At 37.2% G+C, this 67,967-nt stretch overlaps 3 protein-coding genes across 3 annotated transcripts in view; all 3 read left to right on the top strand.

Annotated features, from left to right (window-relative positions):
* The first annotated feature begins 4,582 nt into the window (after nt 1–4,582).
* On the top strand, nt 4,583–18,364 carry LOC145774697 (uncharacterized). The gene is made up of 10 exons (XM_082585990.1): nt 4,583–4,680; nt 7,549–7,865; nt 9,699–9,864; nt 10,157–10,303; nt 10,513–10,689; nt 10,865–11,016; nt 13,809–13,874; nt 16,135–16,247; nt 16,455–16,611; nt 16,998–18,364. The coding sequence occupies exons 1-10, from the start codon at nt 4,614–4,616 to the stop codon at nt 17,097–17,099; spliced, it is 1,464 nt and encodes a 487-aa protein (XP_082442116.1). The 5' UTR covers nt 4,583–4,613; the 3' UTR covers nt 17,100–18,364.
* A 6,958-nt stretch (nt 18,365–25,322) lies between these two features.
* Nucleotides 25,323–34,966, top strand: LOC145774495 (uncharacterized). The gene is made up of 7 exons (XM_082585752.1): nt 25,323–25,630; nt 28,022–28,179; nt 28,421–28,576; nt 28,776–29,007; nt 29,914–30,048; nt 31,425–31,581; nt 32,366–34,966. Exons 1-7 carry the CDS (start codon nt 25,500–25,502, stop codon nt 33,248–33,250), a joined length of 1,854 nt encoding a protein of 617 aa, XP_082441878.1. The 5' UTR covers nt 25,323–25,499; the 3' UTR covers nt 33,251–34,966.
* A 27,343-nt stretch (nt 34,967–62,309) lies between these two features.
* Nucleotides 62,310–67,967, top strand: part of LOC145774608 (uncharacterized) — an 8,774-nt gene continuing 3,116 nt past the window's right edge. The window contains exons 1-7 of the mRNA XM_082585884.1: nt 62,310–62,501; nt 62,916–63,067; nt 63,309–63,464; nt 65,523–65,757; nt 66,576–66,707; nt 66,976–67,114; nt 67,324–67,967. The exon at nt 67,324–67,967 is cut by the window's right edge and continues 3,116 nt beyond it. Coding sequence (XP_082442010.1) covers nt 62,398–62,501; nt 62,916–63,067; nt 63,309–63,464; nt 65,523–65,757; nt 66,576–66,707; nt 66,976–67,114; nt 67,324–67,967 — 1,562 coding nt within the window. The 5' untranslated portion in view covers nt 62,310–62,397. The remainder of the gene's footprint in view (nt 62,502–62,915; nt 63,068–63,308; nt 63,465–65,522; nt 65,758–66,575; nt 66,708–66,975; nt 67,115–67,323) is intronic.

Raw genomic sequence — 67,967 nt, 5'->3', positions numbered from 1 at the left:
GCTAATCGTTGATAATCGTGCCTTTGTGTTCTTGAAGTGCCTGTGTTGTGTGACAAACGGCCTGTGTTGTGAGGCGAAAATACAAAGTTGTTATGGTTGATTCAAAACAGAGCTAAAAAAGACAATTTATTTTTGACATCTTATCTCAATTAAGCCACAAACTGCTTCCAGATTGATCAAGTATTTTTATCTTTCGAAAGAACTTCAAATAGATAACAACTCTGTTTTGTGAACAAAAAAATGGCAAAATCAAGTATCAATGGTTCTACTCTCAGGATGTGCATTTCAAAAACAACTCTCCACTCCATGGAACCTAGTGGTTGAAATAATTAGAGACAACAAGAGGAAACTCTATTTTTCAATTTTGGAGGAGGTGGCCAGTAACGTAAGCAAAGTGTCCAGGGGGAACTTTTGGACTCTGACCTGGAATTACATTAGGGGGCCACAACCCTTTCAAGGGGCTCCGGAAGTTGAAGACAGCTTTCCACATTTTACTTTCTAACAATATACATGAGCATCAAGTTCATTTCATTCCAAAGCCGACTTCTGCTTTCTGGAGTCCTAGTTAGCCTTTCGAGGGCTTTGGAGGGCGGTCAGGCCTGCGTTAATAATTCACAACCTCTATACGAAACTACCATGGTTGTGCTTCCAGAGCTTTTCTCAGGTCCAGGATTAAGTTTCCCTCAATTTGTATTTTACATAACTTTTTAGTTTACTTCCAACAAAGGTGAAAACACACATAGCTTCTGTTATCTCCTCAAAAGTCAAACTGACCAATTATAAAGTAAAATTAGAAACAACTATAGAAAACATATGTCAAACAAAGTCACATTGGTTTTTTGTTTGGACAGATATATCAGGAAATAGCATTTTCAGTTTTAAAGTTGTATGAAATCCCTGTTTTGCCATTCTTTGGAATTACGACGTCACCGTAATTTATTTATTTTCTTAGCATTGAACAGTTTTAATGAATAAATCAGAAAATGAAATATTTTCTTGAAAGATAGAACGATTGTGTGGCTCAGTATGAATATGTTTGGTGGAAGTTCCAGCGAGGACTGCTGAGTGCAATTCTAATGAGCGCTGGAGTTTCGCATCTATTCCTTAGTTATGATACTACAAAGAATTTACATTTTAACAATTTTCAAAGAAAAAGTGTTCTGTTTAAAGCTTCTTTTTCAACTCGATGACTATGATATCATTGAGTGTTCTGTAATACAATTCCTTTTGTGCTAAACCTGGAAACAAGGAAATACTGTGCAAAATCTTTCGAAACTTCACATGTAGACTTAGCAAATGTTCGTACTGTGACAAGGTAATTTGCATATTAGCACAATGAAACAACCACTCCACGCATTTTCATATGTTGCAAGAAGACGGATGTGATCGGTAAGCACTAAAACATGACCATAGTTTCGACAAGGAAGAAATTTAAATTTCCCGTTTTCGAAACCCACAATTTTTCCTTACGGCGTATGCTTTAGTTTCATCGCTATTGTTTACATAATTAGGTTCTAGTGTTTATCTTTATGACCAGCACTTTGTAATACCTTGATGTGAAACACAAACAGTGCAATTTTAAGTTTTGCGGTTCTCTGTTACGATGTATCCTACCGCAATACCGCATATTGCGAATCATAGACGTAAAGCGCCAGGAGCGCGAAGAAGACAGTTGCTCTCTATGAAGTCAAAAAAAGTCGGGAATTTTGGCAAAAACCTACAATTGTTGATCAAAGGTTTCCAATCCAAAAAGCTGTAAAGTTGCCTCATTTAGCGAAAATCTAAATCTTACAAATTGCTGTATGTAAGTTACTGTAGAATTCTCATTTGTCACAGGTACAAAAATAGCACAATGTTATTAACTTCCTTCAATAACCGTTGTAACATGTTGGTCTAAGTTTAGGCAGTCACAAAATATGAAATTGTCTTGAATCTGGTCAGTCCGTTCATACAACCGCCCAAAGCAACACGATGTATTGAAAATAATCTACATTGAAAATAATTGATCCATACAATGAATTGAAAAACGAAATGCACAAGAATGAAACTGCATTTCACTCTTGTGCATTTTCTTTTTTGTTTAATTTGAACAGAAAAAGTGCAATTAAAGACCATATATTCCAGGGGTCACCAAACTTTTTTCTCTGAAGGCCGGATTGCTGCGAGATTAAAAGCTGCGGGCCGGATGCAAATTGCGAAAAGATAATTATACAACTATTTAAAATCTCCATTGACTTGAATTGAGCACAATAATTAACAAAGTCAAAGATGGAATAGCAAAGTAGTGATGAAAATCGAAAAGTTGCTGGAAAAGTCATCCCCCGCTGTGATACACTACAGGGCATCATGCTCTTGAAACAACATTACATCTTTCCAAATTTGGCCTAGGCTGTCCCCATTTGTGGTGGCCTAATGATAAAAACAGAGCACCAACATGTAGGCTGCCAGGTGGGAAAATGTACAAATTCAACATACAACAACGAATTATAAGAACGAACAATTTTAACAAAGAAGTGTCTTTTACACAAAAAGGCAAAGCCAAAGACATTGCTAATGCCAAGGAAAGCACATGTACAGAATTGTAGTGCAGCTGTAATTTCCGCAGCACATGGCGGGCCTGATGAAATCAGTTCGCGGGCCGGTTCTGGCACGCGGGCCGTAGTTTGGTGACCCCTGATATATTCAATTGCAAAAAATGTTCAAACAACAAACCATCCTTGGATTCTTTTTGTTTCCTGCGTTGTTATTGCTTACCAAAGATGTGCTGTTGATATCGTTTGTACAGCGCTGTCGCTTGTTATCAGTATGGCGCTTTTCAGACCAGACAATTTTTTTTGTGACGAAAAAGTGACACCAATGGTAAACCAATGAATCTTTATTAAGCTCTATTGTTGCATAATTTGACACAATAAACTTTTGTGACGTTTCTTAGAACAGTTTTGCAAAGGCCGAAGGTCAATTTTATAGAATTTCTCAATAAGGAAACGAGCTTTTATAAAAACTTTTGTATTTCAGACTTCTGGTTGGAACTATGAGGCCCAGCGTCTTGTTGTTGACGTAACAATGACTAAAATACTAATAATAAACAAAAATTCAGCTACGTGCAAAGCTTGTACAATGTACAGCGACGAAGATATTAGTTATTTGTTTTGAGTTAAAACACGATTGTCACTGGACCTTCAGATCAAGTCGGAAGTTAACTGCGTGGTAGCTTCCCCGTTGATTGGGAAGGTCTGTCTTCTTGCTTCTAATAGTTTTATTTCAAAATATGTGAAACGAAACCCAGTAAAAGTAGACTCGGTAAGTATCTTATCATTCAAACATGATAGGCTATATTTGCACCTGCAGTTGATTCTGTTTTGTCGGACCACAAGGGTTGAACTATAACTCGTTCCATCACTATTGCTACCATTTTGGATTTTCTTTGACAGCTTGTCGCCAGAACTAAATAAAAACTATAATCTTGAAATTTTAATATAATATTTGCTGTGTATCTGCAATTAAGCCATGCTGCAAATATAATGAACAAGAGAAACAATCAGTATCTTTAGTTCTTATCCGCATGTAATTGTTTCATCTTTCCACCTTGCATTGTGTTTATGTTTATGAATCGGAATGCAAATCGTAGCTTAGTGAAATTATGTGCAAATTTCCTCTCTATCAAAGAAAAGACATGATTCAAACTCTCCCAAAATTAATAATAATAATAGTGCAACATCTGTTTAGGTGTAGCTATCCAAGTATCCATCTCAGACATAATTGCGTTCTCAGCGCTTCATAAAAGCAGACAGTTGCAGCCTTACAAAGGTGCAGCTGAGTACATAATTACTCAAAATTTATTTTCTCAATGCTGAGTGTCGAGCAGGGACGAGAGTTTGTGTCATTCGTTAAAGTCTTTGGTATGATTCTATAGCTGTTCCAGACAGCAAAATCCGTCATTTTTACGTTGATTCAACGTTTGCAGACGGAATCAATGTAAAAACGACGGATTTGTATTTGGTGGTTCTCAACATTTTTCTCGGCACACTTGCCACAAAACAAAGCGGCTAAACAATTTGTTGTTCAAATTTTAATGTAAATGGTGCAGTTGCCCTTGCCTTAATGATAGGCAAATATGTAATGTTATCAGTTATCTAATGAGCAGTGTGCATTCGAGCCACAAAGACCTTACCTGCATGCTTGTTTTTAAAAGGAATTGGTTATTTTCAAATTCCAAAATTCTCGCAGCACATAATTTGAGAAACACTGGACTATAGAGTATCGAACCCACGTTTGTCAACCCAAGGGCTAGTTCACTGTCATGTGATTGTGCTGCTATTGTTGATCCAACTGCTGAGTGTTTAAGGCACAGAAGCTAAAGTAAAGGAGAGGTTCTATTGTTTATGAGCAATTTTACTGAAATACTAACTATACTAAACAATAACTCTTATGACGTCACATATATATTTCATTGTTGAAATTTTGAAACGTCAGTCTATCAATAGAAAAAGGTTCGCGGATCAGCGCAGTGTGAATGACGCAACTAATATAAGCTCGAGAACTTGGCTCGCCTATTCATTCTCTCAAGATTACCACGGCGCAAGAAAGAAGACGAGACAGTATTTTCACACAAAATGGATTTATATCTTAAATTTATATTCATTTATTTAAACATTCTTTGGGAAGTTGTCTATGCAATTGGTACGTATTAATACGTTTGTGTGATTTTTTGGATTATTTTTTTGCAACTTTTACTCCCAACTAAGATTTAGTAATGTTTACTAGCAATCCTACAAAAGACTAATTTTCAGTGTAAGGATTTGAATACAATACGAGAGCCTGCGTTGGGCTTAAGGGAAAGCATGTGTTGTTTTGCAGAAGTTATCTATACTTGGCTGTATAGCAGTGACGTTCGGTGGCTTAAACCGTTGGGAAAGCAACTTGTAAATATGCTGCAGCAAGGTAGTAGGCCTAGGCACGAAGGGCGTAACCGTCGGGCGAAGCCCGAAGGCGTGTTGCCGAAGGCAACACTTCCAGCGGGGGGTCTGGGGGGCCTCCCCCAGAAATTTTTGAAAAACACTTCCAATTTGGTGCGCTCTGAGAGCATTTTCAAAACAAATCAAACATAAAAATCTGTCAAATTGTGCTTCGCCTTTGTCGTGATCATACATCCATTTAATGTTTAGAAGTCATGAACAATCTTAATTTTAACGTTGCAGGACCAAAATCCAGTGTTAGACATGGAATAATAGTTGTCTAAATATTTAATTCGTCATGAATATTCATTCTGAGATATTCAGTTAGGCCTACACTACAAAAACTAACACTTAGGTCTAAACATTACAACCGCAAGCAATTTGTACAAAAAGCTGGATAAGTTTGCCTCCTGCGTATAGAAGCTTAACAAACTAAATATTGCACCCGCACCTGAACGTTCATTGGCGAAGTAACGTTACATCGACGCTGTAAAAAGGGCAAAGGCATGACTATGAAAGCTAGTAGGCTAAAGTACAGTACATGGCGAGGAGACATCAAAAAACAGCAACAATTATTTCGGCATTATGATGCTTGTGCGGTGTACCGTGACGAGCACCATTCTGACGAGTTAGTCTAGCCGCTCTAGCGAATGTATGCATTGACGTCACTGGGAAAGCAAGACTCACCTGGTCTCACTATAACACATCTGATTGGCTAAGCAGCTGGTGACGTTTTGCAAAACGAGTGATGATTGGATAAAACGAAGGCGTTTTTTGACATTTTTGAATTTGGGTAAGCAAGTTTGATAGTTGCTTACCTTGGAGCCTCAGTGATTGTTTCTGACAGAAGCGTTTGCGTTAATTGGCATTTATAGGCAAGACATGCGGTTTGGTGAGGATTTAGACTACTCACTAGCGTTACGAGTAATTCTAGTCACGAATACAGTAATTTTCAAGTTAAAATAGACATGATAAAAATAATAAGAAGTTAAACCTAGAATTCAATCATTATACTTTGCATAGTTTTCGCTCAGGTAAGCACTGCTTTCCTTGCTTTCCCTCACCGATCGTCACTGCTGTATAGTTGAAACGTTTATACAGCTCAAAGCAGCTCTAAAATCAAATAAGGTTTGTTTTCTGCGAAGAATTGAAGCATATAAGTTGCCATGCGATGAAGTTAGGCACATAAATTTAATGTCATGAGCTTGCAGTGTTGCCAGTTTGTTTCTACTTGAAATTGCTGTGAGGTATCAGTAAACAGTAAGTAACATGCAAGCTAAGCATCAGATATGAGTTTTCATTCCCAAAACGTTTGATAACAATCGGCATTTGCCATGAATCAATCACTAAATTTAAATTTCTGTAATCAAGTTTATCTAAACGTACACAATGACGTCATAATTCAATTCTGATGCACGTCTATCTGATAAACAGATCTTGTAGAACTTTAGCTCGCCGTGTTAATTATATTTGTATTTTATCAACAAATCTACATTTTGTTGTTCAACTTATTTCCCATGCGATGCAGGCAGCTGGTAACTAACAAAACGCATATTTGAAACTCCCTTTTCAGAATTTATTTTTTGTAAAAGCAAACTTGCTCATTGTGACCATTGGTGACGTAATAATAAATCGAACGAAGAGACGATTTTTTATTGTGCAGTGAGTCACCATTTAATTAAATATTCCATCACTTACGTTGAGAGGATTGAATCAGTGTGAAAATGTTTTCTAAACTGCGTTTGGAAACTTCAAGGCTACTTTTCGAAAGCGGTGCGAGATGTTTATATTAAATGGTCATATTGGGCGGCGTTTTGCCAACTGCGTTGATGAGAATGGAATTTAATTAAAGTCAAATTTTGAATAGCCAACTTTCAATTATTTGAAGTAAAACATTGGTTAGTGTTCTGTTAATTGGAATCTGAAGCCTATTTGTTTCCTTCCCAAGTATTTGCGGTTTGAGGTGGTTGTTAAAAAGGGAATGTAGGTGATGTTTATATTAAAACTGCTCATTTGGATGTAATTCTAACTTCAGTTACAATCACACAAACTCATCAGACAGTTCGTGACCACACAACTTGGCCATTCCTATTGGAATTAAGATCAAGTAGGGAGATGCGGCTTGTGATTACGTCTTATTAATGTAATTATATATATACATAATTAATATTGTACTTGATAGATGCTTATCCACCGCCACGGCCACATGTCTCCTTCCACGAATTGTTTACACAAATATTTATAGGAGTTGGACGGTTACCATTTCAATGATTAAATTGAGAAGTACATGTCTTGATTTACAAAGAAATCGAGTTAACATGCAAATCATGTGTTTCTAAAAATCGACTAACTATTCATTTAAGATTAAACACAAATTGCTTTGTGGCAAATAAACGCACCAAGCTAAGAAAGGGAGTCAGTATTGTTTGCATAATAAGCATTGTTCCACTGCTTCATTGTAATATATTTGCAGAATTGCATCGTTATGTTTATCTTCTTTGCATATTCATCGGCAGTCAACATCGCATCAACCACAATGCTGCTGCTGTTTTGTGAATTTTGGTTGAGTTGTAAACAATTTAATTTATTTCAGATTGTTCCAATAAAGTTTCTTCAGTACTGAACGGAAAAGAATATAAAATATTTAGAAGGATGAAAACATATGATGGTGCGAAGAGATATTGCCAATTGTGGGGTCAAAAAAGAGGGAGTAAGATATCAGGGTTGGCCAGTGTGTTGGACCCCGGGACACAAACCTGCCTCACAGAAATGATAACCACGCGGCCGTATTCCCGAATTTGGAACCATTTAAGCCCGTTTGCCAGGGGTTACTACATTGGGGGTAACGATAGAAACAAAGAAGGTGTCTGGAAATGGGATAACGACGACGAAATTCCCTTTCAAAATAAGGTAAGCTCGTATCTAGGTCACTCTCTATACAACAATCACGGCAAGTTGTTTACTATACACGGATAAAGAATCTTCAATAACTTGCCTAATTGTCACCACATTATGTTTGTTGTGACATCAAAATAACTCTGCAAATTTGCGTTTGTATATTTTGGTTTATTGTGTCAAAACTAATGTGCTTAGAAATTCTGATAACTTGATTTGTTTAGACATCAGAAGCGACCATTATTTGCTTTGTACGCTAATGAGCATTTTTGCGGCGACAGATAATAATTTGTAAACTAAAATTTACAATTTTTGAAAAGCTGCTATGTTTATACAGAAAGTTGGCGCTTTGTACGTGCGGTCGCTGTTAAGTTTACTTTATATGCGCTTTTTTGCGTTTTTGCATAGCATGAGTTTCTTGTAACCTTAACTCTGCCCTCTCAACTTATTTGCAATTGTTTTATGCGACTTGATCTTTCTGTGGCTGTTACTGAAAATAAAGTTTTCAATTTATAAATATTAGGAATTAAGCATCTGTCTACGTCACACACTGATTACCTTCGCGATGGAATCTCTACAAATATAAGTTCTTTTCTCACGACGTTATTTTTTTTTTTTACACCTGCTATGTTTGTGGTACATTTGAAGATTGTTCATATTTTGTTTATTCTGGCCGTGGGCAATTTTATAAAAAACGCAAAAAATTTGTGGATTGAAAATAATTCTACACGTTTTGTGTGAAACTTTTAAAGTTGGCCTTCAAATTGGAGAAAGGAAAGACATGACTTACAAACATTCTCGGCAAATAACTTTCACAAATTGAAGTTAACTTAGTGTATTTAAAATTTTCAAATTATAAATAGTTGCAATATTTATTTAAGTTCCACTGAATATAATTTAATTACACATTATATATTATTATTATCCACAAATATTATAAATAAAATATTATCCACATAATATTATTATCCACAAAGCGACAATTAGTTGGAGATATAATTCTAATCCTCATGCTATTTGAAAAAAACGGGTTGATATTCTTCATCTGTTTAATCGATTTCGACTATCTTAGTCACTTTATAAATCATCCTTTACCACAATTTTCGATCCCACGCTATCTTCTTCAGCTCTTTCATGCCCACCCTGTTATCATTTATTCGTTTTGGGACAGTCTTTTCTCTTCCTCCACTGACCAAATCAAGCATGATACCCTTTTCCAGTGATTTTCTTCTCATCATAGAACTACCTAACGACTCTATCGTGTATATGATGGTTTATTTTTCGTCCGGAAACGCATATGACGAAAAGCAAGAATGAAACAAAACACGGGGAGAAACTAGGAAGAGAAAATCAACAGTCCCGTGGCTTCTCTAGCGCAGCCCTTTAGTGACATCACAGCTTACACCACACAAGTAACTTTTTCACACGATCATTCTTTTCTGACAACATAATCTGCTCGGGCAAAACTTTCCAATCAGTCACCCGTCCAGACGTCCGAACATGAATGTTGATAATATTTTCCAGCTTGCCATGTTTTGTCGCTGCACAATATTATGGAGCAGTTAAACTACCATAGACGTAATTCGAATTCTTAATCTGTTGAAACAGTTTGAAATAAATAAATAAACTGTAACTTTTGAGCGACACTGGTGTAAACTTATACAAATTTAAGGCTTCGTCATGTTATGACGATCTTTCTACGTTTGTAATTACGCTGTGACGTAATGTGGAGTACATTGTGTCGATCATTGTGGCAAAGTTGTCATTTACCATTGCTATGAAAGACAATCATTTATCTGCTGTTGTCGATGATAGATGATGCTAAAACATTCACAAATGTATTTTCAGAATCGTTTCCAGAAGTGGGGAACATTTGAGCCGAATGATCACAATAACGAAGACTGTCTGCTGATGTTGTTTAGAAAAATCGATTCTATCCTCTTTCGAAAGTACACAGCAGGGACATGGGTAGACGTTTCCTGCAAGTACCGCAGGTTCTACATTTGTGAAAGAGGTGAGAAAATTCAAAGTCGATTATGAGCCTAGTTCACTTTGGTATATGCAAATATAGTAATTTACTGTAATTAGAAAGTTAATGTTGGAGTTCAAAGTTAAATTTCAACTATAGCTCATAAAGTATGGGAAAGAAGCAGAATTTTGTTTCTCTAGTTCTTAGATAGAATAATTGCACCATTTGGTTCTGCATTGAATATTCTGTTTTACAAGTTTAATTTTTTGTATTGCTAAATTTTATAATCCGTTGTATAATGAAAGATTGCTTATATAAAACCTGGCATCATCTTCAGAGATATCCATCGTAAAACCTAAGAAGCTCACCCTCTCGGTACCATCGTTCCTAAAGTCTCTTCCCACCGTGCCGCCAAGCGAGCATACCCAGATGGAAGTTGATAGGTTGGAGTGGGGGTACAGAAGATCGTTTAACAACGCACCTTGTAAGTTACAATAGATGTGCAGAAAACTATAATTATCGACTGTAAGTTATAAATTCAGCACTAAATCAAATGCCTGACAGCAGATTTTAGATCTTGAAGATACCAGCAGGAAATGTATTAACTTTAGACACTAACATTGAGGTAAATTTTCTGTCATGAATCTGGGACTGTTAGAAGATTATGACCAAACAAAATGGTTAAATTTGCAGTGACACCAGAGAATTGGAAAAGAGGGTTTCCCACATGTGGGGGTCCTCGCCAATCCCCTGTACACATCAACTTCAAGGACATCAAAAAATGCAATATTGGAGGCCCCAGCAGAATTGCTACCTGGGGGAGTAAACTTAAAAAAATAAAATGGGTCATCAAGAATACAGGGAAAGCCAGTAAGTAATAATGGTTATTGTAATACTAATATTATTATTGTTATTAGTTGAGCTATGATCAAAAAACTATTACAACTCCGCTGTATCGTTTTAGGTGAATTCTTCTACGTTTTGTAGTCTGGTCGTAATTACGTGTAAAATTGCAAACTCATTTTTATTTTGTTTTTCTGTTCAGTTGAGATCCGAGTGCAGCCTCCAGGTTCGCTCTACACAAAGTTCAAAGACAGTGACGACAAGTTGTACATTGACTACATGAGACTGGTCTGGGGAGAGACAAAAATGTCAGGATCAGAACACCGAATCGGAAGTCACCATCTAGATGGAGAGGTAAGGTATTCTGTTTGATGGTGCATATTTCACTGCATCCAAAATGGGCTACAATCAAATCCACACACTGTAAAATTCAACAACAGCAGCTGTAATCTTAAACAGAATATTAAAAATTTAATATTGAATATCTAAGCAAACAAACAAACAAACTCAACTGTTAATTCTCAATCGATTAATTTAAAAACCGTTCATCCCTGAACTGCCCACGTTTTCTTTGAAGCTATTTCTGAACGCTTCGCACACTTGAAAAGGTTTTTGGTGCGCGAAGACCAAGTCACCAGTTGACAGTTTAAAATTTTCTTTCCGCAGTTAAAGTGTGTATTGCGATGGACAATTTTACCCACAGTCCTGTTTGAAAAATAATTGTCCTTGAAGCGCGTTACATAAGCATCTAGATCTAAATAAATCGTTCTTACACATTTTGCCATTTAGAAAATCCGGCTACTTGCCCATTTTTCTGAGAGAACTGATAATTTTTCATTGTTATATTTCCACTTTATTTCTCTTCAATTCTTCGATTTCTTGATGTTGGCCAAAAAAAGTTGCTACAGCGTCAAACTGGAGACAAGATTGCAAAAATAGTGTCTCAGATTTCGCGATAATCGCTGCATGAAAGATTGCAGCCCCAAATGGAAACCTGAGCTCTTTGCTGAAGGTCTTGGTAGTACCAGGAAGCAAACGGCTCAAGTTGCAGTGACTTTCCTTCTTCGGATTGCTTCTGCTTTCAGTCGTAAGTCTTCAATTCAGTAAAATGCAGCAAAATATAAAAATAATTGTGGAATCACTTCGCTTTCATGAGGAATTATTCACTCATCAACTTAAGCTCACGTGACGTCATGTGAGCTTAGTAGTCACGTCATTCATGAAGCGGCATTAACCTTCTAAGGGCATTGATTGAAAAAAAAGTATTCATAGTAAAAAAATAAAACTTTTTTTGTTCATGCTTGAACAAAAGTAAAGAAGCTCTTCATCAAAATGCGGTAAATATTTGCATTGAACTTAAAATGTTAAAACTTTTGTGTTTGCTTTTGAAAAACTTTAATCGCCGTGTGATGAATGGATTGCTAGATCTGCAGGTTCATGCGAGAGAGCGATAATAATCCTTCTGCGGTTTATAACGTTAATTTTTGAAATATACATTGTATTTTAGTTATATTGTGGTGTACGAACTTTATATTTGCTACAGTTGTTTTTTTTCTGGTTATCATAAACAGCTTTTTTAATTGACAACATTCAATGAACGCCATGTTTGTTTATAAATAATGATCGCGCTAGGTGGGCAAAAGATTCACAATACGCGCAAGTTTTTGGGCATTAGTGGCTTCTTTCATATTTTTGTCTTTTATCGTGGTCGTAAAAGCTTTCTGCAATTTAAAACTGACTGAATACTTCAACCACAATCATAAAGATCTGTGGTTTCATTTCCAAGTACTCTGAACGTCGAGCATTGTCTTCTAGAAGCACTTCACTTGATATCAATGAAAAGGTGCTTTCCAAAATATTGCTCTGAGCGGAAAGTCATAGAACCACATCCCGCTTTATTGCTCAAGATAGAGTTAGTCAAACATAACTGTGTATATCAACTGTCTATCAGTTTTCAATTAGTTCTATGCGAAAGCAATTTCATTAAAAGAACTTAAACATGACTTAAATCACATGTTCTTGAATTACTGAAGGGATTTGAAATTTGGCCTGACAAAAAACATGAAGATTTAATTTTTCAATAACTTGCTTCCCTAAGCCAAAGACGTCTGAATGTGTTCGGTGTTTGATGAATCTGAAAGTTCTTAAGAAACTTTTAACTGCAATACGCAGACGAATTTTACGCCATAGCTGTGCCTTAGTGTGATACAGCAAGCACTATAACAATGCCAACTTTTCATACTTCACAAATCTATTGTTGGTTTGTTTGTGTTAGCTGCCATCGTCATAATAGATTTCATCGTCAAGAATGAGTTCCTCAGAACTCTCTTATCTCCTGTAATAGAAAAATTTAAGCTGTACAACCACCGCGTGTTTAATGTTTTACTGACGTTTCTTTCACCACTGTCAATTCACATCCTCAGATGAAGTAAATTACATAAGACACATAAGACACATAAGACAACACAGAAGTTATTGAACTAATAATTAATACAAAAACTAATAACAATAATAAACTGCTCTTTATAGCGCTGTATGCAATGCAGATATACCTTGCTTTGAATGTTTCACAATGCGGACAGTGTCAACTCAGCCGCACAACAGCGCACCCAAGCATATATCTACAATGTCTATAATATATGATGTCTGCGGTATCTACCAGCAGTATCACGCAGCCAACACAATGGATTACCACACAGATATTAAATTGAACAATACATCAACGTTATAGTGTAGCTATTAAAGTGTAAATATTTGTGGCAGATGAATGGATTGCACCAAAGCCAAGACGTGTTGCATGCAGCAGAGCGGTTTAAATGTTGTTTTCTATTTGGTTATAACTTAAACACAAACCCACAAAAACAAATCACAGGTTTCATTGAAATTCTGCACTGTCTTTGATCTCACACACTGCTTCCACACAACAAAGACATTGTGGCTCCTTTTATGATAATCCTCATTTGAAGGACAAGTAAAGCAATTGCTTATAAAGTTCAACCACTTGATTTTAACCACACGTGCTAAACATTATCCAAGAAGGCATGTTTTTAAAATATAATGCAATATATTCTATAATCTATATTGTATATGCGAAGATGCTTACCAATCAATCATGCTTTGTTTAATTGGCTTTATTTCACTTGCAGCTTCAAATCTTCCACCACCCGTTGAAGAAAGGTGGAGAACGGCACGCCTTGGCCTTCCTTCTACTGGTGAGTAGCCTATAGTTTTGTTGATCTTTAAACTGGTTGTACAAGAAGTCGATGCATCCGCAACTAACTCCTCAACACAGTCGGGGGGGAATCTTCCGGTCTCAATTCAAATTTTCTTAATTAAATTGAAAATCACCAAAAATCCACAATTAAACAATTTTACAAACTCAAAACGCCAAAGTTTTGTATGAAACTGTAAATCTGTTGTCGAACGCTGAGTTGCAGCTTCACAATTTTCAAGATTGGCATTTGAACAACTACAAAACACGTATTGCTTCATTTCTGAAAAGGTCAAATTTCCGTAACAAGTCTTAATAACACTATTTGTAGCGGATTGCCTGATGTGTAGCATCTTATTAGTTTAGTATCGTCACTTCCCAACCTGTTAAGATGACTGTTTATTCCGCTTTACCTAGTAATTATTACAATATGTTGACACCAAACATAGTTGTCAGATATTCAAGCGAGCTAAAATAATATGACAACAAATTGTGCCTTAAAATTTCAAAATTCTATAGTAATGTACCCAACTCGCCTTGCTCGAACAAACGCTAAAGGCAAATATTCCGAGTTCCGTTACAAGTGAAAGAAATCTGTTGAGAACCAGTGGATAAAGAAGCCGAGACCCATTATTTTATTTTAAACTTAACGTAACAAAACCAACTCTCTGATAGTCTCTCGGTGTGATCGTTGAACTAGGGTCAGCCAGGGGTGGTAAAAAGGGGACACTTGACACCAGAGTCCCAAAAATTGTTATCAAGTAGCCTACTTGACGTACAGCACAGAATAACAAATGTGATGTATAGAAAATTGATTAGGCTAAAGATTTCTTTGAAGCTGATATAAAACTTTGTAAATTTTGCTTTCCAACAAACACTTTCCTCATGAAATTAGAAATTGTTTTTAAAGTTAAACGGTTTTGCATAATTTGTAGTTGGAACAACCTATACAAGACCCGTCACCAAATTTAAAAGCGTGGATTTTCTGTTTATTGTCTTTGTTTTTGAGGAAATCTGAATATTCGATGAAGGAGAAATCTTTTCTGGTTGTTTTGTCTCAACATTATCTTCGCCAATCACCGCCTCAAAGATCAACTTTCGTAAACAGTTCATCGCTCACCATCATTGACTAACACTCTGATAACATTCTAAGCCAATAATAAGCATTCCAGTTACATTATGGCTCGTGATATTTATCTAAATACTGGGAGCGTCGTCCACAACAAAAAGATATAGATCTTGAATAAAAATAGCAAAACAAAATGAAATTTGTTGAATAGATGAAATTAAGATACTCACGTACATATTGCAAATGGTGTAAACCTCTCCATGATCGTTTAGAATTATCCGAAAAGCGTCTTGCAAAGTGCGACTCATATATTGGAAAAATGATGATTATAAGCAGACAAGACAAACGGTTTTTCCGCGTGTCTTTTATTTTTTAACGAAGTTTTGAACCGGTGACACTTGCTCAGCCACGAAAGTTAAATATTTGAAATCTCTTATTGTGGTTGAAAAGTCTTTTACCAACGTATGTTATTTGCAAGGTTTTGTTGAAAAAAAACGTGTAGCCTACTTTACCAAACGTAGTTCTTGTTGTTTGAATGGCTAAGTGGAACCTGTTAAGCTGCCAGTAAGCAGTGTTGGTGCTACCAAATATTACAACGAATCTGTCATTTTCGGCCGCAAACCCAATCGTAAAATGAGAGAAACAAATTCATCGTTTCAAATTATAGCTGGTTGGTTTATCAAACAAACTCCACAGTTATAAATAACTAACTTTTACAGTTACAACAACTATTTTTACGAGAAATTTACTTTACTTAAAACAAAAAAATATTATTAAAACGAAACTTGTCTTTTGACCGCAAAAGTACACTTCATCTGGATTATATAACTCTTTCGTCTTAGCTTGTTTCTAAAGATAGTTTACGAAACACAAACACTGGAATAAATCAAAACATCAGGTAAAAAATTAACAAGTCAGCATATTTGTGTTGGACATCAAAGGTCTGTGGGCATTGATGTGGAGTAGATGTGTATGATGCATGGTTGTAGGTATTTATTAATAATCTTGCTACAGATGAATCCTCGCTAGATTACACACAACATTGACTGCAAAAGCAGGCTTGCAAATTTGTGGTTAATGTCACTTGTTAACCTTTGTTGTTTATTTGACCTGTCAAATGCAAATACAAGGCAAAAGTTACTTGCCTAAATAGTGTTGGAAAATAAATAAATTAGTTTTTTTATATTTCCAGGAACGGAAGTTTATATCCAATGACAACTGGAACGAATTGTTGCGTCATATTTGCAGAGTTCAACTTCCTAACTTGGAAGTAACAATGGAAACATCACCATCATATATAAGCCGGTACTTACGTTGTAGGGAAATTTTAATAAAAAAATTCCAAAACTTTTTTAAGCCGAAGAGTATGTCAGTTTCTAAAGCTTGACCTTCTTGAAATATCAATCTGTGACATCTTTGAAACCATTAGGCGACATTTTGACACATGATATGACTTGAAGGGCAACACTGATATCATAATGACAGAATAATTGACTTCAGCTTCCTGTTCAGATTACTTGAAGATTCTTCTGCCGAAAACCGCCACAAAGGGGCTCAGTACATAACTGAGGTTGGGGTTCGGTATCGAGGGTCCATCACCCATCCACCCTGCACCGCTGACGTCATATGGACCGTCTACCCACGCCCCATTTCGTTGGCCTATCATCAGGTAAAAATGGATTTAAAACAAAACTAACTAAAAAAGAATGCAATAAAGTTCTTCGGGTAAAGTTAGATCAGGATCAAATGTACAAAGCAAATAATTTGCAAAATTGACACTGCGTAACGATTTGTTGATGGTTTAGTTTACACCAGAAGAAGGTGTCATGTTATTAAAGTTTATTACATTGTCATCATTACGTGAGGGTCAGACTTCATTAAGCAATAGTTAGTGTACGGAACGCATTGAGCTCAAATAAAATCAATGGGAGCCCTACTCTACACAACTCTATATTTCACACTTTTTGCTGCAAATTTCATTATTTTTTCGGTTACTAGTTTATATCTAATTAGAAATGTAAACAGAAAATAATTTTGGTTGTTTATTATTTTCAGTTTTTTGGTTTGAGACGAGTGATTGGCCAAGATGGGAAAACCTTGGGAGGAAACACTCGGCCCATACAAAGGCCATCCGGCCCCATGTGCAAAGTGGAGTGAACGACTTTTGAGAAGTTATCCCGGCGGGGACCCAATGTTGTAGGGTTACGGGTGAATTAGAAGCAGTGGCACATTTGGGGAGTAACTCTCGAAAGTATCAAAGAACAAGTCGCCGCCACAAGAACAGCTGTGACTGATACAAGAACTTTGATACAAGAATTTTATAAACCAAAAACACCAAATTATAATAAAAAGGTTTTTTAAAGATTATTACCTATGGTGGAATGTTAATGAAGGTTCTTATTCGAATAGATTTTAATAAAATTATTAGAGCTTTCTGAGTATGCCACCATACAAACTGTTAAGGTTTTTAAGCAACAGTAACTTTTTTTGCTTGAATTCGCTCAGCTTGTTTTTTTGTTTTTTTGCTTGGCACTGATCATTTTTGTTGTGATGATAACATTTATTTTAAGACGTTTAAAGATTATTTTGTGAATATCACAACAAACTATTTTTTTCTATGTTAACCTGGTTATGCTTACTGTTCGTTGTCACCAGATGTCGCATTTGGCTGTAACTGGGATGTTAAAACTGCTTGTTAGCACCACCTAGCGATATGAAACTCCACTGCAAGGAGAGCAATAAAGTACAAACACAAACTGGACATCAGCCCTTGTAGCTTGTTTGTTGCATGAAGCAAAAGTGAGGTTGTCTAAAACTGCATATTATTCAAATCAGCAAGGAGCACTAAGCAGCTTGCCTATTGGCCTGATTTCGTTGTCTTTGGCACTTTGAGATTCTAAATACGAACCCGACATTAGCTTTATTTAATGAACAGCTGACTCACTTTTGTGACTTATTCTTGGAAAAGTATCTTCAACACAAACTCAGTTGATGAACATTGTTTCTGTGACAGTGCTATCGTGCACTCTGCAATGATAAACCGGCGCTTGTGCAGTAGGGCGTTGGCCACTATTTGTTTGTCAAAATTGTACAGAGCTGAGTTGGAAAACCGAACTGTTCACTGTGTGAAATTTTTCTGTGGCAAGTAAATTAATTTTGTCACAACCGCGATTGTTGCAAGCTTAACTTATTGCTTTGAAACAAAGTGTTTGTTACGTGATAGTCACGTAATTGTGAATAACCACTAACTACTGATCTATTCTATTTTTATTTCTAACCGAACAATGTGTATAAAGTGAGAAAGTTACCTTCTTGTCTTTTATTCTTCGTCTGCCTTCAACTGTGCTTTGGTTGCGTCACAATGTTTTTTGTACGATTTTGTAGCAGATATATTTTTATAATAAAATGAACAGTGTTCGGTAGTTACTTGTGCCAAGCAAGAATAAAGATGGACGCCGTGTTTCAGCTATTCGACTGACCTCGCTGCACAAGTGATTGCTGAGTCAAACCGTTTGTCCAACGCCGATTGAGAAACGCTTACCTGACCACACACACACATACATTACTTATAGGCTACCAGGGTAGTTGAGAGGATAATTTGGGCCAGGTAGCTTACCAATGAGAAAAATTTCCCGTTTCACAACAACAGTTTGGTTTCATGCCGGAAAGGAGCACGTCAGATGCAATATTTGCCTCGCGTCAGCTGATGGAGAAATACAGAGAAGGACAAGAAGATCTGCATTGCGTGTTTATCGACCTATAAAAGGCATATGGTTGAGTGCCAAGACAAGAGATTGAAACCGTCTTCTAATGAAAAAAGTGAAAGACAAATATGTCCCTCTGATCCAAGGCAGGTACCTGGGAATTAGGACGCGAGTAAAGTGTGGAGCAGGAATCCAGCAGAAGCTTGAGGCAACGGTCGGTACTCGGTTGCATCAAGGATCTGCACTTAGCCCGTTCCTCTTTTCTGTTATCATGGATTGCTTCACAAGAAACATCCAGAGAGGAACACTATGGGATATGGTGTTTGCAAACGAGCGACAGCGAGGTAACAAAGAGATGCCAGGCAGAATGGAAAGCGTAGAAGAAAATAACTGGAGTCACGTGTTTGTTTGTTTGTTTGTTTATCTTTATCCTGCATTGCGGGAAAGCGGACTTGAGCGCTATGCATCGGTGTACGCCTTACGACGTACACCTGACCCACGCTGCAGCCGACTGCAATGTCTGTTTCCGGTTGTCTACTTTACTTATGACTTAAATTTGGTACTACCCATTACTCGAAATCGATCACTGGGTAGAGGCAATTATCGTAAAGTTTCTTGCCCAGAGAAACAACAGCAAGTGCGGGTGGCTGGAGTCGAACATGCAGGCTCTCGACTGCGAGCCCAACGCACTAACCACTCGGCAGAAAGGTGCCAGAAAAGCTGAAGAAAGGTGCCAGAAAAGCTGAAGGGGAAGCTTTATAAAAGGATGGTAAGACCAGCATTGTTGTATGGGATGCAGGTGGTAGCGCTGGCGAAAACACAGAAAGGAAAAATGCAAGTGGTTTAGTTTTTCCTGGTTATTAAATTTGGTTTAGTTTTTCGAGGCTATTAGTCAAGCAAGTTCATCACAGTGATATATTCAATGTAAAAACAACTTATATTATTTACTATCAATATCCACATCATTCGCAGCCTATAATCTGTGCCAGGTAAAAAAATCTAAATTTTACTAAAACGTAACTTAGTCTCTGCTATATAATTAGCATAATTGCTTAATTTGAAAAACAAACGAAACACCTTACGTACTTGCCACCTTACGGAAATGATAATTTTGTCACTTCAGACACAAAAAAATGTAACAGAAAGATATAATTAAACAACATGCTGCGTTTCACTGGTGCAAACTAAGCTGAACTATCTCAAGATGTACTGTATAAAGTGATAATCTGTTTTTATTCCAACGTTTCGTCAATCAGACACGGCTGACCTCTTCAGGGATCTAGATCAAGTAGTGACTACCTGTCTAGCATGGCAAAGCACATGACCATGTTGCTGAAATCAACTGAACAATGTGCCGGCGCTTCAAAATACACACCAAAAGGACAATAAACGAATATTTAAGATAACGTTAACACAAAATTACATGAAACAACCAAAGATTATATTTCCATAACGTATAATTTACGATTCTCCATAACTTTGTAACTTTCCGGCTTTCATCTCCTTTTCAAAACATTGAAATGATAAGTTTGTTGCTGAGAACCTCTGACCAGAACATACGACGGCGGGAAAGGTCGTATGGCAAAATTTCAATAGCGGCAGATAATTAAAAAAAAGTATAATGCTATTTTAACCCTTTGACGCACATAAGGTAATGGAAATAAATTTTCAGTCAACCATTGTATTATTATGGTTAGTGGTGTTGTTTAAGAGGACTTTTGAAGAAATTTAAAAAAAATTATGTGTAGTAAGAGAAATAATGTATGGCACGTATGTGTGCCATTGTGCCACAAGGGTAAAGATTTTGTCTATTTTCTTAGCACCAGCCTGTGTTGCCAAAATGGCAATAGAAACGGTAGAATTGTTATATGGTTTTCAGCAGCAGCCTGATAACCAATGTAAGATTTTGCAGATTACATTGATTTAATCACAAACAACGAAATAGACAAACAACGCACCACAAAGACACTGAAAACACAGATGAAAAGTGTGGAATCCAAATGAAATCTGCAAAGTATAATTTTGCAAACTAGCAAGAACACTCAACACAACATTTGACTGATTAAAAATTAAGCAACCTTCAAGTTCTATGCAAATATTATTCCCATGCATTGTAGCGACCTAGGAAACTGACGTCAAGACCTTGAACCATCTGGTTCACTAACATAAAGTAAGAGAATGGACACAGCAAATACAGTATTCTGAGGTAAAAAAAATCACTGCAGATTGAAATAAAGGTGAAAAACAAATGAAAATGAAAAACAAATCATTAGAGGATCTATAGCCACCTGAATCAATGTAAAATGATGATGAATTTAGGATGCAATTCCCGAGATATTGATAAAAATTGTTCATTGGTTTTAAAATCACATCATACAACATGCATACTGTACTACAAAGATTTGTGGTATGCATTGAAACAGTCTCTGTCTTTCACATAGCACAGATGAATACCACATTCCAAACATTGGTTGTTGGTCCGATTGTGTGGGTAGTGCACAACTTGCATCACTTTCTGTCTTCCACCTTTTCCATCGTATGGTTCATATCAACTGATGCCATGGAGCGACTTCTTTTTGAGGTCATGATAGCTGATGATGCGACTGCTCGTTTCCTGTTTGTGAATGTTCCAATCATACTCCTCGCAACAAGTCGTCGAAATGTTTTAGAGTCAAGGTTGCTCATATCAGGATTTTCATCACATACTGTAATTTGTTGTAAATAACAAATGCATTATTTACAGCAATGTCCAATAGGTCAAATACAATTTGCAAGTAGTAGCCTACCGTATTTGATTCTAGACTTGTGATCAAATTGATTCGTCACTTTTTTTTTATCCATTATATCTAGGCCACCCAAGTGCTGGTTGTAATGCTTCACAACATCTGGACAGGCAACAGATTGTTTCGAGCTTGATCCCTTCTTTCTTCTTTTCACTTCACCCAATGGAATAGCTGTCAAAAAGTTTGACACAAAGTTGATGGCTTCGTTGTCCATCCACTTCACAAAGTATACAAGATTTTCAGCTTGAAAACAAGCAACATCTCCTCGCTTTATGCTCTTGTCAGCAAGGACTTATGATTTTGGCAAATGCTTCCTATTTGATCTCACTGTGCCAGTACTGAAAACATTTCTTTTGGAAAGGGCATCCTGCAGGCTGCAGTCCGCAAATAACACGCGATTGACAGCGACTTCACTCAAATGGAAAACTTTTTGCCTTTTAGCCATATTATTATTTTGAAAATACTTAGTTTATAAAACATGAAAATAAGTTCAATATCAGGTTACTTTGCAATATGTTTTCATTTTGAATTACTATACTAAACAGATTTTCTTCACACATTGCAAACATTACCAGACTTTCTCACAAAGGTTCACATAAACTTGTGTAGCAATTTCTACCCTTGAAGTACAATGGCACATATGTGTGCCACACATAAATAGTTAGCCTCACAACTAGTAAACCTTAGTTTCTAACTCAAGTAATGGTAAAATGGTGTCCTAGACACTCTAAAGTCTACTCTGAATAAATATTATGATGAATTAAGAATTATAATCTAATAAAAATAAGTTCCAAACATACCTCTGAAGCAATAGCTAAAATAGGCAAAACAATTTTAAGGCATGTATGAAGAAATTAGTTCAGAGTTTCCAACTATTAGTTTCAAATTAAAGTTTGATGTATAGAAAGGTTGCAGCATAAAAATCGTTTCAAAATATAACGATTTTCTAACATAAAATCACAGTTTCATTATTGTTGTGCACTTGAGAAGAACAATTTCTTGATAAAATTTCTTTGTATTCATGCCGCAAGAGAGCGCTACCGAGCTGTCTTACAAGCTAGAAAAAAATTACAACTTTAACTTGTAATTTTCCATTGCCGATGACTGCATACCGAACCAATGGTGTAAAACTGTAAATAATAATCCAGACAGCTGAATGCTGAAGCGGAATGCTATGAAACACACAAGCACTCACACTATCAGCTTTTTACAACTTTTTGCCTTGCTTGATTGAGCAGCCTTGCAACAAATCGTTTGCAAATTGTGCCATTGATTTTCGGTTGCTTGAACATCGTAAGTTAAGCTTACAACACAACAAATTTGTTTTAGTGCACCGCCACATTCGGTTCAATGCACTATAGCAGCTAATACAACATTTGTCGAAGTTGTACCACGCAACCACACAAACACCATGCGTGAGATTTTAAGTGAAAACTCCACACATGGTATATGTTACAAGCACAAACTCAGGGGCGTTAACAGGGGGTCTAGGTGGTACTTTTGAACCGGCCCGGAATATTTAGGGGGCCAGATTTAAAAGATTTCCCTCGACTTCCAACATTATTAATATCTTAATATAACCAGATCTAAAGGAATTGCAATCAGAGGTTAAAACAGCCACTTCAGCCGTCAGATGGTAAAGTACCGGGCCCCTTTCCGGGTACAGCCGAAAACTGCAACCACTTTAAACATACCAACGAAGATCGTGAAGAGCAAGGATTTCGCGGTTTATGGAGAAATCCCTAATGCGTTATTGCGCAGTTGGGGAAATTCGTGGATACAACAAATCTTTGAGAATATAATAATATAGGCCTATCTATAAATGATATTCCTCTTAATTTTCTACTTTGAACGGCATGTGTCATCCTCATTTTAACAGAACATCAATAAAAGTTTGTACACAATCTTTACATTCATAACATTGTCGATAAAGGGGGTCCGGAAATAAATTGGTATCGGGCCCGAGAAATCCTGTCAACGGCCCTGCACAAACTGCTGACAATAATAAAATGAACTTATCCACATGATTTGGGATTTGTTGGTAGATATGATGTGCACGTTGATGACGTTGCACGCAACGTCGTACGTAATGTACGTAGCCTAATGTTGCCAAATTACTGAAACTTAAAAACGAAAAGAAAAAAAATTTAAAAGCAAGGATGCAAATAGACGTAGTGCACAAAACGTTTGTAAAACATGAAATCCTTTCATATTTTTTACTTGAATGGCATTTCAAGTAAAAAGCAAGCTTGTTATACGTTGTTATACAAGATGAAAATTGCAAACTTGAGCAAACACGCATCAATCACTAGGCAGCAGTTGGCTGCATGGCGCAATTGATCAACAAAGTCAACCAGGCTAGCATGGGTCTATCATGGACGAAGTCTTACAGAAAGCTTTGCAGGCACAAGATCATAAAATTGTTAAATAAACTTGTATTAGTTTTGTTTTACTGACAAGCTGTGATTGGCTTCGGTAGCAAGTCTGGCTCGCGCTATTTATTGAACGATCGATAGTGTTCGATACCACTTGAAACCTTTTGTTTGGTTTGAAAATTTGATAGCGCAAACTCAGCAGAGCAGAACAGGCAGAAAAAGTGTTGTTTGTTCTCATCGCAATGTGAAAAAAGGTTGATGTGCTGAGAAACCAAAGAGAGAAGAACATGTCGTTATGTATATTCTGCGAATTCTAGTAGGCGGTTACCAATGCCAAAGCCAAGTGCTGTTTGCTTGCGACCAGACTCGCTTCTCGTATACATTTGTGCTTTGTTGTCCGCAGTGGGGACGCAATGTGTAGTATGGTACTTTTACACGTAAAGGTCGTAATCTGTTAGTTTTTAGAAGTGTTTCCGCATCGGTAAATTGTGTTGTAACCGCAGGGTAGTGCAGTCTATGAATTGGTGTAGTGTACGAAATGGAACTTAACAGTCAAAGGTAAAAGCAACAATTTTATACAAATGACAGAAACGTTAGAAAGACCATGATCGCCAACATCTGTATTAGATCAGGCACATACTCGTCATCATACGAAATGTGTATTGGCTTCACCCTACATGTCCAGAAAGGATCGGTTCCTCATCTTTTGTTCGCCCTGTGCTCGTTATTCTACAATCGTTTGCAAAAAAGTAACGAAAATTTGCGCAAAAAAGACACAAAGAAATAGAAAGTTCGAAAGCAAGTAAAGTGCAGTTTCAACGTCAGCAAAGCAAACAAATGGAGTTACGAATGTGCAGTGTAAACGAACGGTTTTGTGTAAAACCAACAGTGTAAACTGTAAATGAACGAACAGAACAAGCTGGTTGCTATTGGGCCTCAAGGTTATTCGGTGCTGCCAGTCCTTTCTGAATTATATTATGTGTAAATATTTGATTTGTTTCTTGTGTTGGGCAGATAAAAATATCTCTCTATTGGCTTGATGATGGTTAGAGACCTAAGTTTAATACAAACTGAAACACTTTTTGACAGTTTTCTGATAAAGTTTGAAATTTGAAAATGTCAGTCGTCGCTCTACATATGTTTGAAAAAGTAATAGTAAAAGTCACTGGACAAATATTTATAAAGTTCAAGTCCCCTGTTACTGATAATCGTCATGTACGTACCTGCGATTATATTGGTCACGAGCAGGGCCGTGCACACAACATTTTGTAAGGGTGGAGAGAGTATTCGATTCAAATTATTTTGCAAATAGAAACACCTTAATATCTTCAAGTTACACTAAAACCACTCAACTTTAAATTAATTTTCTAAAGTATTAAAAAAAAATACTATAGAAGATGGAAAAAATGACCCAATACCCACTCCTTGCGTACGCCCCCTCACGGCTGGCCAAGAATGCTGCATGCTGGAATGATATGAGCGTATCACTGCTGGCCAAAAGATTGAAACAGATTGCTTCGGTAGATTTAAATTATTGGCTTTAAATCTTTTTCAAAACTTTTTTCGGAATATCTTCCATGGTCTTCAATAACGATTTACTTGCAGACTCGATAGACTAGCTGTTAAATGAAGTGACGTCAACCTACATTGGTGAAAAGGAGTTAAACTCCGCTAAGGACTAAGGAGGCATTAGCGATGCATTCCTTCAGTCCATTCATCGTCACAATCACGATTCTGATCATCATAATTGTCTTTATCTGCAACATTGATGCAGCGGCAACAGAACCATCAAAATGTTTGCAACCTCACAGGATTAACTTTGAAACGTAAGTTTGTATGAAGTGGCGATTTTTATGCTTACTTAAATAATATTTTGTGAATTCAAAAGTTGTAAGCACAAGTAAGGAAATGTTGTTGCCATTAAAATTATGTTGGCGTCTATCCGTATTTATTTTACTTTTCATGTCATTATATGAGAATCCTCAGTAAAACTAATGTCATAATATAAATTGTATATTTTATTTCCTAAAAAGCACAATAGAAATCGCCAAGTTACTTATAATATGGTTACTTATAATATTACTTATAATAGCACGTAATTTCTTTTTTGCATTAAAAATTTGTCTTCAGATTTAAAGTGCTTTCGATGCTTTAAAATTTTTGTATGCACAAAAGTAGTTCAAGTAATTAACTAATTAATGAACATTTTACGCAGCACATCGGCATTCTATACCCAAACAATGCGAACATCGGTGGTCATTGTCTCTGATGAACAGCTGTTTCGGCCGTTTGTGCCCATACCATGCTCGTTCTGACCATATGTTGTAGAACAGTAGTTTTCAAACTTTTCCCTTGCGACGCATTTGAAAAAGTTTACTGGTCTTGCTAGGCACCCAGCGATGTGAATTTCTGCAATTTGTATTTATTCGTTTGTGTTCTACCTTTCATTTGTCTCACGGCAAAGTGAAGTAGAATTGTGCTGTATGATTGTGAAGTCATAATCATTGCTGCAGTATCGTACTAATGAGTTCGAAGGCACGTGTCAAAGGTTAATAATATGCAGTGGGTAAGCTTTTTATTACCGCAAGATAAGTTTAGAATGCAAACGGAATCATTGTGTAACGCCTTGGACAATTGAAACGACGCACCGGGGCGTCGCGACGCACAGTTTGAGAACCTCTGTTGTAGCCCACCAACCATACAAATGGTCTTGAACCTGATATGGTCTGTAATGGCTTCTACAAAGAACTTACCCGATACCATTGAGCAATCCTCATAAAAAAGCTTGTTCACATCATCTGATCCAAAACTTGGTCTTCTGACTTCAGCTTTGAAGGATTCTTATATTTCATCGTGTTTCAAATGGCTATGCAAATATTTAGTCAAGTAATCGACGGATTGGGAAAGTAAAATTTTTCAAAAATTTGTGACATACGAGTCTTGGAGGAGCTGTCTGGCCAAAAATTTGACATAAAAATGTTTGAGGAAACAAAAAAGAGTTAGATTATTATCAAACAATAAAAGTCCAACGCCAAGTTCTTCTCGGCAGTCGAGTGTAGCATGAATTCAGCAATAGACACGTGTTTCGCCCATGAGGCTGGGCTCATTAGTATCCTTCCCGTTTTTTTTCTGGATCCGCTGCTGCATTGTCGGCATAGCCTATTAACTATTTTTTCTATAAAATATTAATAATAATAACAATAATAATAATAATCGTGTTTTTATTTGCGCCCATTGCGATAACATACAGTACACTGCGATCACAGATGCGATACAACAGACGACAGGAAGCAGCGAAGTGACATGTAGTCTTCGAGTCAGCTGCTTATTAAAAGTTGTTTACTCTTTGCTAAAATGATGAACGTAAATTTTTTAACAATTTTGCGGCCCTAAACATTATCTGATCTTATTTTTAAGAGCGACCACTAAACATAGAGGTCCACTAATGGATTTCGAGGGGGGAGGGGCGAGATGGTGCTCACACGGCCCTGGTCAGAGGTCAGGACAGGAGAGGCAATCCCGAGATGCCCAATGATACACGCTTTGCTGCTGCGTCTTTGTGATCGCCATTTGCTCATGCAAGAGAAAACAAGCAAAAAAAAGAACGAGATGGTTGACGCATCCTTTATTTTTGTTGGACAACTGTTCAAGCAGATTGTCATGCAAGTCACTGACCGTTGTACAAAGTTCTTAGAAACATAGATAGGATCATACTGTTTGTTTTTTGTCGTATCAGGATCACGTTCGGTAGTTAAAGATTTTGATTAAGTGGACGGGAAGGCAAGGAAGCCAATCTTCATGTCTACCTTCAGGCATGCCTTAAAGTGTCCTGCTAAAGACACAGCCGCATGCTCTTGAAGGGTGTCGAACCAGCGTCCTCTCGAACGCCTGGGCTCTCACTACTCGACAATGCAACCGATGATTTATCAAATTATTGATTGTTTGTTTGTCGTATCCAGGCTTATACCTGGTGGTAGAAGATTTAGATTAAGTGGACGGGAAGGCAAGGAAACCTATCTTTGTGTCCACCTTCAGGCATACCTTTAAATGTCCTGCCAGAGACAAATTGTTGATGTGACCGATTACATTGGCCAACTATACAACCACTATGAAAACAATATTTATACAATCATGGAAGATGCTGTTTAGTACTTTGTCGCTAGAGATGTAGAGATGTATCCTGCACATCAGATAATAAGCATTTATTTGATTTCCAGTTGTTCTTTGGATTATATCCTTATGGCGATGTGGTGTGACAGCACTAACATAAGCAATGTGCCCCACCATAAAAGTTCAATCATTGAAACTCAAACTCCTGCAGTGAGAGCAAAGAGGATTCATTTGAACAACAGCTGCATATCACAACTAGACCCAAGTGAGTTTGTAAAGAACATGGGACTTCAATCTTCATCTCCATGACTGGGCTTGCTTGATGATTCAAACCCTCTGTAAACTCTTTCAAGGTTGAGATTTATACAGTAATTTAAAAAAGAACTGTTTTCAATCTTGTTAAACATGACACGAAACAAATGAAAGTGCTTCGGTTTCCAAAGTTTATTTACGGCTTCCATTATCTATTGTGATATTCAATTCTAGTTCTGCGTCTTTGTTTACAGTTTTGCTCGGGCACTACAAAGACTTGATTGTTTTCAACTGTGACGACAATGAAGTGACGACAATCCAATCTAACACCTTCAGCGGCAATACGAACTTGGAGGAAATCACTTTATCAGACAACAGAATAAGCAATCTTGCTCCAAAGGCTTTCAGAGGTAATATTTGATAATGTTTGGATCAGGAAGCAATTTCTATATTTCTCTACTGATTAAACCTTAATAATTAGTTTCAATAAATACAACAAAAACAAATTTACTGAAAAAGTTTATTTCAATATTTTATGCTTGTTGGGGTTGTGAACAGAATAATGATTCGATTGAATCACATTGTTTTGTCATAATGTATTTTTTTCAGGGCTACAGAAACTGACACTACTCGATCTTAGAGAAAATCGTTTGACTCGAATCCGAAAGTACGATTTCCGTGACTTGATCAGTTTAAAAACTTTAGACTTGTCTCAAAACAAGATCGAGTCTATTCACAGGAACGCGTTCATGTTCACGAGCAACCTCCAAGTGCTCAGCTTGAACGGAAACCGAATGAAGACGATCCACGATCTTCTCTTCAGCGATCTCATCCAACTAACGTAAGCAACTTCCTCTTGATCTTCGGATGCTGCAGCTTTGAATCTGGTTCATTTCTTATCTCAATTTTTAAGTATATTTTAATAAGTTGAAGATGCTATTATCACAAAGAAATCTATTCGTCAATAAGTTATGGAGATGAGATTGTTCATTGCATTCAATGAATGCAAATTGGCAGTACCAATGTTTAAACGTCATTTGTTTTTTCGCTTAAATGTTTTCATCTCTGTTATGGGCTCTTGTCTACAAGCTTTTGCGTGGTGGACATTTAAAGGGATATTAAAGGAAAAACTTGACTTGGCGATTGTACACGTTCTTTTTGTTTAACATGCTACCATAAAACGATCTTCAATAAAATTTTGCCCCATTGCGGTCTGATCAGCTTTCCGCGCGTGCTTTTGTCAGAGCTTTCAAAACGGGAATGGGCGTGAGCAGCGAAGCGTGCGACTGTACAGTCTACGTCACTATAGACTAGCAATCAGCTGATGGCGCAATAGTTGTTACTGCGGGTGATTTAACTGTAGGCTATCTATGTATGTACATCAAAACATCAGATTTCAACATCAAAACATCAGATCTGATGTTAAAACATCAGATGTGGTCACGTGGCTTTTGTTATTGCTGTCGATAGTGACGTATTCTAGAGCAGTGTTTGCACTTTTTAGTCATTTTGAAAAAAATTAAAAAAAAATGAAACATTGGACTTTGGGCCTTGCCATGGTCATTGAAAACAATTTTTTTTGGGTAATTCTTTTTAAAATGTATTCTTGAATGTTCAGTTTACGCATTTTTATGCTTAATTCCCGTTTGAAAATTTCATTTACTAGGCCTTTAAAACTGGCTGTGGCTGTCAATATATCTTTTTTTTTTGAAACCTAATCAACAACGTCATCATTAAATCTTCATAGAACTCTCAACCTCGCATCAAATCATCTTGGAAATCCAAGTCCTGGACTCTTCCGTTCCTCCAGGATGATTTCCAACGTGGACCTTTCCAACAACAACATTAGTTGCATTCCAAGATCATTGTTCAAAGAGAGAACGTGAGTATCGCTCTGCAGAACAATCCAGTTGTTTAACCAGGTTGAAATGTCAGAAGATATCCTCATCCTCATGGTTCAGCTATCTAGCAAACGAGTTTATTATTACACTGCATTGATTCAATGTTTGTACAGTAGACATTGATCATTATAAAAATAGAATAATTTGTTGGGGAGGAGGAATCCAGACTAGCTTCAAACTGATGTTCAAACCTTCGAGAAACTATTTAAGAGTCAAATGCGCCTGATCTCGCTTGGTTGGGTGGATTGAATATGGTACAACTACAATCTGATGATGTGGTCTGCGGTCTATTTCTCAGCTCCATATTTGCCATAAGAAGAAGCCCATTCGGAGCACGGTTGAAGTGAAAAAGCCAGATGCTCGGAATGAGACGGTCAAGGCACACCGACGCCTGTCTCGGAAGGACAAGACGAAAGAATGAAAACATACAGGAAAAGAACCTGTTTGAATTCGACCACCATTTCAGTTTACTATTATGGTCAATCTAATTAGCCTTGAAGATGATTTGTTTGGGAGCCGCACAGAGCAGAAGCTAAGACTGGTCATTATCAGTCACATGACCAAGTAACGAGAGCCCTGGTTCGACGTTCGTTAGGGCGTCGGTTCGACACCGCTCAAAAACATGTAGCTGTGTCTTTGGCAAGACACTTGAAAGCATGCCGTTGATTGCGTAGTGGCGCTTCTTCGACTAGTAGCTTTTGATTTCTCTCATAAGTATGAACAATACGTTGCTCCAGAGAAAAATGCTCACAGCCCTTCCAACAGCCTACAGAAATGAACTGAATTATAAGACGATCTCACTGGCCTCCTCTACAGTAAATCATTCTTTATGACATCACGTAAGCACAATCGTAGCAATTATGACTTTTTTAATTGGATTGGGCGCGTTGTCTATATAATCTGTTTATAGTTTTTTCAAACAAGAGAAAATTTATCACTTACCCACCAATCGCAAGCCAACCGAAAAATCTTGTGGACCCCTCGATGGGTCACAATGAACCCTCAGGGGTTCATGGACTCCCAGGTGAACAACTATTGTTTTACAGCTTTTGAAATAATTATAAAATGAAGAAAAAAAACAGTTACTGAAGTTGAAAAGTGCAGTAACAATGTTTCCCCTTTCTTCCTAATCACCTCTTAGCGTTACATAAAATTCTTAACGTATTTTTAACTTCAATTGATGTCGCCGCTGCGTCTATTCAACCACGGTTGGTTATGCATTCGATTGTTGTAGCATGTTGCGATTGTTACGCAATTCAATTGCTGCCCGATCACAACAAAGAACTGAAGTGTGGACTTTGTATTTGCAAAGTTGCAAGTTTTGGATGTTACATAAAATAATTCTTTGTCTTTCTAGATCTGTCGCGGTGTTTCGAATACGTAACAACACGATTGGGATTCCCCAACCGGAGTGGTACAGGAGCGTCTGGAACAATCGACAGTCTCATCTTGTTGGTTCCGATTTGCTTGGCAACAATAAATGGTCGTGTGATTGTGAGTCTCACCGATACAGGGTGGGTTGCTTTGCATTTGTATGGACAGTGCTTGGGACTGAGAATAGTAAATTGTCAAAAGCCACTTTATTTTGAATTGCTAAACCAATTGGAAAATCAAAACTAAAATTCTTTGATTAAAACCGTTGTAGCCTACTCTACAAGTTTTTTTTACTTTGGTCTACGGCCGCAACATTTAGAGAACCAAACTTTCACGGCACACTTTCTCTCTCGGCAAACAGTTTGGGAAACATTGATTTATGTTTTTGCAAAAACAAATATTCAAGTCAAAATTTTATACTTTCCACATTCGGCTCTTTTCAAATTCAAACTTTGATTTGAGACGACTAACCAAAAAACTTACGTATACTGCGATCAGATCTGTGCAAAAGCTAAATTAAAACTTTTAAAATGTGTGGTTTTTTTAATATATCAAACCTTCCTCGATACCAAAATCTGTGACGTCATTAACTTTGCTTCCATAGCATCAACGTCTAGTGTCGTGGCTTTTGTGTCGATTTAATTTTAACAAAACCAAAAAAAGTTGTCGAAATAGAAAGGCTCAATATGTCGTAATCATATTACGCAAGTGATTGAAAGCCACGGTAACAGCTGCCTGAGATTGTAACCATAGTATTGTTATGTTACAGTGACTCAATTCTGACGAAGTTAGGTCTCTATCATTGCAACCAGTTAAGTTTGATATGTTTTTTCGAGTTAGATGTTGTTTTGGAATGAGCCAGTTTTATAAAAATCAACTTTCAAAGTTGTAAATTTAACTTTTATTGTTTATTTTCGATTTTAGGATTTTCTTTTGACTGAAGTAACAGATGAAGACTGGAGAGCTATGTTGGATGTTGAATGTTTCTCTCCTCCTGATTTGCGCGGAGAGAAACTTAGCTCTTTAAACAACGATCTCTTCACTGACTGCAAAGTATCAACTCAAGAATGCAGTCAAGAACAATCGGATACTTTCTATGATGATGATGATGATGACGATGATGATGATGATGATGAGGAGGATTTAGATTTTCTTCAAAATGAAAAACATCCCGTCTTCTTGCAACAATTGTTTTTTGTTGAGCCGTTGAAGACGACTACTGAAGATGCAGCAGCGACGGACGCCCTGAACATACTTAAAGATTCAAAGACAGCCTACAAACCTGATTACTTGCAATGGAGTCCGATGCTTGTTGTTATTGTAATTTCACTTTGTGGTGTTGCGGTTGCGGTGGTTATCCGCTACCATGTCAGAAAATACATAAAAAGAAAAACAAACGCATTCATGCCACTGAACTCTATCCCAAACAACAGCGATACAAAAGTGGACAACGACAAAAGGGACAAATACATCAAGGTAAACAATGACAACTCCACCTTAGACAGGGGATCTTTGTATACGAGCAAGGTGGAAAACAGGGACAGTGGGATTTGCGATGACGTCAGCTACAGATCAAATCGGCAACGAACCATGTCGGGCGGAAGTGACGGCAGTGAACGACATTTTAATGGCGCGATCCTGAATTATGACCAGACAAACTTCCAAACAGATCCCAAGGCTTTGTTTTCTCTTGGAAGTCCAGGGAACCAAGCAAGCAACATCACTCTTCCCACCATCCATGAGACTGCAACTCCTCTTCAAGGACTCAAAGATCCCCTTCTTCAATCCAAAGAAAATAGCATCCTCTAAGCTAAGGAATCTAAAATTGCGTTTTCAGCAATTACTTATTTTCACGTTTCTTCAGTTGTGTCAACGTTAAACAACGTAATGTTCTCGTCTGTTCTGTCCATCTGACACCCTAACTTTACAGCTGACCTCATACGTCCTGTCAAAAAAATTCTCTGTTGAATCTTTTAAAAAATGTAGCCTACATCTATATTCCAAGCCTGAGTATATGAAACTTGATCTTTACGTTCAATCTCCAAGGGGTGGCTTATGACGTCACTTGAACTTATTAAGGCCTGGTGCGTTAAAATTTGTGACGGTATGGAGTCTTAGAAATGTGATATTTCAAATCAAGCTGTATGGGCTCATCTCGTTGTCGCTTTTGAAGAGTAACAGACGCACTTGGCACACTACAACACCAGACAACAATATAATTGGTCAGCTTTGATTCATTGCGTTGCCAATTTGAATTGATTCTTCTCCAACAAAGCTGGTGATCGTTCCCAGTCAAGTTCCAAAGAAGGTGTATTGTAAGAGAACCCTGTTCCATGTTGCGCTACCCAGTAGTACTCTGTTTTATTCGTATCAATTCATTCTAGCAAGGCTAGCGAACAACAGCTTCTTTTGTTCTAGTTCTAGTGGTTAGTTTAAAGTCCGCCCCGATAGCTTAATTGGTTAGCGCGTGACTTCTGGAACGAAGAAGCTTCAAGATCAAGTGGCTCTGGTTCGACTCTCGGGGTGTGCGCTTGATCAACGCTCGTTAAGGACTGCTCTCCATTCATCGACATCTACTAGATGGAATGATTTCCCGGCAACAAGACTTCAACAATCGGAAACTGTGTATAAAATCCTCTACAAGTATGCGAAGCCTCTACAAGTATGCGAAACTGCCAGGATTAAGCTCTTCAAGAAGCTTTCCCAGTCCGAAGATAAAGATTCAATCAATCAAGAATCTTTTGTTGTGTATTTTGTTTCAAAAAATTACGATTCGATCATTTTTCTATTGTTAATGCATTTAAGAAAACTAACCGTCTTAGTTCAGGTGTATTGTAAGATAATTCTGTGCCCTGTTGCGCTACCCAGTAGGTCTACATGTATGCCAAGCATCAACACCCCGTGCAAGCTCATATGGTGCCTGTATTGTGAGTTCATTTTAATAATGCAACTTTAAATTTATACATTTTTTCATTTTTGTTAAACTTTTTTGTTTCTGTGTACTGCTGAATTTAATTTCGCGTGATTCCCCATTGTGACGCAATTAACGGTTCTTTTTCTTTGTATGAATCTTTATCGTCTTCACTACTCTAAGGGTCGAAGGGCTTTGCCTTTTGCCACCCTGGAGCAGTGGCGGCGACTCTGCCCAGAACACTAGATGTTTGGGCGAGTGTCGAGCAGCCGCTGTAAGTGTAGCAAAGAGGAACATACCGCAGACCACACCATCTGTAACTGTGCCATCTACCATGCGTCAATTGGTGTGCGTGGTCTGCGTAAACTGGATAACGAATTAATTCAATGGCTTCTCGACACCTGCCCAAACGTCTAGAATCAACGGATATTAATCAGTAACAACTTTAATTCACATCGATTAGCTGGATCGTGGCATTCAACTCCGCAGCGATTGATTTGTGCTTTGTAAAGGTGCCTATATTTTTAATTTGCTGTTTTCCACCTCAATATGTGTACTAACCACTGTATGGCGTAAACTATTTCTATTTAAATTAAAGGAAGTAAGACACTCTCTTCAATGGCTTAACAATTTATTTCAGAGGTCCCACTCGGCATAAAATCATAAAAAATCATAAAATTTTGCTTGATTTGGAAAAAATCATAAAATAGCATAAAATTTAGACACAATCATAAAAAATCATAAACTTTAGTTGTGATGGAGAACCGAGCATGTAAAAATCAAAAAAATTGATATAGTGTGATGTGTAACAGTTCCAACCATGTACCACAACCACGGCGAACTAGTTATTTGTGTAACGATTGTGATTTAGGGTAACATGTGGTTGCGTATTCAAGTCCAGCATTGCTTGTGGAGCTGGAATTAGAAAAGGACCGTAGCTAGATACTTTAATTGCACGTTTTCAACGTCATTAGACATAGACAAGTAGACACTGCAGGCCTCGAAATTTGTATTTTTTTAGTCGGTTAAGCATGTCTTACCGGACTGGCCCTTTCAGCGGACAATTAATATCTCAACCGGACATATTTTTTGCATGTAGATTTTGCACAAAATCACACTACAGTATTGTGTAGAAGATTTTCTACAACAGAATATCTCTGCAATGGTTGATGGTTTAATTAACAGACCCTGAAGTATACTGCAAATAAATCAGTGCGTTAATGACAGTCGTGTAATGATGCAATAAACACAATTGAAAACAACAATCCAAATTTCCTTACTACAAAAGCAACTACGATCACTTATTCCGTGGTTTTCGCGTTATAGAATCGTTGTGCCAAGCGATTACTGCCGGCGCAGGGTCGTAAATCTCCAGCTCAGGACCGTCCAGACAAATTCGCCTATGCACGTGCGGAACCCAGCTGAGACTTGCTTCTCTGTGACGTTTCTTTTTAACAAACGATCAATGTAAGGCAATAATCCTCATTGTTAAAATTAGAATACATATCCTGCCGAAAAGTTCAGACAACTTTATTTCAAGGCAACATTGCAAGACGTTGAAATGATGTAAAAATGGCTACCGTACTTTTGCCATCAGCTCGTTAACCACGCCACTCTAATGTGATCTTTAAAGCAATTACCTGTACTATTATTGTTTCAGCTCCGTATTTGTTCGCGTTAAACAAACAATTGTTACAATTCAAATTTAAAATATATTTTAGCTGTATTAGATCTATTTTTGTTAAGAATTTTGCGGCGGTCATTTATGACCGACCAATGAGTCGGCTTCGGCAGACATTCGAGGTCATTCCGGAGGTCATGTCCGCCATGACCGCCGGATATTTCGAGGCCTGCACTGACAAGATTTCAAGACATTGCAGTTATTGTGAGAGAATGTTGAAAGGATAATTTGACAGCAATGTCTTGGGAAAAAGCGTAGAGGCATTTGCAAGCAATGTGTTACTCAGGCCTCGAAATTCAAGGCAGACATGTCCTTAAATCTTGAGTGAGACTTGTGACATTACTTCTTGCAGGTTTTTTCTAAGCAAAAAACTTCAAGTCAAACATTGCATCCACCCAGAGATACAAAAGGATTTCAGAAGCATTAAAGGATCTTTTGATTGAAGCTTATATTTCATTTGTATCATTTGCTTCTGATGACTTTGAACGGTTTTTAGTCCTATTCCAATGTGAAGAGGCACTGATTCACATTCTTTACTCAGCAATCTGCTATCTGATCACTGCTTTGCTTAGTAAGTTTATCAAAAAAAGAACATATCCACAGAGTCAGAAAATCTTGTGCTTGATGTCACAAACAAAGAACTTCAGAAGCTGTTGAACTTGATTGATGCTGGAACACGAGAAAAAATTTTAGTCAGTGATATTGCAGTCCTTACTGAAACTGACAAGAAGAAATTTAAATCTGACTGTCTAAACTTTTTTGTGGTTGCTACAAGTTACCTTTTACATCATTTGCCATTACATTCATCTGTTATTAAGCAGGCACAATTTTTGCACCCAGAAAAAAGAAATGATGTTGGAGCTACAACTTCTACCATCAGTCTAACTTGGACGGTATCCAATTGCCTTGAAAAGTGCCATGCAAATGCTGTTGCAATTGATGTATCTGTTTCAAGAGAAGAGCTTTATGATGAGGCAAGACTGCGGTGGTTACGGTATCAATCTGAGGGTATTCTAAATGAGCTTTACAAAAAGACTGATCTTGAAAGTAACAAATACACCAATTCTCAATCTTCTTACTGGACTCAAGCACTAATCAAATGTGGTATAACAGTAACACCCCTACAAAAAGTGTCTTCCTACAATAGAATTGACCATTATTAGACAAAAGTTGGAGGCCTGTTAGATGATGCTGAGATAAAAAAAATATCCGCAACTATTTAGTCTGGCGAAATGTTTTCTAACATTAAGTCACGGTAATGCCAGTCCTGAAAGAGGTTTCTCCATTAATAAACATTTGATTGATTCACATAGAAGTTCTCTTAAAGAAATCACAATTGTTGCACTGAGAACATTGGTAAAGATGTGAAGGGTGCTCGTGCAAAGTATATGGCTGACCTTGAGCAGGAAAGAGCTCTGGAAGAAAAATTGGGAAAAGAGAAAGAAAGTGCTCAGGCTACTGTTGTAGGGTCTGCTACTATTCGGCGAGTCCGATTCGGCAAGTTCGATTCGGCGAGTTCCCTATTCGGCGAGAACCTTTTTCGGCGAGTGCCCTATTCGGCGAGTTTTTGAAATTTTATTTTTGAAAGGGAATTATCGGGTACCGTAGCCTAATTATAACCTAATTGCCGTTTTTACATCGTTAAAAGTTGAAATCGTGCAGAAAGGAATAAAAATAAATTGTTTGAACTATTAAATTAAAATTCGTTATGTCAGTTCAGTTGTTTTTATTTCTGACCATCATATCAAAAACAATACACGTCAACATAGCAAAGGTAGAAGCGACAAAACGCGAACGTTAAAACGTGCTTGTGACCGAAGTAAGTTATTGAGTTGAAAGAAATTTGGCACTGTCGCAACACCTTCAGAAAAATTTAAGAAATGAAGGGAAAATAAAAAAAAGAAAATGTTACAAAAAAAAAATCATGTTTAATGTCTATAAGTTAGTACTTTTGAATAGTTAAAATGATTAGTTTGGATCAACAAATGTGTGGCCTACAGCTTGGATTGAAAGGAAATTATCGGGTGCCGTAGCCTAGTTATCCCGACCAGCAGAAATTGCCGTTTTTACATCGTTTTAACGTCGGTAAACGTTGAAATCGTGTAGAAAAGAGAACTTTGCTGACTAGGATACGTTGAAACTGGGAAACATTCACAGAAGCTCTTCGATTTGTTCCAAGAACCCATTTAGCTTAACAGTTCATTTGTACATTGATTCAACGTCTGAATACATTATCTTAAAAATGCATAATCTTAAAAATGCAACGTATCGAAGGGCTTCTGTGAATGTTTCTCAGTTTCAAACGTATCCTAGTCATCAAAGTTCTCTTTTCTACACGATTTCAACGTTTAGCGACGTTAAAACGATAGGCCACACATTTGGTTAGCCTTTTCTTTCGGTTACTACAATGTAAAAATGAACTGTTAGGCTAACTGGGTTCTTGGAACAAATTTTTGCTGGTAGGGATAACTAGGCTACGGTACCCGATAATTTCCTTTCAATCCAAGCTGTAGGCCACACATTTGTTGGTCCAAACTAATCACTTTAACTATTCAAAAGTACTAACTTATAGATATAAACATGACTTTTTTTTTGTAACATTTTCTTTTTTTTATTTTCCCTTTACATCTTAAATTTTTCTGAAGGTGTTGCGACAGTGCCAAATTTCTTTCAACTCAATAACTTACTTCGGTCACAAGTAGAGATGTAAATGCAAAAAAACGAACCGTTTTTTTTAAAAAAAACGTGTTTTTTTTCAAAAAAAACTTGAGCCAAAAAAAACACTTGTTTTTTGGTTTTTTTTGTTTTTTTTCATATTTTTCTGGAAAATTTGCAATTTTTTTGCAATTTACAGCTTAGTTTCATTATATTGCTCTTGAAAAACATTAAATTACTAAAAATAGTTTTATTGGTGTGCTGAAATTCCTAAGTGTTTGTGTTTGGCAGCATATGTTCTTGCATAGTTCTATTGAGGACCTATGTTGTTTCGCTTTCTTCTTCATTCTCTGGCATGTTTGTGGCAGTAGACCTGACAAACATTGAATTAATGAAACTTGATACATGACATAATGTAGATGAGTTAATTTCTTTTTCCTTTTATGGAAATTAGCCTATGATGTTAGTATACTGTGGTACTGGTTATTCTTGTACACACTCAATGGGTTGACGAAATTTTGACAAAACAAGGTGGCAGTATTCAGTACACACATTTACCTTGTTTGTGGACGTGGTAATTTACTAATGCAAGCTATTGCCAATAGCTTGTTTAAACATGTTTTGTGACTGATAGCTTGCCAACGATGTATATGCTTTATAAATGTTGAAACAGAAGTATTCTTTTCGTGTGTTGTAAGATCTTGGATTGGACACTTCGTCATTGATGCTTCTTGCAGATTATTTGGGACATATAATCAGTGATGGGCATTATCGGCGATAATTTATCGGCGATAATTTATCGGCGATAATTATCGGCGATAAATTTTTATCGCTTATCGTTATCGCTCAATTATTTTTTCAGTTATGGTTTATCGTTATCGCCAAAGGCAATATTTGATTATCGCCGATAATTAATCGCCGATAAATTTTATTTCGGATCAACGCACAAGTGGAAAGACCATGAAAAGTAATATTTTTACTAGCCACCTAGTTAATGAAACTAAAATTAGAACCAGTTCTTCTTCAGTGCCTGAAGTGTGTATGCACAGGTCGTTGTCAGGGGAGGGGGCACGCCCCCCTGCAGCGACGGCCCTGACAACACAATAATTTTTAGAGTTGCAAATTGCAATGCAATGAAATGCATGCAACAAGTCTCTTGTTGTTTTGCTGCAATCGGCAATCGCGAGTGAATTTTACAATTAAAATGTAAGCGCACAGGCGGTACAGATTCCTTTGAAGCGAAGCGAAAGAAATTGGCATGTGGTTTGTGAAAGTGTCGCAATACGAGGCCGCTTTTACATCGGAAACATGGTCTTTCGCGCCACTTCACGATCAACTATTTTATTCTTGTGCTTTCTTTTTCGTTGGAAGTGTTAGTTTTTAGTAATTGTCGTAAAAAAATAAAATCTCTCTCGTCAAAACATGAAACTTACTGTTTTAAGTGCATTAAATCTTTAGATGAGTAGATTAACTAAAATCGCAAGAACTTGCCTTGAGACGTACGGTTACTACGTCACAAACTCAGTTTAAAAGACAAAATTCACACACAATAACAACACAAGATCGGTTATAGACTGTAAGATCGAATTTTTTCTAGCTTGGCGATATAAATTTAATCCAAAAACAATAACCAAATGCGTAAGTGCCATTTAACTTAAAAAGTTAACCCATTTGTGCCAAAAATGAAAGTAGGCTACTTAAAAAAAATTTCGGAAAATTTAAATATTGCATAATTATGACCTAATCCTAAAAAACATATCACAATTATTTTTTTTCCTAATTGTGTTTGTACTTTTTGAGAAAAAAGCCGTCCTATATATAAGACGCTAGGCAAATCCGTTATCAAATTTCACAAGCTTGATGGATTTCACAGTGTATGCACATTTTTATTACCAATAACGCTTAAGATTACTGATAAATTTTCAAGCAGTTGGCGTTTTTTGGAATTTTTTCAATTATTGCTGACTTTGCTGTAAACAGCCCTGCAGAAAGCAAAATACAAAGTTTGGAATTTTTTATGGTATTTTCATTTGATTTAATTATTTTGCCTACTGCACGTAAGCGGCAGTGTAACTCAATTGATAAAAGCATCCAACTGGTATCTGAAGGTATAATTATAAGCACGGCGGTTACCTCAGTGGTTTGATTTTGGATCAAGAGGTTGAAGATTCGATACCTACTGCCGCTGTTGCGATTCTATTCATGCATAACTTACAAAAAGTTTTGTCCCTTTACAGTAGCCTATATTATGTTCGATTTTTCGTCATGTTGATGAAAACAGTTTGTGCTGCATGGGATGGGGCAGCGCTAATCAAGAAAAAAAAAATTATCGTTATCGGACATTATCGGCGATAATTTATCGTTTATCGTTATCGCTTAACTTTTTTTGATTTATCGTTTATCGTTATCGCTTTAGGCATTTTTCGTTTATCGATTATCGTTATCGCTTAACTGAAAAATGAGTTATCGCGCCCAACACTGCATATAATGCAAGAGACCTTATCACTGATATTTTTAGCTGTCAAAAGTTAGTGCATTTGTCAGAAAAGGTTTAGGTTAATGTTCCTTTCAAATGCCCACCACCCATGTTGACTATTGCTAGTAACTACCATTCTACCAACCTTGAATGAAGAAATTTTTCCTTTAAAGTGGAGTTTTTCAGCACTGCTCAATGCTCAGTGTTCACATAGTGAATAAATGCTTTATAATGCTTTTCCTGACAAGAATAAAGTTTTACCCATATTCCCACAATGCAGGATAAAGATACAAAACAAACATCAAAGATGAAAACTTATTTTATTTGAGAACTAGGCCTACTGTTTTTTGAGATAAAAAGAAATTGACCTCTTGTCGTTACGCACCAATAAAACCATGATGCAAACTTTAATTTGTTTTATTGGGCAGAGGAAAGATTGACGAAAAGTTAGGCAAAAACAAAAAAAGTGCTAAAATCTCAAAGTTCTGCAAACTAGTTCAAATTGGATGGATTAAGTGCAATCAATAACCATACTTCTTTTAAACATGTCTATGACAGCACAATGGTGTGATTAAGGGAAAACAAACATGACTATGACGTCACAAAGGATTATTGAATCTCTTCAGGGAAAATAAAAAAACATCAAAACGTTTCCATCTTTCACTACATTTAAATGTGATTTGGGCTAAAAGTTGGGACTTTAGCACTACACTGCTTTTGCCAAACTTGTCATCAATCTTTCTTCTACCCAATTTTTTTTTTTTTAAATTTACGCACCATGGTTTTATTGGTGCGTAACGACAAGAGGTTAATTTCTTTTTAGCTCAAAAAGTAGTAGCCAAAACTTGTTTTAATATTCATAAACAGATAGCCCACCCCATAAAACATGGGAGTAGAGCTAAAACTTACGTAAATATGTTGAGCGGTTCTTGAGATATGGCCGTTTTTCTATTGCTCCTTATCTATAAAGCCACTTAGTGGCTAAGGTTATTTCACTTATAACTCGAGAACCGCTTGCGTGATTTTCATCACGTTTGCACCAAATGCACATCAACTGGAACAATCTCTTGACGTTGTACTGGTAATGGTGTGGTGTGCTGGTGAAAAGTGCCTTTGTAAAGTAGAGAAACAGGACCCTGACCACCTGGTCCTAACGTAACATGCCCATTAACCAAAATCCCAGGTGGCTTCGAAACTGTACACAAGTGTGGTACTGCATTTAACAATTGGCTGAACCAAATTACAGACAATACTTGAGATGTGCCAACCATAGGACACTGTGTTACTATTTGAGACGATGAGAAACCTTTATGGCTCGTGTGTTGAGGCTTGAGAGACATATTGTCTCATTTGAAAGATGTTATACGAGTTATGAGACTATTTTGTTGTTGAAAGAGACGCTATTGCAATGAGTTTACCCTAATTGCTGCATATTGTGACATTTAATAAAAAAATAGGTAAAAAAACAAAAAAAAACGAATCAAAAACGATAAAAAACAAAAAAAACGAGCTCGTTTTTTTTAAAAACAAAAAAAAACGTTTTTTTACATCTCTAGTCACAAGCACGTTTTAACGTTCGCGTTTTGTCGCTTCTACCTTAAAAACAACTGAACGGACATGACGAATTAAAGCACGTTTTTGCGTTCGCGTTTTGTCGCTTCTACCTTTGCTATGTTGACGTGTATTGTTTTTGATATGATGGTCAGAAATAAAAACAACTGAACTGACATGGCGAATTTTAATTTAATAGTTCAAACATTTTATTTTTATACCTTTCTGCACGTTCAGCAACGTTAAAACGATGTGAAAACAGTTAGGCTACGGTACCCGATAATTTCCTTTCAAAAATAAAATTTCAAAAACTCGCCGAATAGGGCACTCGCCGAAAAAGGCTCTCGCCGAATAGGGAACTTGCCAAATCGGACTAGCCAAATCGGACTCGCCGAAACGGGCCATTCCGACTGTTAAAGCCAACAATATGGCAGAAAAACAAAAGGGAATCGAAAAAAATGAAGATGAAATTAAAAAAACTGAAGCAAGCATTAAAGCTACTGATGAAATTATTGGAAATGGGCATGCAAAGCTTCAGGAGGCATTGTCAAACAAAGCGTTGGATCGGAAAGTTCTTCAAGCAGCTAAAGCAAGAATTGACATCAGCTAAAGCAAGAATCGAAAATCATAAAAAAAGAATAAAATTTTGATGAAAAATTATAAAAAAATCATAAAATAACCAAAACAAATCATAAAAAGTCATAAAATTTTTGACTTTTTTGGCATCAAATTATAAAAAAAATAGGAAAATCTTGAGTGGGACCCCTGTTATTTAACCCTTGATGGAATCTTTAGAAAGTTTTTTATTGAAAGCAGTGGCGTAGCTAGGAGGGTCGGAGGGGCGGACCGCTTCGGGCGGCACGTCTGGGGGCGGAACTTTCAGACTACGATTTTTTATTTTGATTATAATCTGATAAAAACGCATTTCATTTTCACATGCTTTTTCTTGAAGGGGCGGCAAAATCTGAATCCGCCCCGGGCGGCACATTCCCTAGCTACGCCACTGATTGAAAGTTACATTCTCTCTGAAAATTGAATGAGGCAGTTCACCAGGCATTTATTTTCAGTAGAACCAGTAGAACGAATCATATCATTTGTAATCTCTCTGCTGAGCATTGAGCACTTTTTTAATGGCGATAATAATATCTATTGTCGTGTAGAGCTAAAAACACAAAATTGTTTTAAAATCGCTTTTTTACGTGAGTTTTGTGCCAAACCTCTATTTTACTTATAACGCGCATTGCCGAAGGTTGCCTCAATTTCTCTGTCAACTACAGTCTGTGATTAATGGATAGTCTATTATGCGCTCAATAAAGTTGAAAACAGATTGGCCAAGATGATCAGAAAATGTACATTATACACCACAATATGCGAAAAGTACCAGAGGGAAACCGAAAAGAAGATGGCGGGATGGCATTAAAGAAAAGGTTGGCATCACCTGGATGAGAACAGCGAAAGACAGAATGGTGTGGAAACATATGTGGAGGCTATCTGCTAGCAGTGGCATGACTACATGATGATGGTAACAAAAGTTGAAAATGTCGCCAACAATAATTATCTCTTATTTGTCAATTTGGTTGCACCTTGTGAAAGTACACCGATGACACAAGTTCAGATTGGTTGGAGAGTACAGTGGTACGGTTCAGTTCGACCAGGTGCGCTGGTTCAGCTCGGAGAAGCAAAGAGCTGACCTTGTCATGACATTCTCAAACTACGAAATGGAATAATTATTGTTCAGTGGCAGGAGGTTTTGTCAGAAAGGAGTGTATCTGCGATAGTTGCGTGTCTAAGCAGCAGTGGCCGAGTGGTTAGCGCGTTGGGCTCGCAGTCGAGAGCCTGCATGTTCGACTCCAGCCACCTGCACTGGCTATTGTTTCTCTTGGCAAGAAACTTTACGATAATTGCCTCTACCCAGTGATCGATTTCGAGTAATGGGTAGTACCAAATTTAAGTCATAAGTAGAGTAGATAACCGGAAACAGACATTGTCGTCGGCTGCAGCGTGGGTCACGTTACGTCGGAAGGCGTACACCGATGCATAGCGCTCAAGTCCGCTTTCTCGCAATGCAGGATAAAGATATAACAAACAAACTTTGTCTGTGTGCGCCTTCTTGTTGATAGGCAGATACATACACAAGTCGAATGAGGAATAAAAAGACCAGGGTAATTAATACACTTCTTTTTGAGAATATTAACACTTTTAATATGCAAACGTAAAGTTAGCAGAGTTGGAGTTTGCATAAGTTTTTAATTTGCTTCAGATTACGATACTTTGTAGGTTGAAAGTTTGTTGTTGACCGAAAGATGATGAAACCCTTTCTCGTTGACGGTGGTGCGGACCGTGCGTCAATGGTATAAATTAAAAAAAATGATGTATTTCCTCGCAGCTTATGTAACGTTTGCAGGCTCGGCAGATTACAAACGAACTACGGTATGTAGATTTTGTTAAAACTGTGGCTATAATAAATCTGGTTCAGTTCAGCCCTTCTACGTTTCACCTTCCCATAGGTTACAGCCTTTTTATCCGTCCAGATCTGGTAAGATCCGCACCCGATGTGATAATGATCTGGATCAGATAAAGTAGTTGTCTGGGTAGCTTCTGGTAAGCCTGTTCACTATGTGCTCTACTTGAAATAAACATAAAGTACGAGGATTAGGACACAGAAATTGACAGACAGCCTGAAATAAGCATGAGCTTAGACCGGGGCGGGTGAAAAAACAGAACTCCTAAATTTAGAAAGCCTACCAGATGCCTTTTCTCTCTAATGTTGCTTTTTACTAGCGCAATGGTAGATCAAGCCTTGTGTTGCAAATTTATCATAAAACGGAAAATTTTCTGTTTAAAAATACCTTTTTCATGACCTCATTGGTGCAATAATATTGTGTTTGGAAATTTTAGCCAATCAAAACGCTCAGTTTATGACTTGAAATCATAGCAAATTTGGTAAATATTCTAAAGCAAAACATTCAAGAAAAATATTATTGTAACATACAGTATGGCCATCAGGCACATAGTATAATATTTGGCTAATTTTTAGTTTTCATTAAAATGTTTGAGTTCATAAGAGGGGGTCAATTTTGCAGATTTGATAAAGCTTTTAAAGTATCAAGTTCAAAAGAAAGTGCTTTCTCACACCCCGAAGCAACGGTGGATCCACGGGAAGGGGCAATACCTTAAACCGCCCCTGTCTTGAAGTTAAAGTGAAAATATAAACCATCCTCAGCGATTGAATGCAAGTGTTGTCATTCATGATTCTACGAATAGAAAATCATTGACGAGAATAACTAATATTTACTCGCCCTTAGCCTAATTGGGCAAAGACAAACACATTAAAAAAATCCCATTTAATAATCTGTGCACTAATTTCAACACAAGACTAACATGAACACATCAGGCTTGGGTTTGCCTATTCAAGTTGTAAAATCCGAGGTGAAAACTGCCAAGCCTAAAACCGTAATATCTCTCTTAGGTTCCAGAGGGGTAGGCCTACAGGAGCCGAAGTCTCGAATTTTGGCCGCAGTGGGAGTGAAGCCGAAGTCTGATTTATTTTGCAAGTTGATACTACCAGTGTACAAATATTTGCACTGCAATTGTCACAACAAAATGTTTTGCAACAAAATTTCCTTCCGCATTTTGCATGAATGAAGATTAAATTCAGAGTTGCCAGTTCTGCGATTTTTCTTCTGATTTGGATTTTTTTCTTAGTTTTGGAAAATTTTCAGCGGTTTGGGATTTCGTGCTGATTGATTTCGTTTCATTTCAAACAAAATAAATACTAGACAAAAAAAATTCTTTTTGTTTACTTTAGTTTATATAAACTGTCAAATTTTTTAGTACTTTTGGGCAAACTGGGCTTATTTCAATTTGAAATTGAATGGGATTCTTTTCAGTGGCAATTAGGCTCGAAGTTTTAAAATTTGAAATTTGTACTCCGTACACCTCTGCTAGGTACGTTGAATGGGTACCTACGTGAGATATTCAATTGCAAAAGTAAAGGCATTTAAATTGTTTGTATAATCGGCTAACTGACATGTGAAATAATATTCATTTCCCCCCCTCCCCCTTCTCGAAATTAGTGCTGGCTACTCCCCAATACATAAGCATCGGTGAATAACTTATACGGAAAGTAAAGGTGGCCCCATATTTAGTTACTATACTTCGGAGAATGAGAAGATAAGGTTCTCAACTAAACTAAGCCTCCGCACTAACAAGAGTAAGGTGGCCAGATTTTTCTCATCCGCCTTTCCTTCAGCAATTATGTCCAGCCATTTTATTACACCCTGGGTAGAGGTGAGTGTTATTTTCAACAATCAGCTTTAGCCTGGTGCCGAACCAGGTTTTTATTATTGGAATGTCAACGCCTTTGATCAATTACAATTTAAAGTCTCAAACAGAATGGCTTAATAATTTGTTGTTGCTCCTGCAGAATATTATCCAGTAAAACTTTTTCAAAAATTTAAAATTTTATGAATCGCGCCAAAAACTCATTAGCGCTGCGTTGCGGTAAATTGAGGTTGTAGCCACCAGTGGCGCACAGTGACCAGTTTATGGGTGTTCGCATTTTTTAGAAAGTTTTAAATAGGGCATTTTTTAGTAGATGCTTGATTTGCACAGTGAATCTTGAAATCAGTGGTCCTTAACCTTTTTTTCTGACACGCCTCCCTTTAGCAATGATCAAATGCTTTGTGCCTCCCTCCCAATTTTGAACAAGTGCAATGTCAGAACCAATTTTATTTGTGTTCGTTACGGTCGGTCATGCTGTACTTAAAATTGGTTCTAAGCAACTAGATTGTTAATGTGAAGGTTGGCACCAGAAATTGTGCAACGTAACAAGTCTTTATAACTTTCATGCTTCACTTGGTCTTGACCGCAACTTCAATAGAAAATGTAGCTTCACAAAGATATGGATCCGAGCAGTGTTAGTACTTGAATGGGTCAAGTCTTACTTGGCTGTCGGGTTAAACTTCAAGAGAAATAATATTCTTGTGCTTCCAAACGTTCAATGGATTTCCGGATTTTTATTCAACTTGACTCTTCCATAAGTATACAGTAGTTTGAACATGGAAGTTCTAAAATTGTTCATAGTTTTTCGTATTATACTGTATACTGTAGGCTCAGTACCGTAGGCTACGTTTATTCTTAAATGCTCATGATTTTGATTTTTCTTTTTTTGTATTAGCTGTAAGATTCAGTCGTCCCCGCATGGCTTCATCAACTGGCACACCTCCAGTTGCTTTAGGTAAGGGAGGGTGGGGTAAGATGAGCACCTTTTTGCTCAAGTCGCTTTTACAAAAGAACGGTTTGTTTTGGAAAATTTTAATAGGGTGAACTTAAAGCACTAGTGAATCAGCTACATTTTAAATTGAGTTTTTTTTACCTTGCGACTTATATATTTTTTATATTGACACTTATTTGCGTGTTGCTCAACTTACCCCGGCATAAATTGTATGGGGTAAATTGAGCAATGACCTGGGGTAAGTTGAGCAATTCGATTAAGTTGAAGCATTCCCCTGTCAGTTTATTAAAGCTTGCTGAAAAATACGAACACCCAAAAAATGGCCAACAACGTCACAAAGAGAATCAAGATTTTATAAACTTTAGACGAATTTTACTTTTCCACAGCAGGCCGCCTCTTGAGATTCCAAGGTAAGGTTGCCGCTAGTTGCCTAAATGGCTTTTATCAGTGACGATCGGTGAGGGAAAGCAAGGAAAGCAGTGCTTACCTGAGCGAAAACTATGCAAAATATAATGACTGAATTCTAGGTTTAACTTCTTATTATTTTTATCAAGTCTATTTTAACTTGAAAATTACTGCGTTCGTGACTATAATTACTCGTAACGCCTGTGAGTAGTCTAAGTCCTCACCAAACCGCTTGTCTTGCCTATAAATGCCAATTAACGCAAACGCTTTTGTCAGAAACCACCACTGAGGCTCCAGGGAAATCAACTTTCAAAATTGCTTTCCCTACGTCCAAAAACGTCAAAAAACGCCTTCGTTTTATCCAATCCTTACTCGTTTTGCGACACCTTACTCGAAAACGACACCAGCTGCTTAGCCAATCAGATGTGTTATGGTTAGAGTTGCTTTCCCAGTGACGTCAATGCGTATCTCATAGCGGCTGCTTTTGGTTTCGGGCGAAAGGAATACAGCCTCTACGCATGAGTGATTTTCGCGCTTGTACCTATAGACTACTGAATACGCTGAAAATAAAGCTGGTTCTCTTACCAAAAAAAAACATAGATTCTACAATAAAACATGCAATTCCAAAGGGTACATTAACCAACCAGTACTGAAGCAGCACAAGTGTTTTTAAAATTCTTTTGGGTCAATAGACTGACATCACAAGTTCAGAGCAAATTTACTTGTGTTCTTCAAGAATGGACTAGCTTAATTTATAGGCTAATTATTTGCTCTTTACTAGTGCACCAGTCCAATGCATGTCTTAAATGATTACAGATGACATTGGCAATAAGTTTTTGTGCTCAGTCTAAAAAAGCATCCAACATTCTAGACTAGTCCCAGTTTGATTGATTGATTGTACCTTTATCTTCGGACTGGGAAAGTCCGAAGATTTTGTTTTGGAAATGCTCTCAGAGCGCACCAAATTGGAAGTGTTTTTCAAAAATTTCTGGGGGAGGCCCTCCAGACCGCCCGCTGGAGGTGTTGCCTTTGGCAACACGACTTCGGGCTTCGCCCGACGGTTACGCCCTTCGTGCCTACTACCTTGCTGCAGCATATTTCCAAGTTGCTTTCCCAACGGTTTAAGCCACCGAACGTCACTGGCTTTTATCAATTAAGAGTTTAAAGTTTAAATTCCAAAAACTCGGATCTCAGTCCCTTGGATATTTTGAGTTTTTAATGAATACCATTGTAGCCAATGATACTGGCGGAACCGTCGCTCTTGCGGTCGCTTTCGAAACAGAACATAATGATTGCAAAAATTTTTACATTGTAAACCGGACTGTCTGTTTATAACTTTAACAAGCTTTCGGTTTGATTGCGCGATTTTCCAAAGCGGAGGATTTGCAATAAATCTGCCGCAAACAGTTCTTTACTTGTTTTAACGTTAATTATTGTAAACTTTTTACAAGGCAAGTTTCATCTTGTAAATTTTTATGGAGGTTTGTTTTGAAGCAATATTACAGAACCCACTGCAAGGGTTAGCCAAAGTCGGTGGCTATTAGTACAAGTTTGGTAGAGAGGTCACTTTTTCGACCATAAACAGACATAGCTGAGCAAGACCACAGCATTTTAAGTTATAACAAAGAAAGATTGAAGTAAAGCGAACATTTTCGGCTACACATGAAGCTTTAAAAGAAAAATATTACACTGTAGAGGAAGTACTACAGCATAAAGTATAACAACAATATGGTCTGATCTAAACAATTGAAAACTGCTCATCTTGCTCACATGAAACGAAAAGTGGATGATCCAGCATTACGGATCGAGCAATTGAAAGACTCACTGTGTTTCTTATGATGATCAGGGACAAAACCAATCAAACTGATTGAAACTTTATTTGTTGCGCCATGTTTGTGCCTATCTCAATCCCTGACCAATAAGCTAAATTTTTCACAAGAAAACATCCATTTACCACGTGGTAGGTATTCACTCTAAGATTTATCAACACATTGAAAAGATGACGCTAATTTTTGTTTTACATCCAAATTTCCGAAAACTTTTATCTGATGACGTCAGGCTTGCAAACTCAAATGAAGTTCAATCGGTTTCAACTTTTTGTCTAGTAAAGTGTAAAATTTGAAAAACAAAGAATAAATGTTTAACTTTAATAAATTTTTCATTTTACTCTTTCTATAAATTAATGTCTTTTTGAAACAGAAGTTCCCAATGTTCAATCTATTTCCACAATTGCTGCATCATAAAGCCAAACACAATTGATTTATTGTGACGTATCCAAACTTGAAGATTTTTATTTTTCGAAATCAGGTTTTGGGGGTTGCAAACCATGACCAATATCTTCGAGTTGGAAATTGTAAATCATCGAGTTAAAAAGTTCAAACACTAACGATCAGGTTCAGAGGAGGTTTAATTCAAAGTCCTGACTGAAACCAATAAAGTAATTTTTCTTCCAGCACTTCGCCTAGGTATGATCCGTATTTGTCATGCAAATATTTTCTAGCAAAGTTGCAAAGTTTATCAGATAAATGCGAAAGTGGAAGCAGAAACGTACAAGTTGTTTCATTGCTTCACTGACGTTTCAAGTGCTACGAAAGTCAAAAGCAATAAAACAATTTCTATGATTCTGCTTTTACTTTCGCATTCATCTGATGATAACTGCAACTTTGGCAGAAGAGGTAGGCCTAATATTAGTAATAAACACTCAAACTTTTCAGTATGTTGTCATGTGCATGTCAGCATTATACAAATATAAAATGTTTAAACAGATGAAAAATTTTACAGAATTTAATCCACTAAATCCCGTTGCGTTTTTGGTAAGGAAGGATCGAAACAGCTTTAGTGGATTAAATTTTGCAAAACTTTTATTTCTATAACGTTGTAGGCTTTAATGCTAAAGAAAGGTAGTGGGATTGTTTTTTTGCCTTCTCGTCCGCATTATTCCAGTCTTTAACCACTGGGCGTAAGCCTAGATAAGTTAAAACAGTATTAAGTTATTTTGCGATCAAATCCTTCAGGAACCGTCGTGTTTTAGTTTAAAACAAACACTGCAGCTAATTCGCGGAAGTTTTACTTGGCAAGAACTATTTCAATACAACGACAAAAAAAGAATTTCAAATTTAGAACAAATGATCTATTTGTGGTTGTACTTTCAGTTCTGTTTGAGCGACTTTGCGATTTTTTACCAAAACTTAGCTTTGAACATCAACAAAACAGGTAACTTGGTAACCTGATGGTACTTGCTAACTTGGTAACCAAAACAGGTAACCTGATTGCGCCATAACCTAACCAACAGTTGTACAATGCATTGTTTTGACAATTACATTTTACTCTGATTGTTTGTTAATATATTGCGCTGTTAAAACAAAATAAATTGACTTGACTTGACTTGACTTGATAGTTAGATACAATAACGCTGTCTTGACTTAAGACTGGGGGATTTCCATAAAAAGTATCTGGTTTCCTCTTTGCAAGAAGTTGGTAGTTTAGTTCTGTTGAGGGTCTGCAAGTGATGTCGTTGAAGCTTGGCTTGGCTACTATGCATAATCATCAATGATAATTAATTGATGAAGGTATTGAGCTGATGATGACTGAGACATTGGTAGCTGAGACAGTTGATCATTTGCGTAGTGATAGGAAAGTTAATGGTAGCGCGATTACGTCACCGACATGATCGGCTCAAATATTGATCAATCGACTTTTTACTTTTGGATGTTATTGAAGTTTTATTTATCATATAAATGATAAATAACAATGCATCTTGTTAAAAAGATTAATTGTTTATTGAATTCTAATCACGTGGCAGGGTTAGTTTGAAAGGTTAAGTGGAAAGTTTATAAAAGTAAGCAATCTTAAAATCAGCAAAAGCGATTGAAAAATTAATTTCATGCATTGAAGGACCAAGTAAATCTCAGATAAAATAACTTGATGATTGACGCCATCTTGTTTTATTCTTCATTGTTGTGACGATAATTTGTTGAATAGTTTTTATGACGTAACAAATTGATAATAATAAGTCAGTAGTCAAATCATTGTGGTCCCCTCCAAAAGTGCTTCCTCAGTGGACCTTATGAAGGCAATGTTGTACCAATTGAACTTGAACCTGCCTTGTGGGATAGTTTTGGTTAGCAATTGGTGTAGAGTGTAGAGTAGTAGACTGTATGGTCGTTTCGTTGTCTCCCTGTCTGCTTGGGAACTTGTGCCACTTTTGCAGTGTATATAAAACTTGCATGTGTCGACCATGTATTGTTCCTGTTCTTGATAAATAAACCACTCACCAGTGGTTTATTTACCAAAAATGATGGTTTGATGACTCGTTATCCAAGCACAGGTTGAATTATATTGGTTGGAGGGATGAGTGATCGTGCATTGTTAGATGTTTGTCTTCACAAGGGTATTGTGGTTTGTGTGCTCACAATACCTTTGTGATGCAAAATTTATATTGAAGAGGTAACTTTCGGCCAAACGTCAGTGCAACGTTCAGAGACATCAAAGTGATGCAAGTATTGCTTTTTTCTATTTACATCTTGCCTGTAAACTTTTGAATGCTTTTGTCAGCTCAGCAGTGAAAACTAAAAGCATTGTGAGCCAAACTGTTGTTTTGGTACTGGAGAAAAATCCAACTTAAAACGACACCTAAAACATAAAGGGAAAAGCTGCGAGCTTCATAGAGCAAAAGTAAACAACCGCCTATGGAAAAAGTTAATTTTCTCAAGGAAACGAAACTGGACTGGCACAAGAGCTTCCAGACTTCAGAGGATGGTTTCCGAAAGGCTAACCTTCGATGTGAGGGGAAGTGTCTTGTCGGTTATACATCAAATTCACATCATTCATTGTTAAAATGGTTAATGTTTTTGGCTTGAATTGCAAACTTAAAACTGAGGTCAAGTTAGAGATGAATTTTTAACAGTTAGTTTCATTGAAACAACGTCTGCAAGCATCAGCTTTGATTGCCAGAATTTTGCAAAAACGTTTGCAAACTGCAATAACAAGTGAAAGTTGTAGGACAGATAACGACGTTGGCAACACAGATAGTAAAAGGTCTCGCCTCATCTGCAGAGGTCGAATCAATGCAAAAGTGCTAAACTTTTGTATCTGGGAATATGTGTAAAGAGCACATTATCAGCGCAGTTGGCTGCTGCGCCTGGATGTAACAACGTGATCTGTGGCGGCCTCAAACGCAAGAAGAAGATCAGCGCAGTCTGGTTTGTTAATCATTATCTTGTCGCTCCAACAAAACTGTTATAATTTCATCGTTTTAACAACTTCTGACGTCAAATCGTCTAAAAAGCTTAGCAGGCAGGGCCACATTTACGTTAGTTAAACAAACAATAACAAAGTAACCTGAAAGAGAGATATTGGTTGGGATTTAGGGAAAGACTCGGTCAGATGATTCACGAAGCGTTATGGAAACGATGCAGTAGAGTTGGTTTGGACAGACAGGAAGTGTGGAATGCATGAGATGTCAGACTGAAACCAAATTTCTTATTACTTTAAGATTTTGATGTTAAGAAGTGTGTTGTTGATATTTGAAGGCTCCGTGGGATTGCAAATTCGACAACTATGTTGATTGTTCAGGGTGATAATAGCTTGTTCTTTTTCTAATTTAGTTAGACCTTGACCGACGCTGCATCTAAACTTTACCGTGGGAGTGTTGTGAGGGACTTATGTGAAGTTCTGCATGGCTAATTGCAGCCAGTCCTATCTATTTCGTCCCAGACACGTGAATAAAGAGAAATAAATTTACATGATTATGATAAAATGAACGATATAAGTACAATCAGCAAATATGTTGACGTGGGGATTCGTATTGCTAGTGTGTGGCGAAGAAAGTAATGTGTCCGTATGGGACGAACATCGAGTGTGTAAGTTATGTGTATTGCGTCTCTCTGTGTGATGTCACAGTGCGGTATTGGGGATCGAAACAAGTTTCCGCTCTTACCTTCCCAAATGCGGAACCGTCACAAAATCCTAAGATATATGGAAGTTTGTATGTCGTTGAATCTTAACTGACTTTTAGCTTTAGTAAAATTCATCTTCCTTTTAGGGAATTAATGAAAACTGTGAGTGTCATGTGGCGGTTCAGAGGTTACTGCAGTCCATATGCTCATAGTGTTGCCAAGCAATATATGTACATTTCCAAATGTAGTTTAAGATGCAGCTAAACCAGTTTGCTTACCTTACGTTATTTATTTGTAAGCTAACAAAACTTGCAATATAACGCGATGCATGTTTTATAATTGATTGCAAACTGAGTGCAATTGCCAATCTGACGCTTCGGTACATTTAAAAAGACATTGTGCATTTTAATAAAACGTGATAAATACATCAATTGGAAATCCTGTTAAATCCTGTATTGTTGCACCAGCTTAGAGGTCGTGGTGGGTGTGTCATGGCAGCACTACTTGCAACGCTGCAAGACTCACATCTGGCTTTGTTGAAAGAATGGAATGCTGATGTTTTACTGCATGATTCGAACTCACAACGAGTGTATGTAGTGCGAACCTATAATCGGTTTCATTGCCAAGAGGTGAGAACCCTGGAACGACGTTGAAAAGGGCGGCTGTTCGACACCGCTCAAGAGAATGCGGCTATATTTTTGGCAAGACACTTAATGGAATGCCTGAAGGTGGACCCCAAGATTGGCTTCCTCACCTTCCCGTCCACTTAATTTAAATCTTCAACACCGGGCGTAACCTGGGATACGACCAACAAAACCTATCGATGTATATTCACGCCAACGCTTCGTTCTTGTTGTGCAAACAAAGGTTTGCTTTCACCAATGGTACATTTCCCGCTTTTACAGCAGGGTAGCCAGTTTGGTAGTTTTCCTGTCAAATATCAGAAATCTGGCAGTTTTTTAACCTGTTAAGCAGGAAAACGACCGGTCTAGTAGAATTTTACAGTTTTTAAAACGTCTTTGGCAGAATTTAGAAAATTTGCGGTGGGATGGCGCAACGGATAAGGCGTTGGCTTTTGAATTATGCAAACCTGGTTCGACTCCCGGCTTCAGCTGGTTGTTGAAAAACACCGCTCACCTCTACCCAGGGTGTAATAAATTGGGTGGGCGTAGTTGCTGAAGTAAAGGCGGCCGAGAGAAAGGAACTGGCCACCCTACTCTCCTTAGTGCCGAAGGCTTAGTATAATGAGAACCCTATCTTCTCTTTCCCCAAAGCTCAGTACCTGAGTATGGGACCTTTACCTTAGAAAATTTGACATTTTTTCAAAAGTTGTTTTGAAAAAGAGAAAATGATGATCAAAAGGCAATATCCAAATCTGAAATAACGCTAATTTGACATGATGTTAAATGTTTAATTGGCAGCACTGCATAGGAAAGCCTTCAAGATTTCGAAGTGCAATCTTCAAAATTGCATTGGGTTTGCATCGGATGGGGCATCCAACATGGTGGAGATAATTCTTTTATGTACTAACCGTCACAGCGGCTGTTTGGCAGTTTTAGTAAGTTTTTTGCAGGACATATTGTTAAAGTCTGGCAATCCTGTTCTACAGATGACCGAGCAATCATACCTTGCATTGTTTGAAACGAGAGAAGAGTTTCGCTCTCTGCCAATAAGAACGTTTGTTATTGATTCAGCGTCTCGGTCTCGATACGTTGTAGCAACATATAAACAACTGACTTTGTTGGCTAGAACATCGGCATTATTTGGAAGTAATTTAGGGGTTTACCAATCGGTGGTGATCGATCGCTTAATCGCGTTTTACAGATCATTTTGGAGCTTCCTTTCGTGAATTCGTAATCATCATTTTCCATTCCTAAAAAGACAGTGGAAATCGAAGCTTTCCTACTATTTACTTTTTTGATTTCGTCATGGAAAACTCTTCGTCGTCGTCGTCGTGAGAGCGTCTGGGGCCGAGGAAAAACTTTTAACACCACAGAAAGCAAATCAAGTGCAACAATGGAAGCATATTCTTCAGAATATGTAGATTAAATTTCATATACAAATCGGTCACCGCATTTTGTGGTAATCAACAACAATGCAAAATCGCTGCAGCAGCAGCTGTTCATCTCATTGAGTCATTTTCAGTTTGATTCTTTTATTTTTGCTCTTGTCAACGAAATCACTTAGAATGCAAGGAGTGCTCCCAGAGCTGGTTTGTATTTTCTCAAGATTCCGAAGCACAAATCCATGTGTGAGTGCGTTGTTTTAATGTGTAAGTACATAAAAATTGCAGCAATAGAATTTTCGCTTATTACTTTAATTTGAAAAGTCGACACATGTTCTGTTTTTAAAACTTGCTGACTTAATTACGTCACACAAATCGAAGTGACGTCAGCGATTTCAATATTTTCAATTCGTTCCCTTCATATGTTCCTGGGACTGGCTGGAGGGCCACCAGTTCATTGTTGTCGGTCTATTGTATGGACCGAAGGTTGTGAACGCAAAAGTAACCACTTCTAAGAGATCTGATCCGACCACATATCAGGCTGGACTCTAGAGCTACTCAGACAGCAAAATAACGTCATTTTACATTGATTCAACGTCTGCAGACGCTAAATTAGCGTAAAAATAACAGATTTTGCTTTCTGGGTAAGAATAATGTCGTATTTAGAGGTAAGCTGAATGGTTTTATTAGCTAGCTATTGCGATTACAATTTAAAATATTTTTGTAAAAAATCGACAGAAAAAATTATTATCATTGTCTCAAAAGTTTCCTTCTAATGTTTAGTTGTCACGAATGGTAGTCATGACGTCAGCTCTGTGGTTTTATAAATGCAGCGTTTGTCTCAGTAACTTTCTGGATGTTGCAAATAGAGAATTGGTAGATGTTGTTATTAAATAGCTGAGTTGGCTTCGGAAACTTGGGGTCTATTCAGTCAAGTGGAGAAGGCATTTGGTCACATGATTCCCAAAACACACATACAAATGTCAGATTCAGCGTATGGATAATTGCAGTTCCCTTAACGTTTTCAGTAAGATAGGGTCAGATACTAAATTGTACACAACCGTTAATATGCAAAAACTGACTTAACGCCAAGGCTGTTTCTTTGTTTGTACCATTGTTTGCATCATAGATAAAATGAGTTCTACATTTGCATCGACGTGAGTGGTAAGTTGTTATGCCACGATTTCTTTTGCATGGTTATGCGCCAAGCTCTGAACATTTTTTTTCCCGATTTGCTTCACTTAGCATACCAGCCATAGTTTACTGTTAAAGTTGGTAATCAGTAACGTCTACAAGCATTGAATCAACATAAAATAGATCTGGGCGAAATAATAACTTTTTCAATAAAGTTTGAAGTCCGTAAAATATAAATACGACAAACTCTTTTGCAATTTTTTATGTTTAAGTCAAATATTTTTTAATGTCTTATTTTTTCATGATTTCCTCTTTTTTAATTTTCTTAATGTTTTCTCACAAATTTCCTTTTTCATGAACTTGTTGATCCGGTTTCCTTGAAACTTCCTCACACGTGAAAGCCATGACTACGCCACAGTGCTCGCAGCTCTCTTCTCACCGCTAACCGCCATCAGGCTTACTTACTTCCCCGCAAAACAATGGCGTTTATTATGTTACGATGAATGTCTAAGATTCTTCACAATAATCTTTCAACAAGGCTAAGCCTAATTCTTGAAGAATTTATAAATCAACATGTAACATTGCTAGGTAAATAATGTTTGCAAACCAAATAGGCTACAAGCCGTCGCCGAAAAGTCACTTATATCTAAAACGTGTTGACATTATAAGCAAGAAAATTCAATGCAAAAAAGAAGACATTTGAGCATTTTCGAGTTTCTTCGGAACTCATTTTTCTTGATGGAAGAACACAAATCTTCCTAAGAGAGGGTTCAAGGAAAAACAAAAAAAAAGCTGGATTTCAATTGGAGAAATTTAGTCAAATACCAATTATGCGTTACGAAAAGACGTAATAGTGAAGCAGAAAACACGTAAAAGCGACCAAAACAAAGTACTGTACAAATGGTATTCTCGCTGACATGTTTTGCTTTGCAGAGCGTGATAGGAAAATTGAACTTAAGCTTGTTGCCGCCGTGTTACTTTTCTCTGGAGGTTTTTGTTGCATAAAACTTGTGATAGTTTTTGTGGATGAAGGTGCTTGCGAGTTAAGTGCGACTTCATACTTCCCTACTTTGAAAGTGAGACCTTCCATGGTTAGTCTTTCAGCAAACCAACCGTTTTTTATATTGATTCAAAATCTTCAGACGTTGAATTTGAATCAATATAAGAAATGGTTGGTTTGCTGTCTGGGAAGTGGCTCAGATTTCTGTTGATTAGAAATGTCATTAAACGTGTTACTTTGTTATTGTGTGCTATTAATTAACGACACTGTAACATCACAAAGTGTATCACATTACACATAACACGCTGTACGTTTTCTATAATGAATGACGAGACTCCAGACAACAAGAAACTATGAGTTGAAATACAACCTTGTTGTTATGGAATGGTGATCTATAAATGCAAAATATAATCGAGTCTAATGTGACAAACCTATTGATTACTATGGAGTTGATTGTAACCTAATGACTATATGGACAGCAGAATATGATATCTATCGCACTCTCATGTTCAGGTCGTTTAGTTCATCTGGGCGCTGGACAAGTGAAAGACTCCATACGCAATATCATGTTGCAAAAGTTGCTTTGTAGGATATTTGTTGTGTTTCGATGATAATTTGTACGCTCTACAAACAAAACAATGTTTTGATTTTTAACTTTTAAATCAAATAAATGTGCTTTGTTTTGCACGCATTGCTACTCATGAGCTAACAGGAACATCAGTCGCGTCACAACACGGTGGTGGACAGATGGGCCGTGCCTTGGCGACTGCTTCTGATGGTTAAGGATTTAATTTCTAACGCGGCGACCAAGCCGGGCTGTGAAGTCGAAGCTGGTGGGTTTTGGAGTGTCCGGAGGTGGAGTCTGCCAGTTACAAATTAAGGAGTCGAAGTCGTATATTTGTTGCCCAACTCCACAGCCCTGGACCAATGCCGTAAACTTCATATTATTTTTGTTTATAAATCAATGTTTGCATTGGGGATAATGCCCCATTTTTCATGTGTTTGATGATTTAAAATGATGTGAAAAGAATAAGTTTTGTGAGCTGGGCATCAAACGAGTGGTCGACTACTTGGAGATGTTGAATGCATGTTAGCAAGACCAAGATAGCAAAACCTGTCATTTTTAATGTACAGTAAGTTATTTAATGTTAATGTGATGTAAAAAGGCCGAGTTTTGCTGTCCAAAAGAGATTTGCTGAGTACGATTATTGCCATGACTTAATAAGAAGAAAGTATTTGTTTGAGTCCTTATATAGAGTCACAAAGGTGTTTGTCGCGTAATGGAAAGTTTCACTAAATTGTTTCTCGTGCAACCATTTTCATCGTTCCATGTTTTGAAATGATGTGAAAAGAGTAAACTTTGTGAGATAAGTATCAAACGAATGGTCGGCAACTCGACTACCTGCAGAAATTGAGTGAATGTTGGAAAGAGATTTGCTGTATACGATTATTTTACGATATTTGACTTAAAAATTTGAGAACAAATTATGTATTTGAGCCCCTACACTGACAGAGTCACAAAGGCGTTTGTCCGCGTTGCCGCAGCTGAAGTAGCGTAATCATTAAATTGCTGCTCGTGTGAGTTAGCTAAATGATCTTTCATTCGAAAAGTTACTCATTCTCTGTAAACATTCGTCGCTACAGCGTATTGACAATATGCCAACAAATCGTCTTATTCGTATTCGTGGCGGCTTTAATTTGTTTTGCACAAACTCAGCAAGAATTAATCATAAATAACACAACGCAGCATCGGTTGAAAGCGCCGCAGGTTTCTTCTGCAAGATCAGGTCATCTGTGCAAGACTTGTTTGTCAAGGCGAGTGCAATGAACCAACATGATTTACAAAACAACTTTGGCGCTCAAATTCTCAGCTCAAAGATATGAATGGAAGGAAATGTTAAGAAGAGTTAACGCGTCGGTTCAACGTTTGCTAATGTTCAAGTGACAAACTTAGCTGGCAATTAACCTTCACTCCATCTGGTCTTGAACTTGACATTTTAACATTGATGTGGTGAGCACTTGTGCATCCCAGACATCAAAATCTGTCATTTTTACATTGATTCAACGTTACAGATGTTCAATCAATGTAAAAATGACGGATTTTACTGTCTGGGATTACATATTGTTCTGGCACTTTGTTGTGAGAAGTAACTTTGAATGCACCAATTTTGAGCACGAATGGATCTGATATTATCCGTAAAAATCTGGAACCGATTGCATTATTTTTTGCCTGAAGAAGCGAAGGCTAGTCTGAGCATTGATATGGTGGCAACATTGAAAGCATGGAAAAAAAATTATTAGACTACAATCTCTAAACACTTTGCATTTCTTGTTGCTTCACAAATGCTGAGTGAGCACATTAACACTATTCATTCCAACCAATATAATTGCAACCGTTTTGTCGACAAGACTTCATTTTCTTATGAAGCCAAATATTTGCTGTAACTGCGCAGAAGTTAACAAGTTAGGCCATTCGCGCTATAATGAACTGTCGCTATGACGTCAACAAGTTACAATTGGTTCTAATAAAGGAAATGTCGTCACAATAACGTCAGAGTTTCATAAAAATATCAAGATTTTCTTCGTCTCCGAGAAACCAAATCGTAGTAAAAATAAATCAAACACATCCCAAGTGATTGCGAAATGTTTGCAGCAAACTTTTCCTTACCAGCCAGAAAGTCAGTCCTGCTTGCGTTAATGCAACGTGTGTAGATGTTGCATCTATGTAAAAATAAAAGTAAAACTCAGTTTAAAATTACAAAAAATAAACAGACACCTCTGTTTTAAAAGAACTTTAATTATACAACTTTTGTCGTTTCTATCTTTACAAATTGACATTCTGCAAGTGCAAATTATTTGAATGAAGATAAACGCGTTTAAATTTTCTTAACATAAATAAAATTAATAATAAGCTTTTCCCCTAATAAAACTTTGACTATCTGTTTTTATGACTTTTGTTATATTTCAACTTCCACGTTTCATTTTCAATTCAAACAATCCAAATTTAATTTGAATTAAGCCAAAATGATCTTATTGGTTCTGGCAAAGTTTACAACTTTGCTCGTCGGTTGCAGCAACAGCTTAGCTGCAAATAACAATAACACCATGAGGTCGAGGGGTGTGTCTGGACTCTAGCTTTTGTCACACCACTACGGAATGTTTACATTACATTAATGAGATAAATATTTAAATAACTTTAACAATCATGTCTCGAATACGATTTTGTTATAGGTTAAAACAACATTATCAGGACAGCTTTCTTTTGCAAACGGTCAGATGAAGCAGTTATGTTGTAAGAAATCAAACTTTAACTTCAATTGAACTTGTCAACAATGAGTGCTGGTGCTCAGATAAATATTAATACCAAACGAGATTCAGAGAAAATATTAATTTTTAACAAATATTAAAACAAACTCGTTTAAATATCGAAGTTGTGGAGAAAAGTTTCTGAGTTTTAAAATTTTAGTCAACCTGCAATGATCATCAATGAAGTATGAAGATTGCACAAAGTGTGTTGCTTTTTGTCTTGGAAAGATGCTTCTGTTTCTTGTGTAGCTTGCTTTAAAAGTCTAAGCTGGCATCTTTATGGGATCAAACAATGGGAAGTCTTGAAATTATTGTTGGAATGGAAATAAAGGAATTGATCATGAGAATGCAAGGTCGAGCTACAGCATTTAACTTATTGACAGAAGTTGTGGCAAAGGCGACATTTCTTGAACAAAGTGCCACACCTCAATTTCAAAAAGCTTTTGCAAGTTTTTAATTTTAAGTTTAATTATGAGTTGCTGTTATTATTAACTCTATTGCAGAACATTAAATATTTTATAACTTCTGCAATCTTATTTCTGGGATATATGTTTGCTATGTATGCAGTTCCATCTAAAGACTTGACCAAGTGTTGTTTCTATTCTAGTTTTTCGTATTTCATTGAAAGTTTTAAGCCTTTGTAATTGATTGGAACCATTTTGCCGCTTTTGTGTGTAATGTTTGAAAATAGCATAAACTATGATGTCATCAATGTACACACTTCTGCTTTTGTTTGTAACAATCCAGTTGGTCTCTGGAGTAGAGCAAGTGGAATCCCGATGCAGGCATCCTTCCCGCGACAAGTGAGTTACTCAGTGCAGTAAATCTTAGGAAAACCAGATGTAGTTCCTTTTAAATTATTCTAAAGGAACTGGGGGGTTGCATCCGGTCATCAGCACCCCCCTCAGTTGGCTCATATCTCGTATCTTAGATAAAACTTCTTTTTCGAATAGAACAAACATATTAAAAAGCTTATCTTCTAACTACCTACCAAGTCAGTACGAAGACCTATACACGTGTATATACTACATCTATCAAGTCAGTACGGAATAGAGGCCACCTGCTGGTGCAATTAAAGCATAAAGATCAAATGACAAAGTTCAGTTGTAACATTATTATTGGGAGGCATAAACATCCTCTCCCTCTTGTGGTGGATTCTAATCCAGTCAAAGATCACTTATTGATACTCACCTGAATTGATTCCAAATTTTTTCCAGATGCACCTGGGATTATCATTCCATGGCAATCAGATGTGACCAGACCAACGTGACCAGCATTCCCGACCCCACAGGGATTGAAGCGTGGGCCCCCCCTGAAGAATCCCCCTACTTATTTGTCAACCGAAGCTGCATTAAATCTATCAACTCAGGTGTGAAGGTTTATTGCGTCATAAGAGTGGTGTAAACATGTCATACTTTTAAGTGACGTCACGGTATACACCATTAAGAATGAAGCAAAACGTTGATTAAAATAGATCAGGAAGTTTTTGATTTTATTGGATAAGATTTTAATTGCAAGAAAGCATTTTGGTTACAACAGAATAATTCTAGGTATTTTAAAGAAACCAGGAGATAAATTCAGTTCGATGATTTTTGTTTGTACTTTTCCAGGAGCACTGACCAAGTACACAAATCTTATGTTTCTGGATCTGTGTGAGAATTACATCCAAAAGCTCCCAGGAGGCGCGTTTCGGAAATCTGCAAAACTTCAAAAGTTATTCATTGCTGGAAACAAGATCAGCCACGTGGACAAGAACGCGTTTACTGGTAGGAAGAGAATGGTTTTAAAATATCAGAAAACTTGAATGGAAACTGTTGTGCATAACAGCCTCTTAAAATCAAACGCCTCTGGCTAACGTAGACGAATGTGGATGTCTAAATAAAGTTTTGTGGGAAATATTAAGCCTTAGCACAGCACAAGCAGTAAACAACAAACACAAAAGATAAACCTTTAGATACGTCTAAAGCTGTTTTACAATCTTGAAATACAAAAAAAAGTTGCTTAGCGGAATTGCTTTATTCACTCAAAGATGCATAACTGTTTTAAATATATCTCGTGCACAAATTAAAACCAGCAACTATCGTTATCCTTACCCAGTGGCGTACGCAGGATTTTGTCAAGGGGGGGGCCATTGACAGTAGCGTATAGCCATAAATTTGTAAAGGGAGGGGTTTGACAACGGCGGGCGAAGCCCGACAGCGTTTTTGCGTGAGAGGACACCCAGCGGCGGGGGGTCTGGGGGGCCTCCCCCAGAAAATTTTGAAAAATTACTTTGAATTTGGTGCATTCTGAGAGCATTTTCAACAAAAATGTGGGTATGAATATTCCTGTAAAATGGTGCTGTCAGGTGGCATAGCAAAAGGATAAGATCATGTTTTCTTCGGCATTTTTCGGAAATAAAGCTAAGTCTCTATGTTTTCTTGTTGCTAATTCCTGGCTGAGATGTTTGAATGTTTGGTATTGGCAAAACTCGCTCTTTTAATGCAGTTTTGTTTAAAATTAGGCAAGTTTTTTTTAGACTGAAAGCATCATTCCCAAGCATAAAGAGACTGAAGGCATGATTTTCAATATCGTGATGTCACACGCGTGCCAAAGGGGGGTTGTAACCCCCCAAACCCCCCCCTGGCTACGCCACTGGCCATTGATATCCCAGACGTCTTCATGATATCCCAGTATGGTTTTAGTTTAGACTTTATCCATTTTTTTTCTCACTATAATAGGCTTACAGAACACTATGCTACATGGCATACCTGGGGTGGGGTTGGTGGATTGGGCCATGAATTTCGTATTGGCTTAATCTATAGAACAACATTGTTAATTGACAGTGCAATCCAAAACATATTAAATGCCTTAATCTACGTCGTTAACTACTAAAACATTTTTAAGGGGAGGGGGGCATGGCCCAATGCCCCCCCTGCGTACGCTAGTGTCCTTACCCCATATAGTTTTATATGAGCCAAGTAAGCTATACCTTCATGGTAGCAGAATTATTTTCGCAAACTAAATTTTTTTAATTTTGTTGTTGTAACCGTAACGACTTTTCTTCCAGTGTTAAACAATGCATAAAGATCACCTTCTGTCATCTTTGAATGCAGAACTCAATTTTGATTTTAATGTGAGGAATGTGTCTAAAGTGACAAAATTTGAGCGATTTTGTTGTCATAAGAAATCTTTGAAAAGTAAAAGTTAGCAGCAAGGCGGTTGACGCTTTGAAGTCTTCCTGGAAGAGAAGATGATTTGGATGCTTGACAAACAGCAGCATTGTGACATGGGACGACAGGGTTTCTTACGAACTACTTTGATTTTTCGCCCTTGCAGATTACAAGCTAGAGTTGCCATAAAACAATCACGTCTTTTAGTTGCAAAAATAAATAAATTGCTAATTAACTCCGCCACCTCTGATCTCAAGTATTCGACCACCTCTGAAGGTGATACTCCGGTAAAATGGTGGTTTTCAGCACCGAAATGTGGTACTCTGGTGGAACGGTAGAACGGTTTTTCGTAATCTGGCAATTTAAAATGTTGTTGGTAGGGTTAGTGTTGACAAAGAAATGTTTTTTTTTCATTAACTTACAAGTTCTGTGTAAACAGCTGACCAACATTTGTTTTCCAAATCATTTGTAACTTTTTATACCACAGTCCAAGCATAACGCAACAGCAGTGGTAGTTGGAGTGTGACGGATTTTTCAACTACGAGCAGAAGTCATATTTAATAGAGTTATGAAATTTTTACTGCAGTTCTGACACTTTGGAAGTGTAATACTGCACAATTTAAAGTATAGCATCTTCATTGGGTGAAGTTAAAAGATCTTTATTCCTCTTAGGACTGATTGCTCTGATGTATCTCCATCTTGGGAACAATAAGTTGAAAAAAATATCAGGAAGATCGTTGCAGGAAGTTGGGAAGACTCTTATTGTGTTGAAGCTGAACAACAACCAGCTGGAAGCGATCCGAAAGACGACATTCACCAGATTGAAACGACTGGAAACGTTAGATCTCGGAGGAAATAATCTTCATAAATTTGAGCCTCACCATTTGAAAGGACTGGTGATGCTTAGGTGATTTTCAACTGGCAAATCAATCTGTTTTACATTGACTCAACTTCCAAAGACGTTAAATCAATGTCAAAAAGTACATAGTCTGGTTGGGTTGTAGTCAGTACTAAATGCAGCAAAATCTACGCTTAGTTATGTAACAAATAATGTAAAGAGAAAAGACATTGTTTTTTTTTCCAAATGACAGATCTTAAAGCTTAAATTATGCATTGAATTAGCTGTAATTTTTCCACAAAGCAATTCTTACCACGAAAACTATTATAATTTTTCCATCTTTTTCTTTTGTTTGTTTTATTTTCTACATTTTATTTTCCCACTATCGTTTCTTTCGCACCTCAACAAACAAAAATAAAATCGAATTGACAAACATTCTAGTTCTCCATATTTCATAAAGGAGATAATATTTTTAAAGCTCTGCAACTAAATTTTCTTTTCTCTAGTCCACGCCTCACTGGACCATTATGAAGTGGATAGTTTTAACATTACGTCGTTGCTTTTGCATTCTTAGTTGTTTAACGTTACATCAAATTCAGTCAGGATACTACTTTCTTAAAACTCTACAGCCTGTTTCACCCTTACTGGATATCACCAGAAGATTATTATTAAAATATAATTATGTTTGAAAAAACCCTTCTGTTGATCCCCAGTAAAGGTGAAACATGCCCTAGACGTTTTAGAAAGTAGTAACTGAATTTGATGTAATTTGCTCTGCTTGGCTTTTTTGCTTGGCATTGAGCACTTTTTGTGGTATTAATTTATTGGTGAATAACATCATCTATTTTAATTAAGCCAGTAACAAACTTTGAACTACGCTTTTCTAGAGTGATTCATCTCCAAGAGAATAACTTGACATCTTTTCATAAACATATCTTCCTCGCCGCTTACAATATTGAGGAGGTGGATCTTAGCAACAATTCAATCTCTTGTCTGGACGATGATGTCTTTGATAGCGAGTGAGACTTTGTGACGTATAGACAAGTGGTCGCATCATTTACTATTATGACGAGCACGAATGATAATCACTGCTATCCTGTAATTGTGATGAAGTTTGTTCATCTGTGATATTTTGTTAAGTTTCTCGCGTTCCATCAACCAAAATGTCTATCTTCTTCACTGATCTTAAAATATTACCTTGTCATTTACTAAATAACTAACCTCCATTATTGTGAAGTTGGTCATTGTTTCATGCTTCAGCAAAATAAACTTTCTTTTTGTGTTCAGAAAACTTTCCGTTGTCAAATTATCAGGCAATCCCTTGGAAACACCCAAATTAAAGTGGATCCCTTCCGGAGAGAAGGGACACTTAGAGATTGCCAGCAAAGGGAAGTGGGTTTGCAACTGCCAAGTTTACTCTTATAATGTAAGTTTTTTCATTGATTTTTTTAACTTTTGAACGCATGGTAAAAAGAGTTTTTGCAAAATTCAAGTAAAAGTTATAAAGTCTACTATAGAAAAAACATTTTTTGGCCTCACTGGTGGAGCTGCATGAAAAAAACTTATTGTTTCTTTTTATAACAAGCTTGTGTGTCACTTGCAATTAGTTAACTTTTGTGTTTACATAATTTTCAGAATCACCTCAAAACGTTACCGGAAGAGGAGCGGGAACTTTACGATATAGTATGCAACGCTCCAGCGCCAGTTTCTGGACGAATGTTGAGCTCGTTGAGTTGGGAACATTTATCCAAACATAGCAATTGTTCAATTCCCGATGAATCGTTGAAGTGCAAACCGATCATTCAGTTTCCTGCGGCCCCATCATTCCAATTAAGAACAACCTCTAGAATGGCGCATCGCACAACTACATCCCCCTCTCTGGTAACACGAGCTGTGCCTGACAACTCAGTAATCATAGCAACAGTAAAACCTAACACTACGGACAGCGTACAAACTGCCAAGGTTTCACCTTCTTCTAATGGACAAGTTGCTGGGTTTGTGTGGAAAAATGAATACGCTATTTATATTGTCGTTGGAGTTTCAGTTTTGGTAATTACTTGTTTGTTGTTGTTATTATTTTGTAAAATCCAAAACAGAAACGAAAAAGAGACTTGCAGCGTTGACGAACTAGAACCATCTCACACATCCATCCTCACCCATCCAAGTATCGATGTAGAGAACCCTCCAGTTCCTCCACAGCATCACACACGTCGTGTCCTGCAGACGCACTCACATAACCCTTGCCCCCCTCCGGCCCCCTCTGCTCATGCAACAAGCAC

Source organism: Aplidium turbinatum, chromosome 7, assembly GCF_918807975.1.
Source record: "Aplidium turbinatum chromosome 7, kaAplTurb1.1, whole genome shotgun sequence".
Lineage (NCBI taxonomy): Eukaryota > Metazoa > Chordata > Ascidiacea > Aplousobranchia > Polyclinidae > Aplidium > Aplidium turbinatum.
Note: the sequence above shows the minus strand (reverse complement) of the source record. Positions and strands in the feature narration are given on the sequence as shown.

Bases quoted from the DNA above. Each gene is read 5' to 3' on its own strand.
- LOC145774495 (XM_082585752.1), top strand. From the start codon at position 25,500: ATGCATTCCTTCAGTCCATTCATCGTCACAATCACGATTCTGATCATC. The intron at 25,631-28,021 runs GTAAGTTTGTAT...TTTGATTTCCAG, and splicing joins CACAGGATTAACTTTGAAAC to TTGTTCTTTGGATTATATCC. The intron at 31,582-32,365 runs GTGGGTTGCTTT...TTTCGATTTTAG, and splicing joins GTGAGTCTCACCGATACAGG to GATTTTCTTTTGACTGAAGT.
- LOC145774697 (XM_082585990.1), top strand. From the start codon at position 4,614: ATGGATTTATATCTTAAATTTATATTCATTTATTTAAACATTCTTTGG. The intron at 9,865-10,156 runs GTGAGAAAATTC...CATCATCTTCAG, and splicing joins GTTCTACATTTGTGAAAGAG to AGATATCCATCGTAAAACCT. The intron at 11,017-13,808 runs GTAAGGTATTCT...TTTCACTTGCAG, and splicing joins GTCACCATCTAGATGGAGAG to CTTCAAATCTTCCACCACCC.